The sequence below is a fragment of the Leptinotarsa decemlineata genome, unplaced genomic scaffold (genome assembly GCF_025532065.1).
Source record: "Leptinotarsa decemlineata unplaced genomic scaffold, Ldec_3_MD MMD2_tig00000505_RagTag_RagTag, whole genome shotgun sequence".
NCBI classification, from domain to species: domain Eukaryota; kingdom Metazoa; phylum Arthropoda; class Insecta; order Coleoptera; family Chrysomelidae; genus Leptinotarsa; species Leptinotarsa decemlineata.
In genome coordinates this window covers 12811137-12866585 of record NW_027412549.1, presented here as the reverse complement: position 1 = coordinate 12866585, position 55449 = coordinate 12811137, and the positions used below count along the sequence as shown (strand labels likewise).

The window sequence follows — 55449 nt, the reverse complement described above, 5'->3', positions numbered from 1 at the left end:
GGAATCTTCCAAAGGAAGGAAGAGAGCAATTACTTTCATAATGGGAAAAAACCATCTCGAAACAACTACTTTCATATAAACATTGAATTTCATGAAAGAAAAAATACGTTTGAAAAAATTACTTTTATATGAACATTGAATTATTCAGTTTTCACTCCAAACAGTCGTTATGGAATTGAATCAGATATCATTCACAGAATTGCTACACAATCTATCTGAGAGGTAAAATTTCACTTACATGGAACACTGTCATCCTCATTAGCATATATCCAATGTTTCGGAATAAGACATTTGCCTTATTGCCTCTTCAACACCTTAAAATTATGACTTAATGTCACGAATGAGTTAAATCAGGAGAGATTGATTTTTGGGAAAGAAAAGTTTTGGCTTTCTACTTCTCCATTTGTTTTTATGAAGTAGAAGTAGAAAGCCAAAAACCTTTCCCAACATTTTTGTCTTATGAATCATAGTGCTGATAATGTCATAAATCAATTCATAAGCATGTACATGGCTACATTCAGTCATGGCTACAGCAGTCAATTTTGAAAAATCAGACACTCACATGAGCTGTTATTTCTTTTTTTGTACAACAGATATCTAAACATTAACATTTAAATATAACTTTGTTTACAAGCCAAGACATTTTTACTAGACTGTTATCAAAAAATATAAATATATAAATGTATGTAATAGAGAGATTACTAGTTATTTATTCTGAATAACAAACAAAAACAAAGATTCCCCTTTCAGATTGGCCATATGGTTATTCAGAATATTCCAACAATCATGTGATGAATTGAAGATTTTATATATATATATATATATATATATATATATATATATATATATATATATATATATATATATATTTATTTATTTACGGGTGAACCCCAATATTACTATTACTGCAAGGATTTTGAACCATTCATATAAATCCCCAAATGTTATGCTATCTATTTTTTTTATAATTATAGGTCAAATTTATTTCATTAACACAATATATTATCTGAAATTTTTCATTAATTTTAGTAGGAGGCAATGAGTCAATGTCCCTAAAATAGGGCTGAGATTTTTGCTTTATTATGTAACATTAATAAAACTAATAGCATAAGCCTATAAGACAAACACTGGTTTCATTAGTCATAGATTCAAAATCATACAAGTGAAATCAATGAAGTTAGGTATATTTGACAAAAAATGTTATCAAATATTGATAAGAGATTGAATGACTGATTTCAATAATAATAACTGTTTCATGGATTGAAAAACTACAATTCATTTCTGAATACATCATTGAAAATAGAAATGTCATAAAGTATGAAGACAATGACAGTACAGAGTTTTGGGTTACTTTGAACATTATATAATATAGATCATTCAAATACCACCGCCTGTGCATTTGACCTTGAGACTTTGTACTCAGTTTGCTCTTAGGTCAAAGTTTAATTTTTTCTCTGAAAACCTGCGGGCATGGGTTTTGTAATATTGTTCAAAGTTCATTAATATATTAATATAAATAAATATACCTTCGACTTATTCACTTAGTGCTTCCTTAGCAATAATTAGAATGGATCATCTTACTTTACTATATAAATGAATATCACAACATTGTTAACCATTTGTTCATTAATGATTAAATATGTTTGTTAAGTTTAGGAATTGAAAATATATTCTACTAGCAAATAGCTACTTCAGATTCAACAATTTTTCATCTTTCAAGAAGAAGAATGATGCGACTGTGTTTTAGTTTTTTATTAATGAACATCTGGAGATCAGTTTGTTGTATCGAACTTTCAACACTCTGCTTTTTATAGTAAAAAATGTATGATCCAAAAATACAAATTGAAATTTATTAAATTCAAATGTCACTTACCCATATGGGATCAGGATGCTCAGCTAATTCAGTAATCTGTCTATTAATAATTTCCTTATCCTTGTCAAAATTTCTTTCTAGAAAAACAAAGTCGGAACATTTCCATCCCCAGCCTAACACTGGAATATACTGAATAATTTTTTTGGCATAAGCTTTACAATTCTGAAACAAATATTAGATTCAATTGATAAAGAATAGCATTTTATTTGGTTACTGAAAATATCCCTTCAAAGTGTAGTGATAAAAATTTAATAGTGAATTATTACACAACAGTTTCGATACAAATGCGGGATTAAAGTAGCAACTTTCAGTGCATAGAAATATATACAAGGTTCAATGTCTCTGCTATCCCCCAAATGTGAAGTATTAGCTATGTACGGAACCGTTTTGTATTGGTCTGATTATTAATTAAAAACAATCATAAGTATTCTATTTTGTTGATCCTAAATCACAGGGCTTAATTTCCCAACTTACACCCAGGACACCAATTCTTTCTGCCATCATCCAACCTATTAACCAATCCACCTCATATGTATGGTTCATGATACAGTAGGCATGCTCCTTCCCATAATACTTATTGAATTCTTCTTTGTCAATATAGAAAAATATCTTCGTTTCTGACCACCAATCTCCCACAAAGACCAATTCTAAAAAAAAATATTGATCTGAATAACATAGCGTAAAAGTGTTAGTATTACTTACGAGAGTAGATTGTCCAACACAGGTACCAATTTATTTTTCTGTAAATTGTTTTGCTGAATGGGCGAATGGTTAAATAAAGTAAACATTGTGCCACATTAACTATAACACCTGAAGTAAAAAAAGTTATTGAAATGCACAGGTGAATGAGTCTGGACTGTTTCAAAAAGTACAGTTTTGAGAAATCCATTTTCCGCTTAGCTTATACAACTAGAACAGAAATATATACATTGAAACAAAGTATCTATCCATACATATTATTAAGTTATTTCGAGTTTGTATACAATTATCAATAAAACTAACCTTGATATTTCACTGATGTTTACACAGCAAAGTTGAGGAGAATACTGCGAACAGCGAACACAAACATCGATAGGATTTGATTCAAGTATCAATCAAGGTATCAATATTAATACCCTACACAATGATTTTTAACTTTATTACGTCACATCTTTCATTCAAAATGTAAATATTATTTAAAATGTCAGGATGACAAATGACTTGTATCTTTGGGGTTTACATCTGAGTCATTTCTCCCGATCCTTTTCTAGGAGAGCGTTGCCGACAAACTTACGTCATTTTAGCAAAGCTAATATTTTGACAATAATATTCAGCCAAAAATGTGTGCATACTTGTTAGCCCAATAGCGATCACTTTCACAAATCATATAAAACTATTTTAGACATCCTGCCTTAATTACACCTCGAGTGTCAACATCCTGACGGCATGCTACTCTTATTAATAAACGATACACTCTCCTTAGAATATACCTAATACATTTTTGTGGAATGATCGACAATACATTAGGTGTATTATTACATTTGGGAATTAAAAACGTCGTGACGATCGGCCTTTGAAAATAGATTACGTGATAACATTATGAAGGACCCCGTTTCAAAGCTAGAATTAACGGTTCTAATAATTGAGTAATTGATCCGGTGTTAGCGGCTAGAGAAAATCTGAAAAATAATTATTGTTGCTTTAAGATATTCATTCGTATGGATGTGTTATTTTGAAAAAGATGTGAAGGATGTCTCATGATTCCAATCTTGAAGAATGTGATTGAGATATTTGGAGTGCCCCATAAATTTTGATGACGTTAAATTTGACATGTTAATTTTTTTTTTGTCATCAGTTGTAACACATGAGTTCTGAGTTGTCATAATAATTAATATGAATTTTACTAGTTGGGATTTCCATTGTCTTATATAATAAATATGATTTGAAATCTCTGAAAAAACAAATGAAATTAAAACCGAAAATCCACTCACACGGGACAGTATATCTGAATTACCAATCCAACCAACCACCATCAATCGACTAAGAGAAAAATCATCAAGATTCTAGTATAGACCGTGCTTTCGGGCTCTGGTTAGAAGACAGCAATAGCTTTATAAAGAAGAGAAGCCGTCACAACCAGTGATTGCGCTTCTCTACGTCAGAGAATTGTCGGAATGGATAAAAAGAATTGGGCCCAAGTACAACATCAGAATCTGCTTCAGATCCGGAAACACATCCGTAGCAGCCTCACGCAAACCAGGGCACCAAAGGCTGACTGCGATTTCAAGAATTGCATGTACCGGATACCCTTTGAGTGCGGAAAATCCTATATCGGTGGAAGTAAGAGGCCATTGAAAGTACGCATTGCCGAGCACAAGAGAAACACACAGCGAGAAGAATCCAGCAAATCGGGAATAGCAGAGTGGTCTCAAGCTGAGATCATCCACAGGGTGGAACCCTGGTTTAAGAGAAAGTTCACAGAAGCTGCATATATGTTGTCAACGACGCATTTAGTCAAGCTAGCATGAAGATAAGATACATTACATATGGAAACATTTAATCAAGCGGAAAAGTGGTCAACTCCCACTAAACCGGTGAAGCGGGATAGGCGAATGCCTTCGAATGACCTATAGAATAGTCATCTCTCGAAGGAATAGTCCAGTCATCACCTAAAGACGATTGTGGATACTGACAATCGAAACTTCGTGAAGTAATTTTGTTTGAAATTTTTTTGTTTTCTATTCCATTTTAATTGTTCAATTCTAAATTTTCTGCTATTTTTATTCTATTGTAATTTCATTTCAGGATTTTTGCTTGATATAATTGTTATTTTTAGTATTGATTTATTAATTTTATTTGTTGTTTGAGGGATTTCAATTCATATTATATTACATATATTAGATAATGGAAGTCAGAACCATGAAACATCGTCAACTACTTTCAAACAAATAAAGTAATTAATATATTTTATATCTTAAGCATTTCTAAAATGTACCCAACATCAGGTTATACTTAGTTTGAAGCTTTATTATGTTTTGCTTCCAAAGTGCCTCAGAAGCGGAATTCTTGATTGATAGTTTTGGAACTATTGAATAATATATTAGGTAATAATGAAACTAGAAAGATTACTAAGTGTCGTTCAAAATTGATTTTAACGGTTGGCCCATTGAATTATGTTCGCATTAAAAAAATCAACCACCGCCAAGCAAGTTTAGGATTATTTGGCGCAATAACGAGAAGAGTCGGACTGTTCTATACAATATCTTTGAAATTAGAAAAAGGTCGTTCCGTTTGATATGTTGATACAATCGTCTCTAAAGTTTAGTGGGTCTCACAGTGGATTGCTTCCTTCCTGTCTTTGGAAGATTTCCACATTTTTTTGTTTAAAATTGAGGAATAAAAAGTTGAAACCTTTCTTTCCCAAAATTAAATCTCCGCTAAAAATATATTCCAACTTTGAAGCCATTCTTGCAAACATAGTAAGTATGCAAAAAAACTTTCGTCCGCAGATCTTACCATTCTTTTTTTGTTTAGGAAACGGTGAATATTTATTCTACTCTCAGAATCTTTGCACATTAGGCACCCATGCCCATGGTACATAAATTCTTCTGGCTTTCGGACTGGGGGGGAAGGTTAAGCCTCAACAAAAACCCATTCGTTGCTATGTTGGCCATGATCTCCAAAAATTATTCTCTCATCAGTAGTACAGATTACGAGACTGGAGCTTTCACACTTCATTCGCAGACTGTACAGATTCACAGTTATTCAGGTCCGCAACAATTCATTGCTATGATGCATTCATTCTGATATTTGAGACGTCTTCAAGTAAGACTTTATTGTGAGATTTTCACTGGTTAGCTCACAAAACTGCAACACGTGTTTCCTTATACAATTGCTTCTTCAAGCGTTTCCCTACTGAAAGAATTCTACCTAATTTTTGCTTAATATAGAGGAAATGCGTATAAAATGACATAGGCGGATTAATTTGAATTTAGCGGACTTTAACACGAAACTGACAGTGACACCACGTGGCCATATTATTTCAGTTACCAAAATGCCACGCGATTATAAACGAACGGCAATCTTGGATTACGAAGTTAATGAATGAAGCCATCGAAGTAGTTCGAGATAAGAAAATGGGTTGGTTATGGGCTTCAAAAACATTTGATGTTCCTCAAACATCTCTTCGCAGGCATTTTTTTTTGGCACTAATAAAACTTTGGAGTCAAATTTAAAAGGCCGCGGTTGTTAGAAAGCTACCTTTCCACCTGATATGAAAAGGCAATTAGTTGAGCATATAAAATTCCTTGGAAGTCGTTTGATCGGATTGACATCGGTAAAAGAATTAGCTTTTCAGATGGCTGAGGAAAACGGTTTCGCTCATAAATTTAAGACTCAAAAGCAAAACGCAGGTCAAGACTGGTTGGATGGATTTCTAAGACGTAATAAAGATATATCTTTGAGCTAACCAGAAGCTACTTCAGCTGCAAGTCCAAAAGTTTTATCAGTTGTACGGAAGCTTACTAGAATCTGTTGGCTATAGACCGCACCGTATTTATAATGCTGATGAATCTGGGCTATATACCGTACAGAACCTGAAAAGATTTTAGCTACCACGGGAAGGAAACAATTCGGAGTTACAACTAGTGCGGAGCGAGAAGCAAACACCACTGTTGTTTGTTGTGTTAATGTTGTTGGAACTTTCATATCGCCGATGATGATATTTCCTATGAAAAATATGAAAAACGAACTTGTAGATGAAGCTCCTCCTGGCACTTTAGGGGTAGCTCAACAATCAGGTTAGATGACAACTGAAATATTTATGAAATGGATAAAGCGTTTTCAAAGTATTGTAAAAGCAAACATTGACAATAAAATAATTCTAATTGTCGATGGACATGCAAGTCATAAATGCGTTGAAACTTTGGAATCTGCAAAAGAAAACGTTATTCATGTTATTTGTCTGCCTTCACATTGCACTTATCGTATGCAACCTTTTTTGGGCCTTTGAAGACCCACTATAACCAAGAAATTGTTAAATAGCTGAAGGTACATCCTGGGCGTGTTGTTACGCATCTTCAGATCGCCGGCTTGTTCAACGAAGCATATGGCAAGACAATTACGGTGCAAATTGCTTGTCACGGATTTGAAACCACTGGCATCTGGCCGTTGAACCCTGATATACACGAACATACACACTGGAAGACAACTCCAATGAAAAGCCTTTTCAAGCTGCAACAGTAATGTGCTCTGTCGAGTCTGAACAGGTTTTGACACAACCCTTCACAACAAGCAGCAGATTCAGTTCCTGTGACAAATACGTTTCAAGTTGCTGTGGCGCCTACGTTACCTCTCGTTCAGCCAGGGTCCCATGATATGATTTCTGAAGAACAAGCTGAAAATTCATCTCAGGTTCCAACAACAAGCTCCGGTCTAGAAGTTGTTTTAACTATTGCTCCTACCAATTAACGTCTATAGTCTTCTGCTTTTGCTGTTCCTATTGAGGTGCTTTCTCCGGTACCAAAAGACTGTTTTATTAGTGGCCAAGGAAAACGTAAACCAAAAACACCACAGAGTTCGTTGGTGTTGACTTGTTAGAAATAAAATCTCAAAATGTGCCTAAAACTATCCCAACAAAGAAGAAACGTAAAGCCACTAAAAAACTATTTGAAGAAAATAATGAGAGGGGACGTTTTCTTAACATTTCTCATGACGATGAAGAGGACTGTGTTTGCATTTACTGTAACGACTTTTATTCAAGATCTAAGCCCGGAAAAGATTGGTTGCGGTGCTTACAATGTTCGCTTTGAGCTCACGCTTCTTGTGCCGATGTTCCAAGAAGAACTAAACGTTTTATTTGAGAATGATGTCAATAATTTTGTAGCTATTATATGTGTGTCATATTGTCCATTAGCAATATGTCATTTTGTTCGAAGCATATGGACAAAATGGATTATGATTAATCTCAGTTAAATATATTTTTTTGTACATTTTTTGCTGAAAATTTTTATTAGTTTCGATAATGTAAGGACCAAAGATGATTTATATAAGCTATGGATGTGCTGTGAACTACCAATAAAAAATTATTGTAGTGTATTTCGTTTCCGAAATATCTACTTCCCTTACTGTACTACATACCGCTTTGTTTTTATTAATTTTTATGAAGGGTTTTTATAATGTCCGTTGGTTTCCTGCATTGTAAAAGCACATTATTTTTCAGTTGTTGTTCACATAATTTTCGTAATATATATTATATTATCGATTGGGGAAAGTATTTTTTTTGTTTTATAGTAACACCAAACCCCAGAAATAGCAATTATGATACAAAACAAAAATATATGTCATTTTGTACATACTTTCCCTAATGACAATTTGGATCATATGACCTACCTACGAAATGACTACGAAAAAACTGCAAAGAAAAAAACCATTTACCAGGTCTATTTTACTTCAACAAACAATAAAGCGTCATAAAACATTGACTTACTTTACTGAACCCACCATTAATATCGCTCGTTTTTAGAATAGATCAGGAGTATAAGAGTTGATTTATGGTTCTTGCCCAAAACTTTATATTGGCCAAATTCAACAAAAAAACAACCCAAACAAAGATAGATGCGTGATCAAAGCATGAACACCACGCACATTTGTAGCTATTGTGTAAAATAAACCAGCCTCCTAACGTTGGCCAATCAGATTTAACTGTAATCGGCTGACGGAATTCATGTTACAATGTCGGAGTGGTCAGTTACGTTTTAACACCTGTTGCGTGTACATATACTGTATTTTGAAGTTTAATATTTTTGAAATGTCATGTACTGTTAATTTGTGTCCCAATACTCCACCTAAAAAAATCCTACACCCAGCCGCATATTATTGAAAAAAATGGGTCGTTCCTTAGTGCTACTCTGTACAGAGTGGGCCAAATTGAACACTTTTAAAGAAACTTCTATTTACTAACGAAATAGATGAAAACTGATGGCTGTATGTGAGGAAAAAATGTTATGACAAACTCAATGATGAAATCGCATGTTGATATCTATCATCGAAAATATGCATTTTCGAACAAGTTACTGTAACTTTTCTCCTGTGATAAATTTGTTGTTCCTATGAAAATATTCCCAAAGCACGTAGAATTCAATGGTGTAAAAAACTTACTTTTTCAAATAAGATATCAATAGTTATTAATGAGACACCTTGTGTATTCCTGCTTACCTTTCCAAAAATGAAGCACACTTGATGTTTTGAGACGCTCTTCAATTAGTGGTTTTTGTTCAGTTTTCAAACAAATTCATACAAACCGGGGAAAATGCAAAAGCAGCAAGCAGTTTGTATAACAAGAGGTATCCAGAGAAAAGACAATGCCAGCATTTTCAACCGCTACAATTCTTATACTAAGGCACATTGCTATTGTGGAGCAGTGAAGTCAAGGAAGATATGGATTTAGTGTGTGGGCAGGTGTTTTCAGGAGTAGAATTATCGGCCCGTTCATTTATAATGGCACTCTCACCTTTCACAGGTATTTTGAAGCTTTAAGGCAAAATATTGAACCTCTTGTTGATGAATTTCCGCTAATGGAGTTCATAAAAATATATTTTCAACAAGACAGGGTTTTGCCTCACAACATTGCAGTTTTCACCAATTTGCTGGCTGCAAATTTTGGTAATAATTTGATAGTCAATTAAGAACCCAAAGTTGGCCGGCCAGGTCTCAGGACCTAATTCCTATGGACTTTCATCTTTGGGGAAGGTTGAAAGATTTTAGTTTTGAATTACCGACCAATTCTAGATACGAATTGGAAGCAGCAGTGATGCAAAGTTTTGCTTATCTCACGCCTATTGAACTTTAATTGATTCGGCAAAAAAACGTTCAGAAAAGGTATCGCCTGTGTGTAGGAGAAGCTGTTAAACATTTCGAACATCTTCTCTGAAGAAATATATTTCATTGTTTGTTCTTTATCATCATTATTATTACTGTTGAAGTTTCATTTATTAGTGCGTTTCAAAATCTAGATGAAACAGCTAAAAGTTCTGTATTTCAAAGATGACTCTAATAAAACATCAAGTGTGCTACATTTTTGGAAAGGTAATTTTAAGCTCTATTTAAATATGCAGAAATATACTGGGTGTCTCATTAAAACAATTGTTTTTCATCAATAACTATTGATATCCTATTTGAAAAAAATAAGTTTTTTACACCATTGAATTCTACGTAAAAAGTGTTTTGCGAATGTTTTCATAGAAACAATTTTTTTTTTAACATTTTTGAAAAATATGCTGTAACTCAGAAACAATGATAGATTTTGATATGTGGTTTTCACTATTGAGTTTGTCATAAAATTCGACCCTCAGACACAACCAGCAGTTTTCATCTATCTAGTTTGCAAACAGGAGTTTTTCTTCAAAAGTGTCCAATTTAACCCACTCTGTACAAGCAGCCTTGTCTGAGAGATCACGTGCCCTATTACGCATGATAATGTTTTGGATGTGAAGAACAAATTGTAATTAGTTGATCACATGTCTATACAATGAGTTGCTAAAATTTCATGTTTAAACATTTTGGTTAGTTTTTTCTAAACTCATTCCATAAATTTACCTTCCGTCAGAATGATCCTTTACCATGAAGTGGAAATGACCCTGATACATTGTGATTCTCCATTAGATGTGAAAGCTTCTCTTGTCAACATAAGACGAAATATTTTATATATTTTCACATTCAGTTTTTTGAATTCCATTCGTAACATGATCGTGAATAAAAAGTCATCACATAGAAGTATCTTAGGAAATGGTAGGAATTTACATATCACACATGTTATTACTACTCATGAATATGAATATGGGAAGTTCATACAATAATGCACCTAATTGTCTATAAAATTGAGTAAAATCAGCAGTGTAATGAAGTTAAGATGGTACATAATGACCTACTAATAAGAATTGTGAAAATAAAAAACCATTCATCTTCTGGCAGATATACTATCATTTCAGGTCAAGCCCATATGATACTGATTATTCAATCCCAGTGAAAGTGTGGTTGCATCCATTGCCGTACATTCATTTTTTCGTCATTGAAATACTAGGTTCGTATAAGCGTCTTGATAATAATAATAAATAGTTCATTCACAAATATACAATATTGAATAGGTAACATATTATGATTGTCTAGTTTGCGGTTAAACTATCTGAAAACCGAAAGTACGAAGTACTTGTAGGTTTTTGAGTAATTACATGTCTATTGCTTAAATCCTACCCCTAAAAGAACCCAGTTCTTGATACACGATGTAAAGAGATTAAACAGTTGAATATTACTGGAGTTTTTTCCCAACACCAAATCGTTATTTTTAACACCTCGACACGTGTTTCGATCACCAAGTGATCATCTTCAAAGATGAAGATTAAACCAGTTTCAGTATCATTTGCATTTTACCGTTTTTAGATATATTGAGTAGATTGTTCAGATATAGGTTAAATAAAATCGGTCCCAGCACGGTGCCCTGGGGGACGCCGTGCTCTATTATCCCTGCATCACTCCTGGTCCCATCAATTTGAACATATTGTATACGATTAGTGAGATATGTTCTTAAAAGCTGTAGTGCTCTTCCTAGAAAGCCAACTTGCTCTAGTTTTTTCAATAGTCTAGTATGGTTAACTGTATCAAAGGTTTTACCTAGGTCGACAAAGATACCTTAAGTTGGTTTACTATCGTCTAAATTTTCGTATATAATTTTTGTTACTTGAGCTATAGCGTCTTGGGTAGATTTGCCTGATTGAAAACCATATTGTCTATCAGATATTACATTTTTTTCTTCAAGAAGCTATCAATTCTGCTTTTTATGATTTTTTGGATGATTTTGGCGATACAAGATATACGTGTAATTGGCTATAGTTAATTATAGTTTCTTTATGTCCATTTTTGTGAAGTGGTTTAATTATGCCAATTTTTAGTTGTTGTGGAAACTGGCCACTTTCAAAAATGTCATTAGTAAGCTAACTCAGAGGTTTAGCTAAGTTATCACAGTTTTCTTTCAGTAACTCTGATGTTATACTGTCGTATCCAGGCGCTTTGCCTGATTTTAGGGATTTTATCATTGATTTCAGTTTAAAGGGATTAGCTGGAAATAGGAAGATTGTTTCATTTATTAAGTTTGTATCTTTGGTGTAATTATTCGGAGAGGATATTTTTGTCGCGAGATTGTTTCCTACATTCAAGTAGTGTTTATTGAAAGCATTGGAAATGTCTGTTTTGTCAGTTATTATGACATTATCTGATGTTTTAATTTTTTTTTATTGTATGAGAGTTTTTATTTTCGTTACACATTTTTTTACAGCTTCCCACGGGCCTTTTGAAGATCCCTTATTCCGTTGTATTTCTTTATCAAATTCATTGCATTCTTGCATTTTTTATTAGCAGATTCAGCTTGTTCCTATATTTTCTATAAGTGTTTTGAATATCTTCGTCATTTGGATTACGTTTTGCTTGTTTACATAGTTGTTTTTTTTGTTCACCGATACAATGATTGCCTTCGTTATCCAAGATTTCTTTTTATCAGAATGTAATTTTACTAGTTTTTTCTGTTTACTTGCAATTTACTTGATTTTTTGTATTATTATTTCAGTGATTTCTTCAACTTCATGAACTGTTGTAAGAATATCCCAGTTTTCGTTATCAAGTTCTTTTTTCAGATTTTTGTAATCCAAATAAGTCTTATATTTCTTATATTCATTTTTAAGTTCTGAATCATGTTTGTTTTCACTGAGCTTCATATTTATAATTGTGGAGTAGTGGTCTGTGGTTTCTGTTTCGAAAATAAGAGGTATAAAGTTTTCAGAGGCAATTTTTGTTTTGATGAATATATGATCGATACAAGAAGTGCTAATTTCGCTCACTCTTGTATTTTCATTAATATATGAACTATAACCGTTTGTACTCATTATATTCAAAAGTGCTGTGAAAAATCTGCATCTGAAAGGATGTTAATATTCATGTCTCTAATGATCATAGTTGTTTCAATATTTTGTTCCTGTTACTGATTTTCTAGATAGTTCGACAAGTCTAAATTAAACTGGTAAGGACATGTTGATGGTGATCTGTAAATAACTGACTTTCATTTTGGTTTTTGAGTTCTTCAGAGTTAACACCATCTTCAAAACTTTAATATTCCCTATATTCTCTGTGGTAGTCAAACAATCATATTCTGCCTGTAAGTGAATAACTACACCATCATTCTGGTTCAGATCTTCCTGAGTATAAAAGAGTTTATATCCTTGCCTTGATCGTGGAAGGAAGAGTGGTTGGTATCATAATATGATCAAAGTGAGTAATATCCAACACACTGTTATTCACAATACCACAAGACAGAACAATTAAACCATAATTTGATTAGACTGCAGAATATTTCGGAGCAATTCACTGAACCACTCTTGATGAAGAAGAAATCGCACTAGAGATGCTCCATCTTAAGAATTGTCAGATCTACTATTTTTGCAGTAGATCTCCTGATATATGTCTAGAACTAATGTTCTCTTGTTCGAAAATCAAAATCTACTCAGTTTCATTCCTATAATAATTATTTATTGACTGTAAATAGTGGAAATTACCGTGTATCTATGAAATATTTTTCAACTGTTTTTATGTCACACCACTGGCCGTATTAGTGGTTAATATAAATCTGCTGATAACATAACACAATATTCATCAATTTATAGACGGGATTAATTTTGCCGGGTCAGAGATAGTGCTGTCATAATTAAAATGTTGGAATCATTATTCTCATGTGTAAAACAATAGTTATAAAACGCAAAATTAAAAATTTAAAACTGCCTATACGAATTTTTCAAAAAAAATTAACGTCCCATTTTGGGTTTGAACCCAAAACCATTTGGTCGTGAGTCGAACACGTTACTACTGCATCAAGTTCATTCTACAACAATTGAAATTACCATAATAAATCTATAACTAATATATTCTCCACTTTTTTACCAATTTTTCAATAATGTCTGTGATTCGTAGCACCGAAACAGTTTCAAACATTTTTGTAGACCCGCGGCCCAACGTAATGATGCGCCTATGTTTCTCGCTGGTTGGAGCAGAGATGTCCATTGGTGATGGTAACAACCCCTTTGGAGTGTGGGAAATGCAAAAGAGTAGGAAAACCCATAAAAACTAATTGTGCAATACCTGCGTGCCTGCAATAATTTGATTTAATCGTGTAAAGTGCGCACTCTGCAAAGAAGTGGTTGAAATATTTTCAAAAATGCATCGTAATAGTATATATTTGTACGGAGTGTTTTTCATCTTTGTCACAATCAACGCAAAAGTAAGTTTTTGAAAGTACTTTTGAATTTACAAATGTTTTTACCAGCCGTATTTCCCGCTCTATAAGTCCTTTTCGAAAAACCTTCGAAACATTGATTTTTTCCTCAAGAGAAAAGTGTTTTGCTCTATATATAAGTTAGTTCAAAACGACAATAAAATTTACTATAAGTTTTTATTTTCGACTTTAAAAATCTTCAGGAAAAATTAAATATTTATGGAGATGAAACATTGATGATCACTTATAAGAACCAACACTAATTTTTTGAAACTAAAATTTGGTAATAATTGAGAAAGAAAACAATATCATTATGGAACAATGAAAAAACATTTTCATTAATGTTTCCTGTTTAAATTTTTCGAAAAACTTGGCCGATGACTATTGAAGATCAATGACTAATACAGATCAAACATCAACATCAATATTATTCACAATCTTAAATAAAACAATGAGATTCGTGAAGCTGCATATGGCTAAAATGTGGAGACTTGTCAAAAAAGGAAAAACCAATCTAAGTATATGTAGAGTGATTAGTTCAAGGATTCCAACACATGTACAGAAAATTAATTCTTTAAAATTGTCACTTCAAACAGTTCTTAAAAATGGTAAACAGATGTTTGTATAAGTGACGAGTGTTTTTTCAAATTATTCACAATGACAACACAATTCGTGGCTGGTGCAATTTGTTTGTAGTCTTTCTTCTTTTGTTTATTGATACTAAGTGGCTAATCAGTATTACATTGTGATAATACTGTATAAGCTGATTTCATTAGTTCAGACTTCCATTGTGCAATATGATTCTACTATGATCCGAAATCTATGAAGGAACAAATATAATCAGAATGAATAGCTAAAATACCAATCATTTTAAGCAATGAAGCGTGAAATCTCAGTTATTCATTTTAATTCTATTTGTTCCTTCATAGTAGAATCATATTAGACAATGGAAGTCCGAATTAATGAAATTTCCTATGAAACATTGTAAACCACTCTCAAACAAACTGTATATGGTTGAGATATACATTGATATTATTCTAAATAAAAAAAATAAACAAAATTATTAGACTTCGCGAGATAGTGGTGACTTATTTTCGATGTAATGCTTATAATACAAATTTCCTATAACAAGTTCAAACTCTGTTGCAAATATGCACTCCTACCGGCTTCTAACGTGCATCCACTGTCACTGGGCAGAATCATATCGAAATTTAGAAAGCTCTTCCTACATCTGATAAGAATTACATACAACACCCATTATTATCCATAATTTATTTTTACAGCACACCGAGGTTAATAGATGTGACATACCTCCTACAGCACCAAAAAGAATCGAAGAAATCATCAATAAATGTCAGGATGAAATTAAATTAACAATATTATCAGGTATGTTTTTTATTGTACATTAAGTAGATGTATATTTTGAAAGCTGTTTTCTTCATCTCCTGAAGACGCCAACTTTTAATTGGTGACACGCGTCGAGAAAAATATTGCATTTCTGGTGATTGGAATAAGTGCTTGTTTTGAATTTTTTTCGCATTCATAATCAGTACTAGCAATATCTAGAATCATGACGGACCAAGTTATTTATTTCATTCAATCCATCCCATCTCACTTAAGGTAAGGTGCTGCCATCTACCTTTGGTCTCTTGAGTACTAATGTTTCAAGGGCCCTTCATATCTGTCAAACCAAGCTATTGAGGAATTTCCCTGCTATTATTCCAAACCCATGATTTTGAAATCAAACCATCTCAGACCATTTAGAGAAGAAGCACATGACAACCATTTGGTATGTGTTTCCATTATAAGACTCAGAAAAGGTCAGGGGGGTTCCGGAAATATAAGGTACCATTTTTCCTCGATTCCTCGTTGAAGTAAAACTCTTGAAGAACAATCATTTCAGTGGTATCTCTCACAAACTCATGCTATGATTCCTTTTCATGCAGAAGTATTTTTTTGCTCAACTATTATGGAATCGTACCTCCAAATCTTTGATTTGCTAGTGGACGAAATTGTATTAGCCAACGAATTCAATTTTAACTTCACCAAAGCACCTGAGGCTAACTTAGAGTGTGACATGGACTTCGTAAATAAGAGTGTACCTCTGTACTCTAACACATTTGATATGTCCCCAATAACAGAAAATTACCCCTTAGAATTAATTCTCAGCTTGAAAAATTCAACATCCCTTGAAATGGATAGATTTAGTAATTCTCTCCAGGAACAAATTGGTCTCAGTATATATAAACTCAGAAAAACTAAAATACGCGAGGGCGAGGGTGTGTCCAGTATACAAAAAAGGAGACCAGAATGATCTGAATAACTATAGATCAATAAGTATTATTTCTAGTATTCCAAAACTATTTGAGCTAAATATGAAGAACCAGTTGTGTGCTTTTTTTGACAAATATAATCTGTTTTCGTCATCGCAGCATGATTTCATCAAAAAGAAAAGCACAGAGTCTGATCTCTGAAAATTCCAGAGCTATGTGATGAAACATCTGGACCATAACAAATTTATACTGGGCCTATTTCTGGACTTCTCATGCCCTCTCAACTGCGTCGATCGTAAACTACTGATTTCTAAGTTAGCTAGATATGGTGTCAGGGGTGTACCCCTGCACCTTCTAGAGTATTTTTTAAGCAATCGAAAGCAAGTTGTGAAATTTAATCAGTCCTACTCGGATACCTTACACATTCCTCAAAGAGTTCCCCAAGGCTTGATCCTGGGCCCATTTCTCTATGTAGTTTATGCAAATAACCTCATAATATATCTCAATATGACTAACAACTGTTAGTACGACGATACTAATGTATTGGTGGCTCAGAACGACATGAATGCATCAAAAATTTTGCCGAAAATATTCTGGAAAATATGCTGAAGTGGTCGAAAAATAATAATCTTAATTTAAATACATCAAAGACTAATGCTATGTTATTCACTCTGCGTGAGCACAATCTAAACTGCAAACTTTTTGATGGTACCAACAGTGTAAAAGAAATGTCAACATCAGAGTGAATGCTGGGTATAACTTCTGACGAAAACTTAATCTGGACCTCACATATTGACAACCTATGCACAGAACCGAGAAAATCTTGCCGAAGTTTATCGCAAATCATTGCAGTGAAGATATGTTGCTGATCCTGAATCATGCTAATTTCCACTCTCACCTGAAATATAGCATTTTGAACTGGGGAAATTGCTCCTCTGTGAACAGAGTGTTTGCTCTACAGAAATATGTCATACGAATATTGATAAAACTAGGCTCTAGAGACTCGTGTAGAGATTTCTTCAAACAAAGATCACCAATATGTCTAAACGTTTACGTAACCATAACACTAGAGGAAAAGAGTTGCTACTACCATTACGCCATAACTTTCACAGAAGTTATGAAGTGAATGGATATGAATTTTTCAATATTTTGCCCGAGACCGTAAAAAACTGTAAGAACATACATGTGTTTAAAACAATGACAAAACTCATATTACAAAAAAATTGTTACACTTCCGAAGAATTCCTCATCTACGTCTTGAATTTTTTTTTAAGTTTTTCTTTCTAGAGTGCCACCAAGATTTAGCCAAAGCCTCGGTAGATAATAACATTATCCTGAGGTGGGTTAAAGGACACGACAAGAGTAAAGGTAATCGCATTGCCGACTCTTTAGTCAAGAAAGCGGCTGGACTAAGAATTTTAGGACCCAGTGGCACCCACGGCCTGATGACTTCGACAATTGCGGAACTAGTCAAATGTTACACCCATGCTCAATCCTTAAAGAGATGGGATGAAATCAAAGGATGTAATCTTGCCAAGATCACCTTGAGCGACCCTGGGAAGCTGGCGCCGAAAAAATATCTGGCAATGACCAGGAAAAATCTACGCCTTACAGTAGGATTTCACACTGGCCACTGTCAACTAAGGAAACACCTCCATAATATGGGGCTAGTGGACACACCTCTATGCAGGATGTGTGAACAGGAAGATGAGACTGTCAGGCATGTCCTGTGTGTGTTCGGCGAGTCTTGGCTTACACCTGCCGATATAAAGGAGAATTCTCCCAGCGACCTGTCCACCTTCCTGGAAAGGACAGAGTGGACGATGACCTAGGAGGACAACTCCTCGGGAGGATGTACAATGGGTAACATGTGGGCCATGTGGCACAAGTGCGTGGGCTTACACTCACCCTCCCTACTCTACAGATACAGATACAGAAGTTTTCTTTTCTTAATCTTTGTGACTGTTTATAAATTATTTAATATTTACTGTATACAGGTATATATAATAAAATATGTAAAGCGCCCATTGACGTCTTTTACAATAATTTGGTCATAGTGTACATTCAACCCACTTGTATCATTGTGTACAACCTTATTAATTGAAATAAACTAGTATTATTATTATTATTACTGATACACTATCAATATCTAACCAGAGTTCTCCCCGATATGCAATAGAACATCGCCTAAAAATGAACCCAGTAACCCTTGATATTTTTAAATATCATTCATAGGTTTATCATTTTATACCCTTATGTTATCAACCCATAGTTTTGGCCCTTCGTACAGTTATCGAATTTGTTCTCTCTTCAGAGATATCATTTCGTAGTCTGAACCCAATTTTATTCTCATCGATCGCATCACATATTTCCCTCGTTGTATTTCGTTAACATTATATGCATTTTCTGGGGCGTTGACGACGGGTGCCTTATGACGTTTTTTCTTAATAGACTGATGTGCTTTGGAATATTACTGGAGCTTTATCCCAATACCAAACCGTTATTTTCAACACCTCGACACGTGTTTCAATCACCAGGTGATCATCTTCAAAAGGAAGATTAAATCTTTGAGTTAAATCTTCCTCTTGAAGATGATTGAAACACGTGTCGATGTATTAAAAATAACGGTTTGGTATTGGGATAAAACTCCAGTAATACTCATTATTACACCAATGGTTCCAAACCAAGTGAAATGCTTTGATCTAAAAATCTCGTTCCCTTCCTGTGTATAAGGTTCACCTCTGTTTCATATGTTTTGAAATTTTCGTCATTTCCAACAATCTATCTCCAGATAACGTTATACATGATTAGTTCAGTTTCAGTTTGTTGATTATTTTCTCCAACGGTGGTTTCTGGGAAAAAGTTGCCTATTTCGTTCCTCGGAAGGTCTCTTCAGTTGTTGTTGATGATTGCTTCTGAGCTGATTCTGGAATTCCTTTTGATACTGGCGGTTAAACTATACAATGGTTGCGACATTCGTAAGTGGAAATTATGAACTTATTGTCGAAACATCTCAATGTCAAATATACTATTCTACAGTGTATGGCACCGAAAACGAAACAGATCGAAAACCTTCAAGACACTTTTGTCGAGAAAAAATGCTGAACGGGTTGATTTTTACTTCAAAGGGAACACGTTTGTGTTTTAACCTCACTTACCACTTTTCCCAATCCTTGGTGACCATCACCTTTTGGATTTGAGTAAGGAAAGTATTAAATGTAGCACATCATTGAAAAGTTAATTTTATAAGTAATTCATTCATGCGACGATTCACTACGTAACTGTTCATTTTGGCGCCCTCTTACGGGAAAATATATAATCAAGTAACTCCAGAATTGGTCCAAAATGTCAGACAACATTTCGATACTAATTTATACTCATATATATGGCCCTTAAGGGAAAATAATTCGAGCATTTGCTGTGAATTAATATATTCTGAAACTATTGAACTTATGTACGCTTTTTAAATTTTTGGGTTCATACAATGTTTGTTTTATATTTTTCGCCTTTTCTTATGACTTGTTTACATTATCTTTCAAATTATGTGTTATAATTTGAAATACGGATTAGCTGTTTCTTCCTAATACTATTAGTCATCTCCTGATGATGCTAACTTGGTCAATGAAACGGGCGTCGAGAAACAACATTTTTGTGTTCTGGTAAGAGAAACATGATATGAATAGTATTTTTGTTCTAGTGGGGGATTTTTTTTCAATAAATTCGTAAATATGATGGAATTGGCCGATACTTGATGAAAATCCATAACCAAAGTATTCAACAGACACTTTATTGTGAGATTTACTTTGAACAGTTTTAAAGAAACGCAACACGTAAAGACACACCCGAAGAAGCCATTGTATGGCGAAACTCGTGTTGCGTTTTTGTAAAACTGTTTAGTGAAAATCTTACAATAAAAGTGTTTGTTGAATACGTCAATAGATTCGTTTTAGGCCAGAGATTTCAATTCTACTTATCAAGATAAAATATAATATCAAAAGTGAAGTATCTGATAGGCCTGAGGCAAGATTTATTGCAGTTACAAGCTACATTGTTACGTACATGTCAGCTTCTGTTTGTAGACTGTAGACCATCGGCATAATATTACATATAGTTCACGTGCAGTAATTTTTGATATTTATGTAATAGCGTGAAAGTTTTGTTGCTTGATAAATTGCACCAGGATGAAACAGAGAAGTTTTTATTGTTAATTTTACGCCGCCTTTGAATTTGAGCCCAGGCGACTGTCTAGTTACAGCCTTAGATTTGGAAGTTTTCTGACAGATTCGTCCAATAATAAAACTTATAGTAGCTTCGGAAAAGAAGAGACTCGTTTTTATTAATTTTTTTGCATTGCTGTGATAAGTAACCTAATTTTATTTTTTTTATTTTTTTTTTCTGATTGATTCGGCCGTTACTTGATGAAGAATCATAGTAATTTCATAAACTACACCTTACAATTTGATCTCCACAAACTTTATTTGAAAAATGTATCACGACATGTTTCGCTAACACAGTAGCTTCTTCAACAGTGATTTGAATACTACAAGTTACTTCTCACGCTAATATTTATATATCACAGCTAACTACAATTGATACTATCTCCATCAAATTATCTGAACCTCTACAACTTTTATATACCTGAGGTACCTCTTTAATTATGATTACCTGAAACATATTACCTCACTTCTACATCCATAAAAATACTTCCTCGGTTTTTTTAAGAAAACAAGTTCAATAATGGTGATATATTCAATACCAGTTGGTCATTCATTAGAATGTTTGAATTTTTAAGTTCATTAATTTCCATTGCTTCCAAATGATTCAGTTTCAAACTTCATTTTTATGTGTAAAATTTCGAACTCTTCATTAAAGATATGATTTAAAGGATGATTTGAATATGTTGAACTTGTTTTCTTATTTACATAGCTCATATGATGTTCCTGGATTCGATTCCTAAATGTTCTGCCAGTTTGACCAATATATACCTTGAGACACATTCCACACTTTAATTTATATACTATTGATTTCTCGAATTTGATTGTTTGGTCTTTATTATTTTTAACTAACTTTCCCAACGTATAACTTGTTCTATATGCACTTTTAATATCTCGTTTCCTCAAAAATGTTGTTTGTCCAAATTACCTTAAAGCTCTATGATTTTCTTATCATGCACTGTTTGGAACCTTTGGTGTAGTAATGAATATTACTGGAGTTTTTTCCCAACACCAAATCGTTATTTTTAACACCTCGACAGGTGTTTCGATCACCAAGTGATCATCTTCAAAGAGGAAGATTAAAACTGTAAAAATTAAAACTGGAAAAATTCCAGTAATACTCTATGATTTTGATTTTGATTATCTAACTCATTAATAGTAAAAAAAAGGTCTCGAATCGCTTTCGCGTTGACTTTTTTGGAAAATATTTTGTTTATTAATTCAGCTTTAAACTCATTGTTTACTGCAATTTGTTTGATATTTAGTTCTTTATTGAAATTATCTATTGAAAGAGGAACATTGAGTAATCTGTGAATCATGTTATTTATTATATGCTGCTACTTTGTGTTGATATATTATTATAAGGGTAGAATCTTGATGGACGGTTTGTGATAAATTCAAAAATCACGTTTGTTGTTCATTCTGCTAATTGTTGAATCCAAGAAACTGATTGAGTTTGAGTTGTCTGCTTCTTCTTCAATAGTGAATTGGACAATACAAGAAATTGAACATCAAATGATGTTAAAAAATCGACTTCTCTAGGTTATCCACGAAAATTTCCGCAAGTACCTAAGAGGCTCAACGCATTTCCCATAATTAAACCTTTTGAAGAGGAATAAATATTGTTGTTAAATTGAAAATAATTTTGCTTGAGACATAACGACAGAAGGTCAATGATTTCTTGTTTCTTGAGTGGGTTGACTCTATTTTTATATAATAATTATATTACTAAAGTAATAGTATCATCAGGAGGTATGCTGGGAAATATATTCTGCACATCAAAGGATGGTAATTTTGCGTTGTCCAATAGAGTTATGTTCTCCATTTCATTGATCAAGTCAATGCGTATTGCGTATTAATTTCACGAAGTAAAATTAACAGAAATGATGTTATATTGACTTGAGCAGATAAAGGCAACACTGTGGTTAATATTGACTGAAACGACTATGTCCAAAAAACCATAGATTTCTTGAATTTAGGAAATTTTGAAATATTGATCCTTTGATGTGCAGAATCTATTTCCCAGCATACCTCCTGATGATACTATTACTTTAGTAATAAAATCCCTATCCCTACTAATATTATAAATTCGAATACAAGTTTGTTTGTTACGGTTTCACGCGAAAACTATTCACCCGATCATCACAAAATTTTACACACATGTTCTTGGAGGTATAAGAAGTAACATAGGATAATTTTTATTAAAAAATAATTTTTATGTTTCATAAAAAAATTGTTTGTCAAAAAAATCTCAAAATCTAGCTACTTTGTTAGGTTAGGATAGGTTAGGTTAGGTGAGGTTAGGTTAGGTTAGAGTAGAGTAGGTGAGGTTAGGTTAGGTAATAATTTTTAAAAATTGATAATCGCAGCCAAGTTCTCATATTGATTCATTTCTATTGTACTGACACTTATTTAATGGCATGAATGCAAGCGAAGCCGCGGGTAAAAGCTAGTTATTATATAGAAATAGAGTGAACCCAGTCTCAATTGTAGTTACCTATGGTATATAAATATTAGCATAAGAGGCAACTGGTAGTATTCAGATCACTGTTGAAGAAGCTTCTGTGTTAGCGAAACATGCCGTGATATATTTCTCAAATAAAGTTTGTGGAGGTCGAATCGTAAGGTGTAGTTTATGAAACAAGTAACCTAGTTTCTAAGAGCTACAATAAGTCCAAGAAAACATATTGCAAAAACTGGCTTTTTCAGGTTTATATTTTTCCAGAACCTTATGAATTTTCAGGTTTGAGCTGCCTACACATTGGATGGAAAATGCAAAGCCATTACGTTCTTATTATCTATCTCGCCTAATCATAAGAAATCAGTGGTCAAGACTATTTCGTTCCAAGGCAGCTGACAGCACAGCAGTCTATTAACTCTTCTTTGCAAATTATATTGTTTGGGCCGGTTACTGTAACGTTAACTCAGTTTTGATCTGTTTTCAATTGCGTTTACTCTTTTGCAGTGGTATAAAAAATGGAAATCCTATATCTTAAAAAACGTGTATTATTTCAGAAGCGTTAGCAGCAATCAATATGAACGAACACACCCATAGTCGAGCAAAACGAGCAGCATTTACCGATGATGAAAAACGAATTGCAGGAGTAAGTATTCACCCATCTTTGAACACTGTTGACAGTAAATATTGTGACTGATCCTATAAATAATTTTTTTTATTAATTTTTCCTTCGATTAAAAAATTTATAGAGGAAATATATTAGTATAGATTTACAGATTTACAAATAATTACATATTCTATATGTAGCGAAAGTTTCATTATTACTTATAATAGAAAATCTGTTAATGACGAATTTTGAAAAATGAGCACTAGACAATGCTCAATTTCTATTGAAAAAGCTTTCTCGACGCGCGTTGCACTAACCAAGTTAGCGTCCTCAGGAGATCATTATGACAAAATTTCACTACTATGCCAGTATTTTGATATGCTATAGGCCTAACTACTACCAGTTATTAGTAACTAACTATTACCTGTTATTGTTCCTATGCTAAACTACCCGTTTTTTAATACCTCTAATTTGTTACGTATTTTCTCTATGTTAGTTACTATCTCCACATTTTTTTGTCTAATATTTATCTAGTTTTATTTAGAATTATTACGTATAAGATCAAACAGAAGAACTGTCCGAAATAGGACCTTTGTCGCTATTCATGGAACTTATTTCGCACTTTTCGATTTCCAAGCTTTCGAAGGAATATAGAAAACTGTTGTCATGTACCGGTTTCAACAGTTTCGAACATTTCTCACTTATTCGCCCTCTATTGCATTTTGAGCGACACCAGATTTTTCCGGTCTATGAAACCGAACGTGCGAAACATGGTCCTTATTAGCGAGTTAGTATAATCCGTTTGGTTTGACCAACATATTTCTTATCACAATCTTCGCAGCTTATTTCGTAAATCCTAGGGGATAGTCACTAACATAGAGGAAATACATAACAAATCAGAAGTGTTAAAAAACAGGTAGTTTAGCTTAGGAACAATTACAGGTAGTAGTTAGGTAATACTAACCGGTGTAGTTAGATATTAACGTATAAAATAACTAACATAGTAGTAAAATTTAGTCATGATGATCTCCTGGGAATGCTAACTTGGTTAGCGAAACGCGCGTCGAGAGACCATAATTTTTGTTCTGGTGTTGGGAACGTATTTTCATTGGATTCATTTTACGCCAGAGGTTCCAGTGCGAACTATCACAAATACTCAATTTGATCTTCTGATTTAAAAAAAATACCAATTATTTCGGATGAGTTAAGTTTCGACAATTGGAATAAGTTTGTAAATTTTTTGAATCATGGTACCAAATATTGAATATTTATGCACTGATCACCTTTCAGTTATTTCAACCATGTTTTCATAAGGAAACCACAAGACTTTATTATCTCTGCCTCTAATTATATGTGGGAGCATATTTTTAAACAACTTGTATATATAAACACGACTATTAGCTTTGCGATTTCAGTCGGTGTCAATGTCAAGCACAAACACTTCTGTATTTGAAATCGACATGAATATTGTAATTATCCTTTCTAACCGTTCGAATAAAACTATGGGGGTCCACTATGACAGTATATATAATGCATGATTAGCCTATTAAGCAAACTTTAAGTGGAAGTGAAACCATTTTCATACTTTCAGTTTTCTCTCGAAAAACAATGATTTGGAAATTTTGGTTAGTGCTCTAAAGTTCCGTTCAATCTAGTTCAGTGAAATAATTATTGTATTAAGTTAGGAGTTCGGATTTGGAATTTATTTTTAATGAAGCGGGAATATCTATCAACTGAAGTTTCGCCAGCTGGGATTTTACATTGAACTCACTATATTGAGGATGGTTACATGAGCTGAGTTTGTTATAAATAATGAATTGTAAATCTTTTCCAGCAATTCAATAATAATACTAACAAATGGACTTTATCCACCGATAATACATATACAGATACAAATATAATATTCCATAATGTAATTTGAATCACGTAAATTTGCAACAGCAAAAATTTGTTAAACTGTAGCGACACGTATTGATTCCAGCTGTAACTATATCATGGAGAACGTTTTTTTACTCATCTTCAATAAATCGCTACAATATAGAGATGTGTAGAGTTGTATGTATGTAGCGTCTACACCATACAACAGGCAAAAACGCAGTACGTATATAAAAACTACAATTGAGCATTCTCAGTGTTAAGAAAAATATGTAAATAAGTAAGTTAATAATTACTGGGATTTATTCATAGATCGAAAAACTGGTGAAATTGAAAAAATACATCAAAAATTTAGCTTGTTCAGACTTAAATACTGGACTTACAATCAAATATTTAAAAAAAAATCAATATTCAATGAAGATATCAAATGAAAATGCGACAAATTCGGAGAACATTAAAAAAACAATGAGAAAAACAGCCAAGAAACAACGCAACACAAGTTGTAAATATGCAGTTCTGTATATTATATAATTCTCTTTCCATAGGTTTGCACATATATACGCACTGCCATATTTCGAGCTGGCACAAATTTTCTTTTTATTTCGTGCAGCAAGTTATATCTCGGCTAAAGTACAACCTTTTTACTAGCTTCCCCCCCTCCTTTTCGACTTGGGAAACAGTTGGGAAATTTTGGGCCGTGAAGATTGAAAAAAATAATAGTAAAAAAAATTAATAAAAATGAAAACAATAAAAATGAGAGAAAAGAAAGGGAGAGGTAATAAGAAAAGGGAAAGAATCAAGAGAAGGTTGGGATTTCCCAACATGCATAACTTGGAGATTCTATACTTTGAAATTCTGAGTTGTTTGAAAACTTCAAAAAAGTTGAATTTCTCGCAAGTAAGAGAACAGTCCTGAACAGTCCACAAATTTTGAAGTGACAGTTTTACAAAATTCCCAACTTTTCCCTGTTTTTTCGACTTGGAAAAGTTGGGAAGTTTCTGGCCGTAAAGATAGAAAAAATAATAGTAGAAAACAATAAGCACATTATTGAATATTACTGTAGTTTTTTCCCAACACCAAATTGTTATTTTTAACACTTCGACACGTGTTTCGATCACCAAGTGATCATCTTCAAGAGGAAGATGAATCTTTGAAACACGTGTTAAAAATAACAATTTGGTGTTGGGAAAAAACTCCAGTAATATTCATTACTACACCAAAGGTTCCAAACAGTGCATCATAAGCACACTATTATTTGAGTGTTGTTTCCTTTCATTTGTATTGAATATTCCTATACAGGGTGGATATGGTGGAAGACCAAGGACCTTGGTCCAAAGTAGAATAATTTTCAATTATTATTTTTATAATTACCAAAAAATTTATTTTTGTTTGTGCATACCCTAACGAGCATAAGCATTCAGCCAATCTTTGGATAGTTTAGTAAGAAGATTAATATATTATAGTAGTAACTAATCCCTCGGCTTTCATTTTTTCGAAAGTTGGGAAATTTTGTTGGTGGGGTTGGGAAAATTTGGATTCCCCCCCCGGTTTTTCTTTTCGCTGCGGCCCTGATGAAACGGTTTCATTTTTGTTTTCTAGAATGGTAAACTACTCATCAATATCGCCATATTCGTGAACAACTCCACCTAACATTTCCAGAAAATCAAAACAATATTTGTCATGAAAAATCTCGTAAAATAATATTAGGTATCAAGAATAACCGTCTCGACTAACAACTCGCATTGCCTAACAACGTTTAACTGCAATTTTCAACTAAAGGTGTTTTTTGATAAAACTTTGTTATAATGGATATTAGCGTTCCGTAGTTGAAAAAAAAAAGATATTATGTTATTATTATTCTGATAACCTCAACACATATTTTGCTTTCTATAATGAGGTAATTAACTGCATGAATGAAGGGGATTACAAATTTGTATAATTAATTGCCAATTAAAAAATACTATTCGAAACTGATTACAACTATAAAGATATGTTACACTATTATTTTAGCCGCCAATAAATGTCTTTATTATTATTTTTTGTTTCAGTGTCTATTACAATGCGTCTACAGAAAAATGAATGCCGTAAGTAAATTTATAAATTTCAATTATTTTTATCACAAACTAGGCGTGAAGTGTTTCGCCAAATTTTCAGAAAAATGGGCTCATTTAACAACTTTTTTTCATTTCATTATTTGAAAGTTTATGTTTCAAATAGTACATCTGCAAAAAATCTGAAATTTCACTCCTTATCTTCCCCCTCAAATTAATAGTTAAATGTGGTCAAGCTTGACGTCACATCAATCGACTAGGCGACAAGGGAGTGCTGACGGCGATGGCAGAGATTTATAATCTCCAACTACATGCCCGGTTGCCACCGCTCGAAGCTCGATGCATGGTGTGACGTAAAAATGTATCGCGGTCGATCTCACATTCTCAATTGCTCTTGCTCAATTGTTAATTGACATAAAAACCGGAAAATTTTGTGGGATACTTGGGAGATGATTTACTTTATAATATATAATCTTCAATAAAAATCTAAATTAGCCTGAATGAGCCCATTGAAATGTTATTAGATTAACAGTTTCTTGGAACTCCGAATCTTGTTGAAGAAAATGTTCTAAACAATTATTTTCATCAATAAATTTACCTCCATTATTTTCAGTTTTTTTTATTTCTATTTCACTTATATCACAATATATTTATTTCAATCATAATTATGTTGTATAGAATTAATAATGAAATATTCGATGCATCTTTGACCCTTATGTGTTAAACTGATATAAGCTTCACTTGAATTGAAATTCACATTTTCCAACGTATTGAAGACACCAGAAGCTGAAAAGGAGTTTTATCCTCGGAAGAGATAGAGACAGTAGTTCTCTTGACTTCAGATGTATATACATATTTGGATGTATATACATATTTTATACGTTTTTATGGGAAGAAGAAACAGATAATAATTCCATTAGTATTCAGTGTATTTATTGATTTTTGACATAGACAGGTTTTCAGAAGACACTTTCAAACCATTCAAAAATACAGTTATTTTGAGGCAATTTTTTTGGTTGCTGAAGAGATAAATGAAAAAAATTATTATAGCACGTCCCGAGACCAACGTTTTAGTACCGATTTATTTTCCCAAGAAACATACAATGTTTATAGCAGGGAAAAAAAATCAAAGACTAAAGCTTGTCGCCCACTTGTCCAGCACAACACAGCACGGCCCGTCCCGTCAAAGTACGGATATGATTGAAACAATAAAAATGAATGGACAACTGCCCACTAGCCCGACTGTCCGGCAAATAACGGTATGTGCATCAATTGATCACCACATGAGAAAGTTATCTCAACTGAATTTTTCCACCATGGGTAATTATGAAAATCTTCGAAATTTAAGGTAGTTGATGTCCGAGTCGAAAACTCTAAAATACAATGAGAACACAAATAATCACACCAAATTCTCATCGAACATATATTCACAAAATAATAGAGGCCAACAAAATTGCTAGAAAAATCAAAATTCTTCTTCGCTATATATGAGGTGGAATCATCATCGGGTTGAATAACGATCGGATTTATGGAACTTTGCACATAATATTTGTTCTCTTCTTTTATAATTCGGGCCACACAGTTCTTCCACACATCACTATTACCAACTGCATTCACCACTGGCCTTATATTGTCAAGCACTACAGCATTCAAAGTCGGTGACTGATTACATTTCCGCAAGATTTCTTTCATTGTGGCCCAAACCATTTCAATTGCATTGAACACACAATAGTATGGAGGCAAACGTATGAGAATATGTGTGTTGAACACACAATAGTATGGAGGCAAACGTATGAGAATATGACCACGTGTTTCACACATCGAATCAATAATATACTCTTTTTGAAATTAAGTTGTTTTATGGTCGTCAGTAATACCTTTTTTGTTGGAATCTTTTCGGGTATTTCCCTGTTATGATTTAGCATGAATTCAATAATATCTGCTTTTTCTGTGTTATTGTTTGGTATTGTAGTCAATAAACGGGAATGATACGAAGCGTTATCCATAACAATAACCGAGTTTGGAGGAATATTTGGGAGAAGCTGCTCACTGAACCAGGTTTCGAATAAAGCCGCAGTCATATCTTCGTGGTAATCAGCAGACGAATTTTTTATATTTGTGGCCGACAGAAGCAAAGCGTTAGGTACGAAACCACTTTCATTCCCGGCATCCAAAATTACAACACGTTTTCCCCTTGAAGAAGGTGTGTTCAAACCACAATACTTGGTTTCGTCTACCCAGCCATATTTGACAACATCATGAGTGTCAAACCAAGTTTCGTCGAGGTAGATTATATGTCTGCTGGATTCTCGGTAGCTTTTCATTAGCCTCAAATATTCTTGTCGGAGTTGAACAATGCGTGTTAATCCATTATGACCATCCGATTGTTCAATTTTTTATATTTGAAACCACAATACAATAAGACACGTCGAAGAGTTTCTAAAAATTTGTAATTGTAATCGGGATAGTAGAGTAATTTATACCAAATCATTTCCAAGGTTGGTACTTCATTTTTTTGCTATATATCATAAATTGTTCGCCGAATCACATCTTTTGTAGCACCATCAACGTTTGAGAATTTTTTATTCCTTTGTTTTCGTTTCATTGCATGGTCAATAACATCCCCTATTTTAATGACTCGAAGAACGGTCGAACGAGATACTTTCGTTAACACGCATATTCTATTCACAATAGGATTCTGTGAAGTGTGACAGTTTTCCTTCTTCAAGCATTCATGAATATTTAAAATTACTCGCTGAACTTGAACATGTTAAGTCCTTATTTTCAAATTCCGGATCCCTGTCGATTGGCACAGATTCCTCACACGTAATGTTATCATTTGTTTCAAAAGGTCTCCAGAAAGCCATATTGATGAACATACCCAAAAACACTAAGATTTTCACAAAAATCGGTTTAAACGATGAGATTGGAATCTTTGGTGTAAAAGTTGAAAACTTTTTCTAGAGATCAATTACCCTAACACCAAACTGATATTTTTGCACTCAACGCGCGTTTCGCTAACAAGGTTAGCATCTCCAGGAGAAGCAAATTGATACTGAATCTAAAGACAAGGGTTAGCTGTTCATATCCTATGTGGACTTTGTTTGTTAAATGATGATTATCCTAATTGATTTTTCGGTAATTAACTAGTGGAACCACTACCTGCAAATTAATTTGTTCGCATTTCAATCTATTGTTGACAATGGGAATGGATAGACTATACCTATGACGAGGAAAATTTGAGTTGCTTGTTAAGGCATGATCTAGAATATCCAGAAGTTCTGAAAATTTGCCTGGAGTCATTCGGAAATACTGGGGAAATTCCTACGCCTTCAGGTCGTTGAATAAATAATGAAAAACTCCCAGATTTTTGATTAATGGGATGGACCCACATCCTTATTTTTGTGATTATTTTCAACTATATTCAATATTGCGGCCACTATTATGACGACTTCTTCATCAGGAATGCTAGTGATAGACATCGAGCGGTGACAGAAACATGTCTACCACTAGCAGTTCTGACGAAGAAGTCGTCATTATAGTGGCCGCAGTATTGAATGTAGAAGAAAATAGTCACAAAAAAGAATATTATGGGTCCACCCCATTAATTGAAAGAGAGCAAATCTGTGAGAGTTTCATCATCTTTTCAACGATCTGAAAGAAGAAGAGGAGACATTTTTCCAGTATTTCCGAATGACTCTGGCAAATTTTCAGAACTTCTGGATATTCTAGAGCCTGCCTTAACATGCAACACGATATTTCCCAGTCCATATTCATAGGTACCGTCTGGCACTGTGCTGTCAACTGATAGAATAGCAAAACAGATAGACAGAAACTTCCCAGCATGTTTGGACAAGTTGATGCTGGCAAGCACTGCGCTGGCCGGCGACACGCTCACTTGGCCAGTCCGTCACAGCACGTGCCGTTATTTGCTGAACAGGATCGGAGAGCTGGAATCCTTTCCAGTTGCGAACGCTCTTGGCTGTGCCGTGCCAGGCTAGTTGATTGTTCCAATCCTATCCGAATTTTGCTGTGCTGTGCCAGACAATTGGACAACAAGCTTAACTATAAAGCTTTTCAACTACTTGTCCGGCACAGTACAGCACGGCGATGACCGTCGCTTGAGGGCGACGGGTAGTAGCACCGCCAACTTGTTCAGCTACAACCAGCATACTGAAGATGCTGTATGTTCGATTTCAAGGGTATTTCAGTTGGCATCGAGCAGTTACAGAAACATATTTATCACTAGCAGTTCTGACGAAGAACTTCTTTGATTGACGACTTGTTTATTTTGTGGAAACTCATGTTCACTGAGGATACACTACAAAAATACACTTTTGTCTATTTTCCACGCTATTTCTTCATTGTGACTAGTTACGGCTATTACACCATTTTCAAAACTAACTGATTACATTTAAATCTGAGTAATTTATACCTAAGTTGCCTATCCTATCATAAATAATTTGGTACCTACATTTTGTATACCTGTAATAACAAAACAAAGCTTTTGATATAATATAGGTTTTGGGAACTGGATTATAGATTCAGGAGAGGACTATTATTGTTCCTACATTAATGATTTTTTATCCGAAATGACATGTTCATGGTACCTTATATCAAAATTTCTACTAGTTTGGCCTGTATATATAGCGGGGCATTCACCACATTCTAGTCGATATATACCAGATCTCTTCCCTTTGTCTAATTTAGGTTTGGCATTGAATAATCTTTTTCCTAAATTTCCGTTGGATGTGTAGGATGTTTGTAGATTGAATTTTGAGAGATAATTTTTAATATTCTTGGAGATTCTACCGGCATAATTTATACTAACATATTTGTGTTCTGGTCTTGTGGAAATTGAATATAGTTCTTTCATTATTGATTTTTTTTTTAGAAAAAACCGCATCAGCCGTAGCTATTAGCGGCAAACATATAAAATATATCTAAAACATGCAGTTCTTTACATTACAGTTTGAATAAAAGGTTACATTCTTTGAGAAATTCAACAATATTGTTGGTATTGGTATTTTGGAAAATTTCAGTTAGTTTGGAGGGGATTTTATTGTTCAGTCTCTCAACTGCGAAGAGCGGGCACTCTACCAGAACATGCTTAACAGTCACAAGCACTTCACATGCGAAACATTTTGGTGGCGGTTCTTTCCTCAATAGATGTTCATGCGTAAGGCGAGTGTAGCCCAGTCTGAATCTGGTAATTATGACTTGATGGAAGCGGTTTGTTGCTTTGTTGTTCCAAGGATATAATGTAGCCTTGATTTCCTTAAGTTTGGAAGGTTTTTGAGACCATTGGTGATTCCACATTTCTACAATTTTGCAATGGAAAATGAAGGGTTGTCGAGTTTGATGATCTTGTCGCTGGTTGCATATGATAGTGTCACTTCATGTCTTCTAAGCTTTAAAGGTGACTCTCCAAGTTCACAGAGTAGGCTGTCAACCAAGCTTGTATTATTGATTTTTGTTGATATTTCATTATAATGTTGTTAACTAGAGTGGTAGGTATTTTGTTATTAACTGCTATTTGTTTAATGATTGCAATTTCACTTCGGAGGTTTTGATCAGAAAGGGGTATTGTGAAAGCCCTATGTATCATTGACCTGAATGCAGACAATTTCTGTGAAATCGGGTTAAAAGAGTCAAAAGGTATTGTGCAGTCTGTGAATGTGTTTTTTCGGAAAATGTTAAAGTCGAGTTTATCATTGTTTTTTGATGTTGTTAGATCTAAAAAATTTATCTAATTGTTCTCTTCTGTTTCTACGGTGAATTTGATCTTATCGTGCAGACTATTGAGGAATTTCAAGTAATGAGATATTTATTTGTCTAGTTGAACCATCGAAGTCTACCCTTTTAACCCGATTTCACAGAAATTGTCTGCATTCAGGTCAATGATACCCTTTCTTTCACAATACCCCTTTCTGATGAAACCCTCCGAAATGAAATCGCAATCATTAAACAAATAGCAGTTAACAACAAAATACCTACCACTCTAGTTAATAAACAACAATCAATAATGAAAGAACTATATTCAATTTCCACAAGACCAGAACACAAATATGTTAGTATAAATTATGCCGGTAGAATCTCCGAGAATATTAAAAATTATCTCTCAAAATTCAATCAACAAACATCCTAAATATCCAACGGAAATTTAGGAAACAGATTATTCAATGCCAAACCTAAATTAGACAAAGGGAAGAGATCTTGTGTATATCGATTAGAATGTGGTGAATGCCCCGCCATATATACAGGCCAAACTGGTAGAAATTTTGATACAAGGTACCATGAACATGTTATTTCGGATAAAAAATCATTAATGTACGAACACCTGCAAAATTCGAAACATAAAATAGATAAAGACAATTTAAAGATCCTTCACAAGTGCGAAAAGGGAAAAATATGAATCTGTTGGAATCTATGGAAATAAACAAGTCAAAGAAAAATCCCAATTCTATTGTCCTCAACGAACAACTTGCAATAAATAATAGTCCCCTCCTGAATCTATAATCCAGTTCCCAAAACCTACTTTATATCAAAAGCTTTTTTTTGTTATCACAGGTATACAAAATGTAGGTACCAAATTATTTATGATAGGATAGGCAACTTAGGTATAAATTACTCAGATTTAAATGTAATCAGTTAGTTTTGAAAATGGTGTAATAGCCGAAACTAGTCACTAGTGTGGCCAGCCGAAACTAGTCACTATTGTGACTAGTTTCGGCTATTACACCATTTCGGACTAGACAAAAGTGTGTTTCTGACGAAGAAGTGGCCGCATTATTGAATGTAGAAGAAAATAGTCACAAAAAAGAAGTATGTGGATCCATCCCATTAATCAAAAGAGGTCAAATCTGTAAGAGTTTCATCATATTTTCAACGACCTGAAAGAAGACGAGGAGAAATTTTTCCAGTATTTCCGAATGACTCTAGGCAAATTTTCAGAACTTCTGGATATTCTGGAGCCTGCTTTAACGAGCAACTCAATTCATCATCAGAGGTACCGTCTGACACCGGGCTGTCAACTGATGGAATAGCAAAACAGAGTGACAAAAACTTCCCAGACACGTTTGGACAAGTTGATGCTGGCAAGCTCTGGCCGGCGACGCGCTCACTTGGCCAGTCCATCACAGCACGTACCGTTATTTGCCGGTCAGGATCGGAGAGCTGGAATCCTTTCGGCGGACGCTCTTGGCCACAAAACAGCCACACATAGAAATGTAAGTTAAATGGGAACACTTGGTTATATGTTACGCGGCTGCCAAACCAGGGATGGCGACACTATCGGGGTTTTCTCCAGTTTTCTGTAATGAATCACGTGCCTTCTGCGCCCGCATGATTCAAGTTACTGTTTACAGAAGACGAATGAACTTAAATTAGGTAGGACGTTCGTTAGATTTGTTGTGATAATAATGTATAAATATGGCTTGGGACTGTTTTCCTTTTCAAATTGTGTTTTTGCTTGTGTACTGTCAGTTTCATATTTTTATTTATCGTAATGAGTACTTCCGAACATAAACGATATCGAAAAAAGTGCTGCGTTCCTTCTTGTGAGGATAGGAAGAGTAGTCAACATCGGTTTCCCAAAGATGACCCCGCTGTTTTCGATGTTTGGCTCAAGAATATAAACAATAAAGAACTCTTCAATGTACCCCATGAGACAATTTATTGTAACTCACGAGTTTGTGACAGACATTTCGCTGTTGAAGATAAAATTACTAGCAGAAGAGGTTTAAAACGACATGCTGTACCTGTTTTATTTCTTCCTGGTAAGTAAGCATAATCCTTACTCCTTTCGATATCTTGCAATTCTAGTTTATATATCTTATTCATCATATTCTCATTATTAAACAACAATTAGATTAACCACTTTTCGAGTGCACCATAAGTATTGCAAACGAAAACTAGGAAAAGTTTACTTTTGGACATCTTCTTTTGAACATTGAGAAATAGTTTTCTGGAAATGAAAAAGTCTATAATAAGAATGAAGCTAATTTTTCGTAGGTGATACCTAACAGAAAACATCAACTTTCCCAGCTACGTCATGCTGGACACCTTCCAGAAATGAAATTCTCAGTGTTACCCAAGGTTTGAATAGAAAAATTTTGGAATGTTCATCATTAATACCATTTTTAAACTTTTTCCTTAGTAAGGGGCCCATTCACAATATCTATTGAACTTAATTGTTGAATGATATTAAAATTTATTTTTCAAATGTCTAGATAATTTTTTATTATTTATTTCAGGATACAAAACCAAGAACAGTGTACTGAGAGATCTCAAAGTTGGTCGTCAGTCTCTCTTAACCCCCAGAGCCAAACATCTTTACAGTAGAGTCATTGATTCATCAAAGAAGCGTATCAAGCGTATCAAGAAAAACTTCATGCTGCTAAAAAACTATCAGATTCAGTGAATTTTCAGAATTTGGTCAAACATGTCAACACATTGACCTACAAAAATCATGAAGTCCATTATATGCACGTTTTGTAAAAATAATATGCTGTTTAGGGATCATGATCAGGATCTTGATTTTGTTGAAGGAAGACAGTATCCAAAATCAAAATTGATAAAACCAGGAACAGTTTTAACCTTTTTAGTTTCCCAATCAGTAACTAGATTATTTTACTTGATACCACGTTTGTGTAATTTTACAAATATTTCACAAATTTTGAGGAAAATAATACTGGAGCAACTATCCTTTAACCTAGTCAACTGTCCAGATCATTCTGACAATGATTCAAAACTGTGTCATCTGATTGTTAGATGCTGTTTGTATTTTTGGTGTAGAAAAGTCAATTTGGTTACTAGGGGAAGAGATAAAAAATTCATTAGGTTTTTGAACACCCAGACAAACAGCGATTTCATTGATCCAATTATATTGTCTGCTCATGAAACATTTTTGAAGAAAACGAATCGTTTATTGAAAAACCTTTAGTGTAAGTTGAGGTTTACGTATTTCCAATAAATTTTGAACTGAGTTCATATAGTTTCATTACCACATTTACACAAATTTAACTGAAAATAAATATGGTTGATCATAATTTGAGGTAATTCAGTTCACATATTTATTGTTGCTTCACTTGTTGATATTTTTGATTGGTCAAGGTTTTTCCCAGATGATTTCTGTGGAATCAAAACCTGACCGGTAGTGAAGCAACAATAACAATAAATGATGAGATTGGAACCTGTGGTGTAACAGTTGAAACTTTTCCTAGAGATCAATCTCCCTAACATCAAACTGATATTTTTGCACTCGACGCGCGTTTCATTATCAAGGTTAGCATCTTCAGGAGAAGAAAATTGATACTGTATCAATTTTCTTCTTCTGAAGATGCTAACCTTGTTAGCGAAACGCGCGTCGAGTGCAAAAATATCAGTTTGGTGTTAGGGTAATTGATCTCTAGGAAAAGTTTCAACAAAAAAGTAAAATGCGAACAGCCACTATTTGAATTTCGCGCTATATCTCTTAGGTTCGGCTGCCAAACACTGGAGGCGCTGAGAAAAGTGGTTCTGTCGTCAACATTGCCGTTACCGTTCTATGTGTGGCTGTTTTGTGCTCTTGGCTGTGCCGTGTCGGGCTAGTGGGCGGTTGTCCATTCATTTTCATTGTTTCAATCCTATAAGTATTTTGACGGGACGGGCCGTGTTGTGCTGTGCTGAACAAGTGGGCGACAAGCTTAACATAACTAAGTAGATACAAATAGAGCATTTGAAAAAAAAACATTCTGCTTCGACAAAAAAAGTATTCAATGCTAAGGATATAAAATCACATCTACAGCTATTCCGGTTATCTATGAAAATCATTGGAAAAGGACTGCCGCAAATAGTAAATTCAATAAATATTTCTTTACTGCGGTAAGAGTCAGATACACTGGACAAAACGTCTTTAAATATATCCAAATGGAAGAATTTGGTGAAAAAATACGATAAATAACATGTCGTCACTCTAAATTCAATATGGCAGACATCCCAAGTTGGCGGGAACTATTTTTTTATCCACGCCCATGACATGGGACAGTTTGCAAAATACCGTTACTCACCAATTATTCATAGACAATCAATCTCAAAATTCCACTGCCATCTTTTTTTCTATTATAAAAATATTGAATAAGCAATGTCACCGGAATAATGAACACCAACCAAATTTCAAGTCGATTAGATGCCTCCTCTAACCGCTTTCACCTCTTTTTCTCAGACCTCATGGGAGATCCTCGAGCAGAATGTTGAACATTCAACATTTCTTGTACCGTAACATCTCTTTCCTGATCTTTCCTCACGTACATGTTACGCAATACGTTTATATAATTGAAACTCGGTCATTACTCATTAAGTGGTCACTACAACCAATCTTCCATGAACTTTCTCTATAACAAGATAGTATACCCTATTATAATATGTAAATTGATATAATGATAGAAAATTTCGTTCTGAGTTTGAAAAAGTATCTTCATATCAAATGTAGGAATTGAAAACAAAAATGTTTCACATGCCAATGACCTCCACAAAGAAAGATTTCTATGTGTTTCTATGTTTTGGAATTGAAGTAACCATGATTTGATTTAAAACTATTCAAATATTTGGAGTCATGTCATATGTATATCTAATATTCTCCAATAGAGTAACACTCCTAGGATTTCCTTAATTATAAAGATGACTGAGAAGTTTTAGATAAACTCTGTTCGCTTTCTTGGGGAACGGTAGCTTGTGAAATTTAAAAAAATTAAATGGAATCTGCTTGTTCCACAATCACTATCACTATCTTTTGATAGTTTCGGGCAATTTAGTTCAACTTCCCTAAGGTTCAATAGAAAATCCATTGAGCTCCTCTTTTGAGTAATTAACTAATGGAATAACTTAACTATATCGAAACAACTGTAATATATATCTGAAGTGGCACTGACAGAAGTAGAAAATCGTAATAATATGTGCATACACTTCAGCTTTGTTAAGGTCATCATAGAATAATGTTGGAATGTTGTTTCTTTGAAGGTGAACGAAGAAGGATTCCCCACCGTTGATGGACTGGTTAGTCTTTATACAGAAGGAATTTCCCAAAAAGACTATATTCTAGCAACTATGCAGGCAGTAGATCATTGTGTGAATCACGCTCAGAAAAAGCATTTGATCACTCCTCAATCTATATCTGGTAAGTAGAGTTCTACAAACTTGTACAAGCCTGAAGTCACTGACTTTCACGAAATCATGTTACTTTCATGATATAAATTACAATTTTTCACAATGAAACTTCATATTCAATACGCGTTTCACTACATAGTAGCTACCAGTCCAACTGAGGACTGATGAAAGATATTTAACCTCCCTCGAAACCATCTTTCTTGTTTTCTTGGTGTTTTTCTAACACACAATGCATTCCAGCCACCCAGAATTCTACATCAGAACTACATCAAACAGAACTACATCATTTGATATTGAGACTAAAAAATCGGGAAACAACTTCAGTTTTCAAGGATCAAATTTATATGTGAAACCAATCCCGTTCTCATAACAACGAACATGTCAAAAATTCCAAAAGAAATGTTTTCAGTGTGTTTATAAAACAGCTATAAGTAACAAATTTGCACTGTTTTATGAAACATTACCTATAGTCTTTATTGATATTCTGTAAGGCCTTTTACAAACACTACAAAACAGTTTTATAAACATTACGGCAGTTACTATAAAATTTTTCTAAAAGTGGTTTTGTGAAGTTTCTTGAGAAATAATTGAAACACAATTTAATATGGGTTTTTTAGTAGTCCCAAGAATATAATGCAGCCCAAAACAATAACAATAAAATAAAAAAGTGTTAAATGTTTTCACTTTTGTACTTATAAAATCGTTAAAGACATTGTTTGTGTTTCAAATATTGCTATTTTAACTGCGAATTAAATTTTATTGATAAACATATAGTTTATTATTATATAATTATTGCTGTCATCTTACCCAACGAAAATAGTTTTATTGTTGATTGTTATAGTATAAACAGTTCAGATTTATTAAATATTGAATATAATGGAATACAAAATTTAGAGTTGGAAAATACACCTCCAGAAATTATTCAGAAATTGATATATGTTTGCAATAATTTGCTACCAAGCACAACAAGAGAAAAATATGAAATCGTTTACAGAAACTTTATGGACTGGAAAATGAAAGCCAAGGTAAATTCTTGTTCCGAAAATACCTTGTTAGGTTATTTTGAAAAGTTGTCAAGAAGACTTGTTTTAAGTAAGAACAAAGTTGAAACAATAGGTTTCGTGGGTCTTCGTCTAAAACGAACCATTTTTTTCCAATGACCAATATTACGCGACATTTTCAAGTATATAGTTATTCGGAAGGCTAGTCAAATAACACTGACAAATTTTACTTCATTACACGACCTCTAAAATCAATGTCAGCTGGTTCTTCTTAAATGCTGAATTTTATTCTTGGCGACAGCAAATAAATATTCGCGACAGCAGTTTGATTTTATAACAGTTATTTTATTGTTTTGGAATTGTAGTAAATATACGATATTATAAAATAATTGGGAAATTATTATTAAAGTGACAATATGGTAATAAAAACAAAATTGTGTTTGAAAGCATCTCAATAAAATGATTTCATTAAAGCTACAGGAAGCAGTTATAAAATAAGCCTGCAATAGTTTCATAAAGATCATACAAACCTCGCAGAGAAGTGCTATAAAACTGCTACAATCAATTTACTTTTATATGACAATATGTTTTATATGTTAGTTGTAAAAACGCTGCTGTGTGATAATTTCCTGACTATTTCATAACGGTTTTTTTAATTTAATTTTATAAACGTTTCTAAGACAAATTTATAAAACACTTTTATTGCCTACAACTGTATTGTGTTCACGGCTGGTCTAATATAATCAATTAGCGTTTTGGGAGTAATTGTAAAATACCAATAAAATGAAACTGTTGCAGCACCATGACATTAGAAAACAATTCTGCTGGTTTTGGGGTGGCCTTTCTGTAGAACATATCTTTCCATCGACCCGAAAAGTTATTATAAAGGAACTGTTACACTGGTATTATGCAATAAGGGGAAGTCCAATATTGTTGAAAAACTACCCTATTTCGTAATAGAGGATCTGACTGGATGGCGTTGTTAATGCTCGGCATAACTTAATAATATGGTGAATACAACAAATTAAAATATCCTTCACCATTCAGATTTTATTTCAAGAAGAATGGTCTTAAACACGTTAAACAAAAGTACTGACCAAAAATTTATTTTTTTTAGAATATTGGGTGTGAATTCGGCATTCCACAATTATATTTGAATCACTGCAGTTTCGATTTACTTGTCTATTCAGATAAAAGGTACATTCATCTGAGAATCAAGTGGTTTTCAACAAAGCTGGATGAGGTTGAACTTCTACTGAATTTATTTTTTTCCGAAAATATTAGAGGTCTGAAAATTTTACAGGTTTGGATGCAGAATTGAAATACATTTCAATTGACGTGCCACTCGACTATTATTTATATTTAAAATTTTTCAGATGAGAGTTGTTGTGGAGAGTCGGTGGCTGATAATCGTTAATTTTTTAAGTAAGAAATGGGTCCCCCTGAAAAAAAAACTAGACATGTTCCATGATATTTTTATATTATCAATATCAAATAACTTTTTCAGGGTAGCTCGTTTCAACCGGAATATGCTATTTTTACGTCACCTCTCAATGTTATTTTATTAACTCTAGATTATCATGATCAAAACGTCTGCACACTCAAATACTTCATGTTCACGTGGTCCAGAAGACATAGTAGTTTGTCCATTATTATTTCTTCAATAATGTTCGTGTCAACCTTCGGCTCGTCTCATCGGGGAAGCAGGCGAAAATCGACGCGATCAATAGAAGTGATTTTATTGACCTGCAGGATCAACCGTTTCTCGGATTTTTCACTTATTATGTTTCTCTTCAACTCACGGATACAAATCACATATAAAAAAAGTATTTCCACTGGAATGTTCGATCAAATCAAAAATTGATAGTGAATGGAAACTTGCAATCAGATATATCAATAACAATATTATTATGTTTGTGCAAGCATTCTTAGTAAAAATGCAAAAAAAAATGTTTGGAAGGAAAAACGGAAAAGTTGCTGACCCGTCAAAAATATTGATACTTTTTTTATCTTTACTTTAGGGGTCCCTCTCCTGTGGAGGATCCGGGTAGTAGCCTCGCCTGCCCTCCCCTAAATCCGGCCCTGAATATAGGTCAAGTCATATAAAACCAAATTTGTACCATTTTATGTTCCACTTGATATCAATTATTTCATATTTTCAAGTGTTTGCACCTTTCCAAACCAAACTCTAAGAATCAATTTTTTGTACTTTCTTTTTTATTTTCTAGGGATACCACTAAAAACAATTGAATAACATTCAAAATGAGATGCAAATTTACGGTTGCATATTCAAAACTAAAATATTCAGGAAAACATGCGCTCCTCAAAAACAACTTTGAAGTATCCGACCGTTTTTTGCCCATGCCCACTTTTATTTGAGATATCCCGTATATACTACGGATTAAAGTCTCCATCATGGCAAGATACATCGATTGACAATTTCCTTTGTCATACTCATCTTGTCAAAAAAGTGACGAGTATATACAATCCATTAAACTATGAGTTATATGACTGAAAATACTGTAAATATATGAGAAATAATACACCTTTTATCATTCTTCATTTAATTTCATTTTGTCACACACGTAACCTCAATTTCCCAACTTTTAATGACACATGTTTTTCTGATTAAATTATCTAAACTTTTCTTTTTCAGAACATGGGAAAACGTGTGATATTGCGTACGATGTTTTCGACTGTGTCTCCGATGATATTGGGAAATACTGCGGACAGACGCCGTAGTGGAATTAATTATCAAATTTAATTGTGGTTGTTAACTATATGTTCGTATGTAAATATGTTTCATTGAACTCTCGATAAAAATTATTTATGAAAAATGTTTAAATTCTAATCCAAGATTTGTTATTTATTTATTGTTACAAGAGTAAAAATGAATTACCTTAAACAAAAATTGAAATATTTCTCTATGACTTGAAACTAGTACCTTCCTTTTCTATTCATATAGCGTTCACCAAGTACCTATTATAACCAGTAACCACTTTGTACTATTAAGCTCGGTTTTTTATTCCCAGAGTTTTCATAAACTATTAATTTCTGCAGCTGTTGGTCTGGTTTCTTCAACTCCTGCCCCAACATTCAAAAATGTATTACTCAGGTAATTGAATTATTTTCAAACTCATTGGCTAAAAAACTAAATGAAATAAAATTAGTTAAAAATATTATTTTCTTCTTTAGACTCATGGTCAGAGCAGTTGCTCAAACAACTGGTGAAAAAAGAAAATTATACTTCAATTGTGAAAGTTGATTTACGGTAATTGAGAAATTACCTCAAATGTATCTCAAGTGAAGGATATTATGAACAAAATAAAAATGACGAAGTCATTTAAAATTTAATATAACATCCAAGTCCGCCTCCAAGAGGACTCCGATGCGTGGATATAAAAGATTTAGGATGAAAAAGATTAGAATTGTAGGAATTAGAAACTGATGATGACACAGTCCACATGTTCGAGAAAGAGGAGAAAAAGGTTGAGGAGTTCCGACCTTGAAGGACTTCCATAATAGCTGATTTTGTTCAACCTCCGGTGTTTAATGTATCGTTTCACTGATTTTTAGAAATATTCTTTGAATAAATCAGCTGAAAGAAAGAGCGACGTCGTTCTATTTATTAGGGACAGTCAAAAAAGAATTATTTCCCTAAAGGGTTGATAATTGAGAAACTATCGGATGAAAAAAAAAACGAGACAGTAGTCAGGGAAACGTTAAAGGTTCCGGGTTTTTGTGAAATGTTCAATAATGTAGATTTGCAATAATTACTGGTTATTAAAATAGTGGATGTATTAAAATATGTTACATGAGTAGTGTATATACAGGGTAGCCAAACGAACTAGTCAATTTTTAACTCAAAATGGAAATTCTTCTTCAGTATTTTTATCTTCGATACTTCCACCCCTAAGCTAGTGTAACTGTCACCCCTAAGTTTTCAAGTAAGACCAAAATCCAGGCTGGTAGGCCATGGTCGAATGGATCTTGAAGTAACAAACGTTTCGTCTTTTATAACAATCAACCACCGATGATTTCTACTACAGTAGGAGACGAAACGTTTTGGTACTTCCAATCAACCACGGCCACCAGCCCGGTAGGCCGTGGTAGGTTCTCTTCAACCATGACAATAGGTTCACTTAGAAGCCCATGAAATTATCTTCACAGTAGTATTTTTATTTTCAAATTCCGAAAATAATATTGTAAAAAACTACATTGCATAATTTAAATTCGTTTAGATTTTCAATTACTACTTAATTGATTATCTAAATATATAAAATGATGACAGTTTGCATCTATACAATAACGAAAAAAATGTTTGAAACAGAACAGAATATGAAATTTGTGGGAAAGAAAGTTTTTGGCTTTCTACTACTCCATCTGATACAAAAATAAGGATGAGAGAATCTTCCAAAGAAAGGAAGGAAGATATCAATTTGAAAATAAGTAACTCTATACTGGAATTGAATCAAATAGGTGAATGAATGTCGTTACGATGTCATTGATGACATAAGCAGATCAAGCTTATTCCGTGACATTCAAAAATCGTAATTCATGAATGAAGTGTGTGTATTTTCTATAATGTTATCCAATTTGGTACTGAAGAGCCTTAGGGCAAGTGTCTTAAGGCGAAACACGGTGTATACCAGTTAGGGTGACAGTGTTCCATGTGAGTACAATTTATTACCATTCATTCAAAGTAGAACTCATGTGAATGATATCTGATTCTTATTCCTCAACAAATGTTCGATATACAAACTGAATAGAGAAAAGTATCTTCTGTATAATTCAGTGTTCATATAGAAGTATTTGTTTCGAAAGAATTTTTTTTTCTTTCGTGTAATTCAATGTTTATATGAAAGTAGCTGTTTCAGGAGGACTTTCTTTCAGTTTGTGTCTGAAAGTTACTTCTTTGCATGATCTACACATCCGTGTATAGAGTTACTTATTTTCAAATTGATTACTTCCTTCCTTTCTTTGGAAGATTCTCTCATCCATTTTTTTGTATCAGATGGAGTAGTAGAAAGCCAAAAACTTTCTTTCCCAAAAATTAATCACTCCTAAAAATATAACCCTTTCAAATCATGAAATTTGTGTAACCTGTTTTTTCTGCTAACAATGATACCATTTGTTATCATTACTACTAATTATTTATTATATACTACTATATTATATTATTATTATTATTATATTCCAAAACATTTCCGGCGTCAATGAACAACATTTGTCGATTTTTATAAAGCAAATCTTCACTAGATGATTGTGACCGTGAAAGCCCCAGTTCAACCGATGATCTGAAAAATGCTGGTTCAAATACTGATGACCAATCAACATATAATACGAAAACAACAAATGACCCTCACTATTCAACAATTTGCATACGACACTGGATTAGTTGTAGGGGTGCAGCATTGAATAACGTCCAGAATCACTTGAATTCATCGCTACCGTATTTTTGTGTTTTATTGCGCACAAGCACTACGAAAAAATCCTCAAAATCTCCAAGACCGGTGCCTGTACAGAAATAGCGATTCACATTGGATTTGAATTGCTGGAGATTAAATCCATTTGGAAAAAGTTCTTAGGAAATTTATAAACCCAGTTCTCCAAATGAAAGAGTTCTTAAACAGTAAGGTTTGAGGTATACTGAGTTGAACCTCAAAACGATGAGCAGCCACAGTCTGTCGCGTATTTCTTATATGTACCGCTCTTGGTGAAATCGAATGTGTCAAGTCACTTGATAACTTCTCGTGAAAGTATCTATGGAAGAGAGTAAGTGACGTTCGCGTCTCCAGTTAGGCGGGTGGCTCTTTTCTGGATGGAATCCAGCAGCTTCAGGGTATGCTTAGGGGCAAGGCTCCATAATGAGAACATTAATCCAAAAAAGGTCTGATCTGAGCTTCATAAAGCATCAAAATTTGCCGAGGTGTGTACAGTTTTCTGGTTCGGAACAGTATTCCAAGCTTTTGAGAGCATCCTTTGCAATTCCAGCGACATGATTGTGCCAAGACATATTGGTGTCCATTTTAACCCCCAACAAATTTATCGAAGCAGAAAGTAGAATTGTCTGACCTGACATTATTATATACGGTTCGAAGAAAACCGATTCCTGGGTTTTTGTGGCATTGAATGGTTTGTTTCACCCCAATTCGCAATCACTTCCAGACCCTTAATAAGATATGCAACCTCCTGCTGTCGGTGAAGATGTGCCTCTGTAGCCGATGTCCTGGAATCCAAATGGAATGACGAGACAAGTGTGCTGTCGTCAGCAAAGCAATATATTGAATTCTTGTTTTTTTTTCTCAATAAGTCGTTGATGCTGTTCCCTAGGGAACACCGAAAACGCTTTAAATATCTGATTTTGAATATGGATTATCGTGATAACTGCAAAACTATTCTTATAAGGGAAAATATATTATCGGTCCCATGTAAATGGATTAACGGGGTCTCTCAGTCAAAAAATCAAAAATCAAATCTCTGTTCTACTTTGCCAAGCTTTCGCTTCTAATGGGAAGCTTCTTCAGGGCCTATAATTTATTGAGTTGTTGGTTTTTTTGCCATCGAAAAACATTACAATTCATACTTACATGCTGTTCATTTCTCCAGTCGCTAAAATTATCCACTTTATATATATATATATATATATATATATATATATATATATATATATATATATATATATATATAAAATACTGTTTATTCATCATCACCATCATATATCATATATATGAGAACAAACAACGAATCCACTAAGGCAAAGCCAGGGCGTGGATTGTAGACATATAAGCAAAGGAATACGGTTACATTATAGATAGGATATAATATTTATAAAAGTATAGATATGTTTGGTATTACAACAATAATGTGAAGGAAATAAAAATACAATACAATAATAAAACCAGTAATACAGATGGGAAATATTTGTGATGAATCAATTAGATGAAAAAAAAAACAGATACAGGAATTATCTAAATATAGGATCAATTGATTTGTGAATATCAGATCTATCCAGACTAAAGAGATAGCAACTAGTTTTTTCTTAAATAGTGGAGGTAGGTTAGGTGATGTCTTTGAGGAAAATATTGTAGTGAGAGGTGCTTTAGCTTTATATCTTGTATTATGGGTGTGATCTAAATAATTAAGAATCATTCGATTTTTATACTGTTCATTGAAAACTTTGACAAAATGTAGTTGCCTCATATCAAATATTTTTGCCTCTTCAAATAGTAATTTTGATGCGTATTTAACTGGTTTGCGGTAAACAATTTTTAAGTTCTTTTTCTGCAGTATATCTAGTTTTTTCAGATGTGTTGATGCTATCCCACCCCAGTTGAGAATTCCATATGTTAGTCGCGATTCAATAAGTGCGTAGTGAATGATTCTCTTCTGGGTAATGTCTAGAATATTTATTAGATCTTTGAATTAGTTTTTGTAACTTGGTCAACAGATAATTTCACCTCATATGTCTGTCAATAATCACTCCCAAGTATTTGACTGCCTCTGATGATTGACTAGTGATATCGTTGCCATGGTTGTCAATTTTTAACGAGTCATACTGAGACAAGGTATTGGTATGACAAGAAAACGGTAAGTAACAAGTTTTTTCATAATTTATTGATAACATCTTTTTAATTGAAGCAATCAATAAGTTTACTCACGTCATGTTATGATTTCATTTTCAGTTCATTCCAGGTATTGGCATCATACAAAACGGCTGTAAATAAACACTTTTATTTTCGACCGTAATTGAAACCTCATCAGACTTACAGTTACTAATATCAGTTATAACAGAGTTATAACATAAGTTTTCTTTTATAAAAATCACAACACCATCAGCTTTTTTATATTACCTTCATTATGTAGGGTATCATAGCCATTTAGCTTAAACATATATATGTCGTTAATTTTCCAAGTTTCTGTCAATATAACGCAATGGACTTATTTTTTTGATTCTGATAAATTCAACTCAAGCTCATCCAGATTTTTAGCTATGCTTCTAATATTCTGATAGAGAATTTTAAAGTTATATTTCTCATTTCCTTCTAACGATATAAATGTATTGTAGTCCTTAATATTATCAATTTCTCCAGTTTTAATTGGCTCAGATTGGTAATCTCTTATGTATGAATTAATTTGAAGAGATTGAAAAAATTGTTCAGATATAAGTTGTATACTTGTTATATAATGTAAATGAATTTGTTAAATTGTGAAATGCTGAATTTGAAATTTTCCAGAAATTCCTAAATTTGTAGAATGTGATAAAAATGTAGATGTTCAGTTATATAATTATAGAATTGTTAGACTGTAAGACTTTGGAATTGTTTAAAAAAATTCTTATTATCTACCTATTAGATCTAAGGCTATTTTTTCCAACTCCAATCAAAGGCTCAGATTGGTTCACTCAGCTTCCTGGTGGCGCCTGTTCTTAGGGTAGTTTGATTTCCTTCAAGTGTTGTGAAGGTTTCTCGTTTCCTTTTTGTTCCAATCGTTTTTTCTTCTTTGGAGTGTTCAGGTAATTTTAGATAGTGTTCAGTTGAACACTTTGCATAAGGATACCTATTCCGAAAATTAGTAGTTTTTGAAACATTTGAAGTTAGCATTTTTTATCGACAGAATAATTTTTATACGGTTACTGAATTCTGTCAGTTGGTCATGACGCCGCGGCATTATAAAACAATCAATTGATACGATAATGTCACTACTTGTCATTTGCAAATTTTCAATAATAAATCATGCCGAAACGATTGAATTACATAAACAAGGATTATTTAAATTTATTTATCATTTACGGAAAATGTGATAAAGTTATTTTATGGACTTACATACATTTGCGAGTCGATTTCCGGAAAAAAAGAAACCATCACCAATGTATCATGGTGAATTCATGAAATATATCATAACTAGTATTTCTAGTATGGAGGGTGCTTTAATCAAAGTGTTTGCAGAAGTCATCAAGGAGTTGAAGTCAGAAGATTCATTAGATATAGTAGTAAATACAGCCTGCTTAAAAATCAGATTCAAAGTTTTGCTCCTCAATTCATGGGTAATTCTCATCAAGACGCCCAGGAGTTTATTCGTTATCTTTCAGAAGGTTTACATGAAGACGTTAATATAATTAATGAGAAACCTAAACCAATCTTAACGGAGATTGACGAAAAATTGAGCGACAGCGGAAATGCACAAGAGTTATGGCTCATAACTCTAAGATTGTAGATAATTTCGTTCGTCAATTGAAATCCACGATGAAATGCACACACTGTGGACACTGATCAATAACCTTTGATCCTTTCTGGGATTTGTCTCTCTCCATACCACAAAGAACCGACCAATTGAGTTTTTGGCAATGCTTGCATTCTTTTACAAGAGAAGAAACTTATTTGGATGGAAGTGAAAAATCTACGTGTTCGAAGTGCAAGGAAAGGAAAAAATGCAAAAAGCCCCTAGCAATCCACAAGTTTCCCCATATTTTAGTAATTCATTTAAAAAGATTCTCTCCGGAAAGATTTAGAGGCAAATTGAATTTTGTCGTCGAATTTCCTCTAGAAGGATTGGATATGGACAATTTTGCAGCAGAAAATGTGGCTACTTGTTGTTATAATCTATATGCACTTTTAAATCACAGTGGGACTACTAACAGAGGGCATTATACAGCATACTGCAGACACCCGTATATTGGCGCGTGGCACAAATACAACGATTCACACGTATCACCAATTTCACCAAATTTCAACAAATTAGACAAAGTGTTTTTTTTCATTCATTCTATTGAAGTCTAAGAATGGCAATTCGTTGTGGACTTCCTTCTTCATTGTGAAAGTGATGGAAGGTTTTTTACGCTGTTGGTGTGCTTCAGAAGGGTGTATAGTTCTGTATTCCTATGATTTCATATTATGGAAGTGTTGTCAACGTATCTCAACCAGAGTTTCAAATCACTCCATATATATATTGACTATAACTGATGAAAGTAGCAATTCCATTGGCAGTCCCTCATCATGCGTAATGAAATCGTCCTTCAGTTGGAAATAGCAGTTTCGTACACAGCATCCTAGTAATTCCATGAATACTTCTATAGGTATTCATGGAATTACTTCTTCGGATAGCTTACTCTGTATATATTAGACATTGAAAGTCTGAACTGATGAAATAGACAAAATTAATTTTCTCTATCCTATACTGTAAAAATCATTTCGAAATATATAGGTATGATGGAATCGATACTTGATGAGATTTTCGTGAATACTCAATTGTTGCCGGTAAAATAGAACGCACATTTACACATCTATCTCCGCATAATGGTGACTTAAAAGTGTCATGTGTTTTTTCAGAATGCAATTTCATTGTGTACATATCAACGACATCAAAGTATCTATAAAATCAGTTGAATTAGGCGGAGCGTAATGACACAAAAATGAGCATATGTAGAAAAAATCTGTAGGATATTCATGATGTGAAATGTGTCGGAAGTCCGTAGAAAAAGGAAAAAAAGTCATGGCATCTCATGCGGAAATAACTGAAAAAATTGATTGTAATTTTTGTCAAACTGTTAAACAATTTATGGACTTGAAAGTTGCCAGTATGCTGCTAACACATCGTTATCAATTTTGTTTTAGGACTTGCCGCACACTGACGACTGAATAGTTTGTTTTATAGTTGAAAAAATAGTGGATTGCATCTGGAGACTCAAGAGCAACTTTTTAATCCCCAGTGTAACAGGTGTGAATGTGCGTTTTATTTTGTTTCAGTTGACGGCTTTCCATTAATCACGTGATGTTTTTTAAAGCGTTTATTAACCACCCCTTCCCTTGGTGATACTTGGTGAGGTTTAAGACTAAACCCCCCCTTCTACACTCAAAATCACGTGTATTTTTTAGTAACTACAAAGAATCTTGAAACTTTTTTGTTATACTCTGCAAATAGGTTTTTATACCGATCACCTAGTTTACACATAGTTATAATGAAAAAAGGTATAGTTCAAGTAAAAGATAGAGTGCCCCCTACCTTCCACCAGTTCCCCTTTAATAACACACACAACGCGGTATTCATCGCTACATTCTGTTGGTCACCGTAACATGACTTCAAATTTAATTTTATGACTCTTCAGCCAATCATAAAACTCGGTTAGTAAAAATTATCCAATGCGAACCGCCAATTCTTCAGTCCACGTGCACTAATTCGTTGCGGCATAATTCCTTTGTATTGTTTTTTTTAAAGATTATTATATCGGTTACTTCGACTATACGAGGTTAGGATGTACGCATGTATTCGGAACCGAAATAACAGAATACAGAATACAGAATATAACTGGCATACCGAGCCGGGGGGTTGTCGTAGTGCGCAGCGCGCGGAAATTCGTTCGTTGCCTGGCAACGGTGAGTTAAACATATTTTCGGTTCAGAAATCGCGCGTTTCACAAATAAATAAATACACGTGATATCTTACAACACCTCCACCCCCTTGTGGTATTTCGTGATTTTTGCTAAACCCCCTCCCTCCCTTTCAAGCCTCACGTGATTAATGGACGGCCCCTTGCCGCTACTAAGTAATTGTCTGTATTCTATATTATTTACTAAATTTGCCAGTAGAAGCCTACTTCTTTTTTTTTAATTGATTGAAATTTTATTGATAGGTTTTTGTGAAAAATCGTTTGTCCATTTTATTTTCATGAAGTCCACTTTTGAATATTCTAATTAAATAAAAATTTATTGATCAAATCTGAAATTGTGAACTGTATTTTATAACACGAATTGATATCAGGTTTCAACTGGATCGTCCATTCCCTGTAGTACTTCGATCTTTCGTCACCCAAGCACAAAAATACAATAATTTATCATAGACTTCTGTTGATTAAAGTTAAATTGCTCTTCCAAAATAACGATTACCTTGTCAGAAGCTAATTACCTTTATAGTTAAACAATGGAATAATGAATGAATAATTAAACAATTGACTTATCAGATTTACAACTGATGCCGATATATTGTTGCTAAAAGACGGCTGCCATATTAGCGACTATTAACCATTGTTTGCTTATTTTTACAACTCTTGCTGTGCGCTTGTTTAATCCTAAACTGATTACCAAGGCAGGCTAAGGCGTATTATTGAAGAAAAAATTATTTTTAATCAATTTTTAGAATTTATAACCGATGATTAATTTTCTGTTCATTCTCATTCTCTTTATTTTCGTTTTGACAATTATTACGACATTGAATAGGGAACGTTAATAATGCAATCTTAAACACTATATGTATACAATATTATTATTACACATATATAGATACATACATTTCTCCAAACTTTCAAAAACAATTTTCTATGAGAAATTTTTTGAGGTCTCTTTTAAAATTGAACAGAATTTTTGAATTTCTTATGGTAGTGGTCAATAAGTTGATAATGCGAGGAGCAATGTGATTGGGAGATTCGTAGGTTCCCAAATGGTACATAAACGTTGTTTTTTGTCCAGTATTGACATTATGTTCATTTTCATTTAAAACATACTGAAGAATATTACTGGAGTTTTATTCCAACACCAAACCGTTATTTTACCAACTCGACCAGTGTTTCGATCACCAAATGATCATCTTCAAGGGGAAGATTAAACTAAATATACATTTAAATTGAAGGGATTATATTTTTAGGAGTGATTAATTTTTTGGCTTTCTACTACTCCATCTTGATACAAAAACATATTATCCTTATTTATATCATAGATAGCTCTGCTAGGTACATGCGTATTAATTGTCTCAAAAATTAATTTACAACGTGTCCTCATGTAATAGTCAGGTAAATCTGATAATTAAAATATTATTTCAACAAGCTGAATAGTTAACTATTAGGTATTGGTCTACCACCGTTATTCATAATATTATTATGTTCATTTATTTCTACACTCTCGTAGGCATCTAGATGCCTGTTGTTGTTATCTTGTCTAACTAATCTTAATGAACTAATATCTATGAAATGTTTTTGTTGCGAAATATGATAGGCGACTGCTGATTTTTCTGGTCTTCCATATTTTAGGTGTGCTAAGTGTTCCTTATATCTTATTTCAATAGATATTTTAGCCTGTCCATAATATTTTGCATTGCAGTCCTTACATTTGATTTCGTAAATTCCAGACTTTTCTGAATTCTCGCCTTGTCCTTTGGATTTCCTAAAAGGTTCTGTAGGGTATGACTTGTTTTTAATATCACCTTTATACCTACTTCCTTGAAAATTTTTCCGAAGTTCTTCATGTATTAGTGGTATGGAAATGGAACTGAGATATATCTTGGTTTTCGTCGTTTCTAAAAGTCCAGATTTCGTTCATTCTCAACCTAAACTTTTTCTTCCTTATGAAATCACCCTCAAGAAACCGTTACTGACTGTTATTTCCTGTATTGTCCGTTTTTCTTTTGTGAACCTTTCATGTGTGAGAGGAAAAGTCAAAAGACGATGCACTAGAAAATTCAGCCCAGCACGTTTGTGCTGTCCCACTGTGATGTGACATCACTGTGGAGGAATACTATTATAATCGAGAGTTCAATTTATGAAAACTGTAACCACTTCTACGTGGAAGGAGTAATATTTTCAGGGGGATAAAAATATGAAGAATCCCCTGAACTGATACATATCGCTTAAATAAATCTCGAGTCGAAGCCTACATTACAATAATTCTTTTTTTATGAATATTTTTCAACTTACACGAATATCTGTTGATTTTTTTTTTACAGTTTGTATCCAATCCCTAGAATATTAATGTTATTTTCAAGACTTAACATTCAATCTTCCTCTTGAAGATGACCACTTGGTGATCGAAACACGTATCGAGGTATTGAAAATAACAGTTTGGTGTTAGGATAAAACTCTAGTAATATTCATTACTACACCAAAGGTTCCATACTATATCACAAGTACCAGTCTCAAAACATCAACTCATAGGTATTTAACTAACGATTGTCATACTCCTGTTAATGTAGCAGTGATGCTAACTGCTCAAAATCTTTTTCCCTAAGCCTAATTTAAAAAACCCCTAAATTCAAACCAAGATTCCCCAAATTTTTTTAGTAAATGAAAAATATAATTAAATATTCAAAGTTGCTATAACATTTAACAGTTAACAAGTTAATAGATTAACTTACCTTCATATTCTTATTACAACGAAGTTTTAAATAAAAAGGTAATTGAAAAATGTTACATAAGATTTTCAGAACATGGTAATCTTTTTAGTGCCTTTATGTGAGTACGTCGGTACACAACATCAACTGATAAATAAAAAAATAAATTCATCAAATGAACACACATATATGAGCATAAAAACTTATACTATATTAATTCCCAATTCATTAATAATTTCGAAAAACTCATCAGCTTTCTGTTCTTCATTTGTGTCGAAATCAGTTATTCATTTTCTCCCTAAAAATACACTAAAAAATTTCCCCCCCAAAAAATCCCCTTTTTCAAATTATATCCTCTAAATTTAGGGGGGAAACTCCCAAGTTGGCATCACTGTAATATAGTCGCCACATGTATATGTGTTGTATATGTATGTTCAATTTAGAAATTTGATAAAGAATAAATAAAAAATGTGTGTACTTCTTGTTAATAATATAACCGATTTAAAAACTCACAGGATACATGATGAAAACTTTGAATTGAAAATTTCTTGAGCATCATTATATTTTCTTAAGAAGGAAACAAATACTATATCTTATCTGCCACAAATTTCGCTAATAAGAGGTTTGCTGTAAATAACTACAAATACTCTAAAGTATTGTTGAATAATTAGCCACAACAATAGGCCGATACCACGATAAGATACGAATAAAAGTAGCACATCCTTCAACTGACAAGGTTATGAACATAAATTTGGTGGGATTGTTGACTTGAGATGGATATACGAAATAATGTTATCTGATCTCGTTGAAAATATCAAACATTCGGAATTCGAGAATATCAATTGCCTCATAACTATTCGATATATTGTGGCAATTCCGTAAAAAACAAAGAATACTTATCATTTCGTCATTGTCTTGACACCTACATATTTTTTGAATTTCTCACTTATGGGAAACCAGTTCATTCAATTATGAAGAAGAGGTGATTCAAAACTGTTGGGGACAGATAGTTACATTTTATATATTTCAATAGAGTCTCAGGTCCATCTCATGAAGCAAGTCCATCAGAGAGAATCCTTCCTTGTATCACTCCTCTGACAAGACAAGACAGGATTGAGAGAAAATCGCTGTTTCAAATAAAATTCCAATTCATTTGAAATATTGATATTCTATATCACAGTATACAAATACTGCTCTCTGCATCTGAAAAAGTTAAATCATCTGTTACATTTGTGTACAAAATTACGAGTAATTTACAAAATGAAACACGCATTCTGCTTCATATCTACCTAATTATAGTCCGCAACACATTTTATCAATTTAAATTAATATTAGTAACTTTTGCTGTATTACGAAAATATCAACTTCACATTCAATTTGCACACTAATGCCAGATATGCCAAAAAGTATGTCGGGTTGATTGTATCAATAATCTCTTATTAAATGCTAACCCACTAGGTTTATTCTACTTCAAAAATATCAGTACTGTTGAATGTTTAACATTTTTTTGAAATTGAATTGAAATTATTTGTCGTTACTGATATCCCACTTGATCATTCATACAATCGT

General features: G+C 33.4%; 2 protein-coding genes across 3 annotated transcripts in view; one reads left to right on the top strand and one right to left on the bottom strand.

Annotated features, from left to right (window-relative positions):
* Positions 1-3044, bottom strand: part of LOC111507015 (1-acyl-sn-glycerol-3-phosphate acyltransferase gamma) — an 11866-nt gene extending 8822 nt beyond the window's left edge. Inside the window, exons 1-4 of the mRNA XM_023162237.2 lie at positions 2876-3044; positions 2576-2782; positions 2348-2520; positions 1874-2035 (exon numbers count right to left, since the gene is read on the bottom strand). Coding sequence (XP_023018005.1) covers positions 1874-2035; positions 2348-2520; positions 2576-2762 — 522 coding nt within the window. The 5' untranslated portion in view covers positions 2763-2782; positions 2876-3044. The remainder of the gene's footprint in view (positions 1-1873; positions 2036-2347; positions 2521-2575; positions 2783-2875) is intronic.
* A 10964-nt stretch (positions 3045-14008) lies between these two features.
* Positions 14009-42798, top strand: Obp73a (Odorant-binding protein 73a). 2 transcript variants are annotated; one of them, XM_023162238.2, is made up of 6 exons: positions 14009-14168; positions 15446-15548; positions 23665-23753; positions 27638-27673; positions 38639-38795; positions 42443-42798. In XM_023162238.2, the coding sequence occupies exons 1-6, from the start codon at positions 14106-14108 to the stop codon at positions 42526-42528; spliced, it is 534 nt and encodes a 177-aa protein (XP_023018006.2). In that variant the 5' UTR covers positions 14009-14105; the 3' UTR covers positions 42529-42798. The 2 variants fall into 2 exon arrangements, with proteins under 2 accessions (XP_023018006.2, XP_023018007.2); XM_023162239.2 differs by lacking the exons at positions 14009-14168; positions 15446-15548 and adding an exon at positions 19220-19413.
* Positions 42799-55449: the final 12651 nt, after the last annotated feature.

Excerpts from the sequence above, each read along its gene's own strand:
- Obp73a (XM_023162238.2), top strand. The coding sequence starts at position 14,106 with ATGCATCGTAATAGTATATATTTGTACGGAGTGTTTTTCATCTTTGTC. Across the intron at positions 15,549-23,664 it reads TAAATTAACAATATTATCAG|AAGCGTTAGCAGCAATCAAT; the intron begins GTATGTTTTTTA and ends GTATTATTTCAG. Across the intron at positions 27,674-38,638 it reads TCTACAGAAAAATGAATGCC|GTGAACGAAGAAGGATTCCC; the intron begins GTAAGTAAATTT and ends GTTTCTTTGAAG.